We start from the raw sequence: 72,089 nt of genomic DNA on the forward strand, positions 1-72,089 counted from the left end.
GCAGTGCATGCAGCAATCATTACATACACATTTATAGTAAATCTGTGCCTGCTCTAGTCCTAATCTAAAACTGATGGGCAGAATTATTTTTAGTTTAACCTTGGTATTTTGCTAAAAGGAATGCAAATGTCATTGCTAAACGAGAAAAAAAAAAAAGAGAGAGAGAGAGAGAGAGAGAGACAGAAATAACAACTTGGTGGAAAATTAAAGCACAGAGTTGACTATGACCCCAGCAATTAGACATACACGGGTAATTGATCTTTAGTTGCCTGGGTTCTAATGTCAGAAAAGTGACATTTTTGACTCTCCCATAATGAAGCCTTAATGCGGGTAATGTTCCATCAGCCCAGATAGGAATCACCAGGGCAGACATTTAAAACAAACTGCATTTTTGTTTACATGGACTTCAAATCTACTACTAGAGTACTATTATTCTATTCATTTCCTTCCTGCCTTCCACCCAGATAATTTACTTGCTATACAGTAAGTATTTGCTTCCAGTTCCAACACAGCAGTAACCAACTCCATTTTGCCACCGTGAGGAAAGCTGGCCACAGCAAATCCATATCCTAGATTATTATGAACAGCAACACCCATTCCTATATCAGGCCAGGATATATATGCATTCATGTTCTCATGAGTATTTTAACTTTTTCCCCATCTTATTCTTTGTGGGGTTAATGGATTAGATCCGCCCCCCCCCCCGGTTTCTGCCTTCCGTGCTCATTTACACCAGTGTAACAGGATTCAAATGTACTTTGCTCATATTCATTTTGTCCTAATGATAACGAGTGAATTCTGTTTACAAGCGTAGCATGAAGCAGCTAGTTTATATAGCAAGGCATACCCTTGAAAATTCTCTTCAATCCCTGTTTTTTAAATGTCTGTAAACAGCCACAGAAATACCCTACTGTTTAATATGAGTTTAGACAGATAAACATTACATTACAGTGATTAAACAATACATTAACTGGAAGCTAGTAACTATGCTACAAGTTAAAGCTATAGCACAAGTCATACCCAAACACAAGAAATTCAGACTCTGAACTTTAACCTGAGCTAACATTGCAGCTTTGTTCATAGTGCGGGACCAGAGACCTCCACAGCTCCCTTCCCACCCTAATGACTCTGTGCTTCTCAGCTAAGGATGCTCTGAAATACCTGATAACATCTTTGAATTTTAAAACAAAGCTTTGGTCCTGCATTAGCATTCTTCACTCACCACCACTGCCACCCCAATTTTCACAAACAAAACAAAACAAAACAAAACAAAAGCAACCAAACAAAACAAACATCTTTTCCCTTAATTTAAAATGTCTCATTTTTTTTTTTCCAAGGGAAATCTAATAAAAAACATGTTTCACTGACTAAACAGAGAACTCTGGTGTGTAAACAATGGAGATTCTTGTGTGAAAGTCAATTTTATCTGGCTTCAAGTAATTCCGCAGGGATAAAATTAGAAAGACCTATACGCGGCTTAGGACTTGCAGTTGGTGGGATGAATACTGATGTCAGTGTTAGTAACAGCCATCACAGAACGGGAACCACAGCAATTTCCTGGCCTTTTTCTTTTTCCAGGACTCAGAGGTCCGACAGTCACTCACAGACTACATCACTGACGGATCTGCTCTCGGAGATGCAGGTGGAACAATTTACATGAGTACAACACCTGCACCTGATGCCAGCTGTAAGCCACGGTGCTGAGCAATGATGCGTGACCATGTCTGATCTGTGACTCCACGTGCATAATTCAAGAAAAGCTTTGAATCTGCAAATCAAATGAATGCCTGTTTTCCCCTTACTACTGCCAGTATAGAATAGCATATCCCTCCCCATTTCTCTCTGTCTCTTCCCCAACAAACCTCCACCAGCTGCACTTTTGAGACTTAGTTTAGGTGAGAACGTATGGTCTGGTTTTCAGCTGGCATAAATCCGGTTTTGCTGGCTTCACTGGAGCAACGCTGATTTACATGGGCTGATGACCTGTCTGTATATACATTAAGGCATATTTATCCAGCAAACCTGTCCACGATGCTTTCTATCTTCCATTCCTTATTCACTCAAACTCAGCTGGCTCTTTGAGGCCGGAATTGCGCTCATCTCCCTTCTGTGTTGTGTCTCTCGTAAATGAGCCAGTTGGAAAGCACACTGTCCACCCTGCAGGAAGATTATACTCCAAGGTTATATATTACAGCATGATGGGTGAGCTCCTGAAGGCTTCAGAGTGCAGGATCAGTCCAGCCAACAAAACAAAATATCTCAGAAGGCTGGTTGTTAAAGCATGGCAAGAATATCAGCACTACTAGAGAAATGCTGGACAGAGACACACAAATAAAGATTTTGCATCTGTTTGAGCTCTACATATAGGGGCAGGGATGAGATAGCTGTATGCAGGGGTTTCTAATTAAAGTTTTTCATCTCCAGACTCCGGCTCTGAATTCTCTTCTCCTCCTTTAATTCTCCAACTGGGAAATTGCTGCAGCTCATTGCACACTTCAGTAAAGAATTTGTCCCGGATCTAGACATAATGATTTTGGCCATTTCTTCCATAAATAGAACAAGGGCCCCTTGCCCAGACACAGGACGTGGATCCATGAGCCATAAACTCTTTCCCTTGCCCTGTTAGTCCACCTCCTCTATCCACACGCAGAAAGTTTGCTGAGAAGAGGAGGCCGAAGGAATAGCTACGAGAACACAATAAGAAACAGCCGCAATCATTTCAGCTTCATTTGTGCTGGTAGCGTAAAGGCACCTGCTCCTATCCTTAGCAAGACATCTTCTTAGATAAATGAAACTGTGGATGTCTCTTAACCTCTAAGGTGACCTAATTAGCCAAGGAATTGCCCCCTTGAGTCCTGACATCAAGGCCCTTTCTATTCACATTCTTTCATATTTAATATCAGTGGATACCACATTGTCCACTTCAGTTCCACAAGTACTTTTCTTTCATTTATTGCACTTCAAAATTACCTAAGCAAGCTTCATTTGATCTATATCTAAACTTTGTTTTCCTAATGTGGGAGGCTAGATCTCTTCCCCAGCTTATTTCATAATTTCGAATCCTAATTCATCCCCATCCTCTGGGAGGAATGCATTTTTTGCAATACCTATGTTGTAACTTTCTAGAGCACATGCTTCTAATTTGAGCATTATTTTCCAAAGCTCCTAGCACTTAACCACAGAAGTTCTTCATTTATTTTCCTTTTTATTCTCTATTTAATTCATCCTCTCTTTATTTTATGCTTTGGATCATCTCTGTATCTCACACTATGGCCTCTAGTATAAAAGCTTTTGTTTTAACTAAGTACTTAAAACCCCCAGGGAAGGACAGAAATTATATGGGGGGAATTAGGCAGGACTAGCCTTTTCTCTCCTCATTTACTTCCCAGTTTTCACCCTCTCCCAATCCCAAACTCTAAAGCAAAAGAAAAACTTCTGAAGAGCTCCACCAGCTTGAAACCAGTATTTGAAGGGGAAAAAATGTATCAGAATCTATTTGCTGACACTAATTTTCTAAGTGACTTTGGCTAAGTCATCTTCCCTGCACTTCAGTGCCCATTGGGAATGGGAAAGTTTTGTCCTTGTCAGCCTAAATATACTGGGCTGGGTGGTAAAGATCCTTAGGCAAAAGATATTTTATTCCTCAAAGTTATGAGACCCCTCTATTAGCAGGTGTAGATTAGGAGCTGCCAGAGTGAACAATGAATAACGAGACATGATTTTGATGCATTTCTAGCCTGAACAAGGTAAAGCATAGTGAATCTTGAGACACGAGGTTCCAGAAGCCTTGCAGTATGAATGCCACGCTAACTGAGCCAACTCCATAGCAAATTTGTATTTAAAGCAGAGCAAGGTCCCAGGACAGATGCAGGGAGAGAGGGAAAGCCTGAGGACCCCAGAGCCAAAGCCTCCACTGTTCCACCAAGCCATGACGGGGGGCCAGAAGCTTCTCTCTCCCTCTCTCTCTGCCTCACCCATACCACTGCAAACGTCTGAGCTTCCTAAGTCCAGTCTACCCCTTTCAACACAGAGAGGGATACCCCATTTCTGAGTTCATACTGCAGAGGAACACGCATTTTCAGCAGCTCTGCCAGCCCCTGTGAGCACTAACTCTAAGATTCAGCCAATAACTTTCCCTGGGTAACTACAACTCAAATCTCTTCTTCAGCTGTGAATATTTTGGGGCCAGTTCTTAAGTTACTGAAGACTACAGGCAGCTTGCCATCAACCAAAAGTTGGCTTTGATATTCTTTACCATCCACACTACTTACGAGGGGGATGTGTGAAAAACTGGCAGTTTACTCAAAAGCTGAGCCACGTGCTCTCTCTGTGGGGCATTTGCTCAAAGGGGATGAGACAGCTTAGGAACAGCAATCACAAGGGTTTACTTCAGCTGTCCCAAAGCAATTTCTATGTGCGCTAAATTATGGAGCAGTTTCTACCCCCTTCATGCAAGGGATGTGATTAGGGTCAAGGGAGTAATAAACTCCGGTTGTAGAGTGCTTCACATGGGTCTGTGTAGTGGCCGGGAAGCTCTGAATAACAATACAAGAGTGTACAGTACCCTCAATTTTTTTGTTTTACTGCACTGCCCAATATCTAGGCCTAGGCAAGTCCTACAGTTATTGCTCTGGGAGGGTACCCAGTAAATCTTAAAGCACAGTGGGGTGTTGAGCAAATTTTCTCGGTCTAGCACACAAAAGATTGCACAGTTTCAGAAATGCAGTGAAATGGCTGTTTCAGGCTTGTACACACCTTGCTAATAAACAAGCTGGGAGAAAAGCCTGGGTGGCTACAATGAGGCTCCTCAGCTGTACCATCCCATGGCACCATGGCTCTACAGAGTTTGTACAAACTTAACCTTGGTCCTACTTGTGTCTGCAGAGGACAGGACATTCCCATTTCCATACACAGCAGTGCAAGTGTTTGCTTTTCCTTTGGAAAACAAAAACAAAAACCACCAGCAACAAAAACAAACAGCAAACTAACAAAAAAATAGAACAATAAAGCAAATGAATTACAGCATACTTTAGTTGGCTTCCAATAACAAACATGATGCCGTTCGAATGAGTACGATTCCCTCTCCAAGTCTGTATTTCCCTGGTATGTAAATCATAACAAGATGGAGAATCCCGGGCCTGTAGATTTACAATGAAACCTGTGTTTTGCTACTTTGAATTTAAGATGTGATTTCAGCATTGTCACTTGTATTGTCTTCAGCTTTCAGCTAGGGTATCTGTGAACAACCAGCCTTCTCAGAGGCATGGGCCAGAAGGTAACATTTCCCTGAACGTTTCTGGTACAAAACAATAGTTTGGACAATTCAACAAACTGCATGGCCAAAAGGTTCACAAATCCCTCCTCCTCTTACACAAGCTCTTTCCTTTAAAGCTTGTCACTTTATCTGTTGTCATAGTAAAGACTCAAAGTTATAAGCTCTGAGTCAGACAGCTTATTAATAACAAGTGAAGGACAGTACAGCACAGATTTCATTAGGAAGATTCCATTTAGCAAACAGAGTAAGATGCCAGGGTCCCAGAGGGCTTATTTAGACCATACTGGAAAATACAGTATCCCCCTTTGCCATCACACGCCAGCTCAGCTGAAACCAGAGCAATGTTTGCCTACAGCGAGCACAGGAATGGAAGTTACACTGGTGTCGGTGTCCCAGAGCTCAGTTGGCTATCTGCAGCCCAATCTAACCAGTACTGTTGTGGTGTCAGCCACAACACACAAGAGCTTTGAACAGGGAGATGTTACCTGAAAGAAAAATAAACTGCTTGCATTGACCTAAAAAACCAAGTCCAATCAAACTACAAACACCCTTTTCTCCATCATAGGCAAGGAAGAGGTCTTCTGGGACTCAAGGCACAAGAGATTTACTACCCAGAGTTTATTTAGGGACAGGGCTGCAACCAGAATCGGTACAACGGGTACACAGTGGGACCTGAGCACTTTGGAAAGTCTAATCTTCACTGAGACGCCCAAAGGACGTACGTTTACCTAAAAATCGTTGCCTCATCCCCTACTGGGTCTGTTGAAAAAGTCAGTGGAACATTCCTGGTGTCATACTGGAATAGAAACAGTGGAGAATCAGTGCCAAGGCATAGCCACCACCAAAAAGATCTCAATAAGTGGCCCTGGTTTATGACTGTCTGTAGGACTGTGACATCTGCGAAAGGATGGGGCCTTAAACTGAAATCCGTTTTAGTCTCAGCAGAGGTAAAACACCTACAGCAAGTCAGCAGGGTTGAAAGAGATTCTGCATGGCCACCACTGAAATTATACAGTCCGTTCACAGCATCTTCCCCGAAGCCATCTACTGCTATCAGTGACGAGAGTGGTTTAGTCAACTTTTACAGCTGCAGCCACAGGGTCCTGCTTGGAAGCTCTACCTTTCAGCTTTGGGTTGCTATTTCGATCTCTGCTGTTTTGCCAAAGACAGCCCCGAGTCACAGCAGGACAAAGCTAAGCAATTGCTTCTGTTCCTTGCAAGCCTCACAATCAATTACTGTGAATAATAATGTGTATTTCATTAAAACTCTGTCCTGGTGTTACCAGAATCCATCCTGCCACTCACACAAGAGCTTGGGGGTAGAGGAGGAGGATTCATCCAACACTGTTCTGTCAGGGATTTAATCTTTGGATACAGCACATTAGATGGATTAGAGAAAAGACGCAGGCTATCCATATTTTTAAAGCCTGATGACCTTTAAAAATGGGAAATAATAAGAGGAAAAACGTGAACCTTGACAAATTCATAACTACAGCACAGGGGAAAGGAATGTATTCTTCTAACATATGAAAAAACATTGCACGACATATCTATTTTCTTTTCAGTCCCGTAGCTGTTATGAATTATATACAGTGTATTTAGCCGTCATTTGTTCTTTAGCCTTTTTGTGGGCGACTACTTTGGCTATTCTACATTTTTTTCTTTATCATTAATCCAGTAATTGTATGAAATACCACTTGTTTTGTTTCTCCAGAATCCTGCTGTAGCGCCATGTTCCCATACTGCTGATATGCGCTTGGAGATAGGGCTTTGCTATTAACCAGCATCATCCACGCAAGAGGCACAAAGACATTTAAAGAAAACTGGCATTTTTAATTAGCTCCTACTGGGATTATACAGGCAGCTGAAGGCATCAATATTCCTCATCTCATTCTGATGACTTAGGAAGGAAAGAACCAGGTTTGCCAACTTACAGTCACCAACCCTAACCACCTCCGTCACGGTCAAAAAACCAGCACCAGGTCATTTCGTGCATGACAGCAGTTAGCCCGGCTGTGGACTGGCAAGATGTGTTGTCTATTGGTGTTACCATTTTGGGATGCAGATAAAAGGAACCAGGCTGCAACCCTCAGTGGGCTGAGAAAGGTCACCCTGTCTCAAAGCAAAAGCAAATGTGCACACTACCTCATCTCCAAGTACAGTCCCAAAACAATGTCAGATGTCAGCAAACAGCTCAAAAACCCACGGAATTTAACAAATACCAAAAATTTAATAATAATGAATTCTTTTTAATATGGAAAAGTTACCCCCAGTGTCTCTCATGAAGTTGAAGATGAAGAAATCCCATCCTTCTGTGAAATTTGCCAGCATATTTATAAAAAACACTGTTTATTTTTAGTCAGTTGAAAGCTTTCTTTTCGTTATGTTTTCCTCATTCAGCAACAGGCCACATACCAAAGCTGAAGTTTTGTTTAGAGGGGGAAGAAAAGAAACACAAGACACAGGAAGAGGTTTGCAGATCCGAGGCTGCTTTCCCTGCAAGGGCACTGCCTCTGACACAGCCCTCCTGCAGCCACTCCACAAAGGGCCCAGCTTCCTTAAATAGGGTTTTCCACAGCTTTTTGATCTAAAAATCACCTTTCCCCAGGGTATGTGATGGCAGGTGGGTCTGTGATAAGGGTGGAGGAACTAGAATCATAGAAGCTCCCAAGTTGGAAGGGAACCACAGGGATCACATCCAACTCATGGCTCCAAAGAGGATCAACTAAAAACTAAACCCTATGTCCGAGAGCGTTGTCCAAATGCCTCTCGAACTCCAGCAGGCTCGGTGCCATGACCACTTCCCTGGGGAGCCTATTTCAGTGCCCGACCACCCTCACGGTGAAGCACCTTTTCCTGATATCCAGCCTGAACATCCCTGACACAGCTTCATGCCATTCCTTCAGGCCCTGTTGCTGGTCACCAGAGAGAAGAGATCAGCCCACAGAGACACAAACATCCATGTGGCTTTTCATCCAGAACAAAAGGGAGATGAGGAACAGCCTCAGCCCTCTCCAGTGTGAGAGCAGAAAAAAATTTGCAGTAGACGTTTCTTTCAAGCAGGTCTACTGCTGGTCAAGAAAGGACTATTTTCCTCTCCATCATTAAAAATGGGCATCACAGCTGTAAGATATATCTCAACATGATTTCCCCCCCCCCCCCCCCCGAATACTTTGAGATAATCTGGATAAGTTTTAGTTCCCTTTGCCATGGTGCATTAGACTCCATCACTACGTACTGAGGATGCCATTGGCCTTACTCCTTTTCATACAGGAACGGCAGATAAAGACACTAAAGCCTAAGGTGTTTCTTCTGAGAGTAATGTATTTGGCTCCCTCCTGTGGACACCAGCGTTGCTCATCTTCCAAAAACATCTGATTTAAACCAGACAATACTACCAGCTAACACTACAGCCGAGTCCACCCTGCCCCTGGCAGAGCCTTGTACTCACCTGGCCAACAAGGATTTTTCTCGGCTTAGGCATTACCAGCAATGTCCCAGAAATGTGAGAATGGCACACAGCAGTTTTAAAACAAGAGAACTGTGCAGGAATGAGCCACGGCGTGTAACTATTTCTGTTTAAAGTACGTAAGAGGTGTCTTAGTGCTATACTGCCTGGGTAAATACAGGTTAACAGTTTACTGGCTTTGAATTTTGCTGTGTAATTTTCTGTTACCTCTCAGAGTGAGTTCGACACAGTACTTTCCAGGCTTATTTCCTATTCAGGATCCAGCTACTGAGTGTGGTAAACTCAGAGAGTTTTAACTCTGTTTGTTAGCTGTTCTTATTATTTACTTAATAAAAACAACAACCGCTGGGAAAGGGAGCTCCTCTCCTCAGAACTAGAAATCAAAGTTTCTGCCCTGTTCCCTTCTGTGAAAATTTCCCACAGAGCAAAACTTCTAGGCCACTGCAAGGCAAATGTATCATGCAAACCCTAAAAAAACAACTTAATTCTGTCTCTGTGTTGCTCAATCCATAAAAGTGTTCCTTCCCCCCACTCCCCAGGATTAATTGCCTGAGCTGGTGTACTTGCCAGCCAGTTTCTTTGCAAGCACAGAAATAATGAGGGTGCAGGTAGCAGCATTTGCTGTGCGATATAGATACCTCTCCCCTGGGCTTCTTTGGAAAGTTTCCTCCAAACCTCATCCCTTTTCTTCTCTGTTAATAATTTTTTATAGGAGACTAACCATGTCCAGTACCAGATTCATGGTTTCTATAGCTAAAAGGGGAATTTAGGGGGTACAAGTTGCCTAAACATAGATAGCTAATGCCTTTTGAGGTTCTAGGATATTTGCATGGGGCTGGGAAATACAGCCCCTATATAAAACCACAGCCTTCTGGATCGGGAACTGAAATGGCCTTTCCTGGAGGTTTTCCAGGACACCTTGGCCAGCATTACCCATCCTTGCCTGGACAGCTCAGTCTCACCTGAACTCTGAGAGGGCTGCAAGGACTGGCCAAAGGTTTTTAAGCAAGAAAAACTTAGATGTTTTATCTGCTTGTGGGGGAGTAGAGGAAGGAGGGAAGTGAGGACCTGTTTTCCCCTTCAAGTTTTCCCAGGCCATGCCATCATACCACTGTGGCATGCTAAGAAACAACACTTTCTAGTGGTTTCTGGTGAAGAGCAGAGGGATGACTGAAAGCTCAGTAATTTTTCTTCCTTGCTCGCCAGCTTCCTCTCACAAACTGGGCCTGAAGTCATCATCTGGACCACAGAGTTCATGCACTGCTCCAACAGCCCTGTAAAACTTGGTTTGTGCAGCAGTTAAGAAGGTTTTTGATCCCTACTTCAGAAGTGTGAGATTTTGGCCTCTGAGATGGGGAGCAGAGAAGAGAAATCGCCCTGAGAGGACAGGCAGCAGAGCCCAAGATGCTCTGGAAACACGGAGAAGGACCAAGGCCAGGTGAACACTACAGCTGAGGGTCCTGGCACCTCTCCTGCTTCTACCAGAAGAAGTTAGTGTGCTCGGATCAGCCTCTCGGATGAGTGATACCACTCCAGGCCTGGTGCCATGCAGCCACCCACAGCAGCATTGCTCTGCTTGTCACACAGCACCCACGGAGCAGCGGCGCTGAGTGCCTTCTGTGGCCCTACGAGGGTGGGAGCCTGATCTGCTCTTTCCTGGCAGCCTTCAGAGAGGGGAAGGAAAGCAGGTCCTTCAAATCCCCGGCATTGTCCACCAGTCGGGTAAGGCTTTGTGTCCCCGTGGCTGTGCCCACCCTCTGCTCTGCACAGCTCTGGATCCCTCTTTCCTCAAAATCAGTCTAGGGACCCGGAGGGTCTGGGCAATCAGTCCGGATCTGGGCGAACCCCAATCTCCCAGACTCTGTTCCTTGTGACACAGACAGTCCCTCCTATTGCGTTTCCTCCCATTTAAATGGAATTGAGATGAGATGGTACTGACTGCTTTAAAACTGCAGGTGAAGCAGTAATGCTCCTCCAATTCATCAGTTGCCTGAGTTTTGAATTATTGAGCTGTCACTCCAGAGACACCCAATGTACAACAGGCCTCGGCAGTGACCATCGCACCCCTACTAGGGCTCTGCTTGGCTTTCCCCAGATTAACCAAAGTCCGAGGCTTTCTGTGCAGTTCCCTGGGGTCCGAGCAGAGCAGAGCAGCTCCGGCAGCTCCCACGGGCTCGCGCCACCTGCGCTCAGGCAGCCTCGGCGAGGGGGTTAACCGCTTCAAACAATGGGGCCTGGCATGGCTTGGCCGGACACATGACGAATGAGTAATTCACGAGTTCACGCAGGTAGTGATTTACAGTCTGGATTTGAGCTGGAATATTGCTAGAGGGGGAGTGTGGAGCTTTCAAGTAAAGAGCTGAATGACTCACTTTCTCGGTATTTGTTTGCTTGCGCTGCCTCTGCTCCCTGTTCCCCGCGCACGCTCTCACAACCGAGCCTCGCTCTCCAGTAAAACAGCTGAACTTTCTCTTACACCAGATCAGTAGTTTTAAAATTAACCAGCAAGCCTCAGTAACAGTGGGTCACAAGTGCCTCTTTGAGCAAGTACAATCTGGTAATGCTACAAATAAACACCCCAGGCAAGATGCTTGGGTCACCTGCACTGATTTCAACGGAGTTGGGCTGCCTGATGCCAGCCAAGTCCCTCCATGGAAGCCAATTCTTTCATGTGGATGGGGTAGCAGGAGAACAGAACACCAATTTAAGTGTGTTGGGTGTATAGGAATTACTGTACAATCTCCACTCTCTAGATTTCAAAACAACACTTGAAAAATAAGCAAGAAAGAAGCAACATTAATGCACCTCCTAAAAACCTAGAAACTGGTTCCTTCCAACCATGCTGAACATTGCAAGAGCTCACAGAGATGCCCTGAAGCACAAGCAGTTCACCTGCCACAAATGCCTCTGCTATGGTTTTCCTCAGCCCATCTCCTCCTCCTTCCCCAGAATATCTGGACAAATGACCATGTTTCAGACAGCTGCTGGTGTCTGAAATGAAGGCCACAACACTAGACCCTCAGTTCTTAGTATCTGCCTCTGACCCCACAGCAGTTTTCCCAGGGATACCATTCTCAAGCTTCTGTTCTCTTTACAACAAGAATTCAGAAGGCCTTATGCAGTAACGCAAGTGATAGATACACGCTTCTCTTCACTTTTGATGTATAACATCGCTGTAATCAGCAGCAGCCAAAGTTACACCTATATTCTATACAGACCTACCAAGAGTCTTTTAAGAGTAACTGAATAACGTTATAGAAATGCTAATCTATGAGCACGAATCCCCTGCAGGTTCTTTTGAAGCAATCATGTTCTCATTGAAACCAGTCTCTGGGGGAAGAGAGAATGGCCTGAATATGAAATGAAAACAGACTTGTTCCAGATGTGGTAGATAGAGCTTCCAGTTCTCGCTGGAAACTGAAGCTATTTTGGAACATCATCCTTTATTTATGGCATTTATTATTTATTGCCTTTTACCTTGCATGACTAGAACTAGCGGAGTTTCTTCAAATGCACCTTGCTCCAGTGAGCTCTGGATGGCAGCAACACACAACACAGAAGCACTGGCCCCAACGCTGACTGGTGTAAATTCACATTTGCCTGAGCAAGGGGGACAGGCACCCCAGCATGAATTCAACTGAATGAGCAAGCTTTACTTTGCCTCTGTGATTCCTGATGGCTTTGACACTTCCCAAACAGCCATCACACCTTTTTCGAGTGTGATGAGAAATGAAATCCAAGGGGGTAACAGAGAGTCTATTTTTCCCCTTGCTCTGTGCAAAGCTACCATAAGAGCAACACAACTCATGAACTTCATACGTGCACTATCAAAAGCAGCTATTTATAGCACAAGGCAACATGAATCGACCTCATACCTACACTGCACAGGCATGACATTAAAAAAAAAAAAAATTCAAGCCACCTCTAAGAGAATGAGTTCCAGCTCTCACCTTCCAACCACATCATCTGTCCCTAACCTACCAAAAAAAAATTAACGTTAACCTGCAAGGGTCTTATACTATCATCACACAGCTAATTGTACTGAGGGTCATATCTCTGCTTTATTATTCTCCTTTCCCCAAGGCAGCCGAACCAAATATGACTAATGTATAATTTACTTTCCATGCATGTTTTTCAAACATAGTTTGTCAACTGTTTCTGGGAAGGCTTGTATAACATGAAGTTATAGGGAATCAGCAGTTTTCCATCTAGCTCTGGTCACAAACACCAGATAGTACAAATCGAGGAAGAAATTAAATAATAGTAATGGCTCCAATGAGGATCAAAGCTCTCTGATATGCTTAAGTTGTTTTAAGGCAAAGCCCGCTTGTCCCAAATCTATCCCTATAGAAGAGTTCTGCTCTTACCTAATGGTCAAAATTTTGCCTTTAGCAAATTAATCCATCTCTCCCTGCTTGAAATATCTAAATGAGAAGTGACGTTTTGAGAGTGCCTTAAATATTCCTCAGTAATGTGAAACCCAGGAGCATACTGGGAGGCTGAGAAGAAACTTAGCTAGCATCAGTTGTACTCGCTTAGTTTCCACAACGCCGTCGGTTCCAAGTTGTCACAGAAAGCAGGACCAGAATGGCCCCAGGTACTTGAGCTTTTCTTAACAGAACTGATTCACTTGTCTCTAAACCTGAGGGCACAAATATCACTTTCTGAGTGACTCATCTCGGAGAAAATGGAAACGTTGCTACAGACCTGAGTAGGTGCTATCATCTCTTGTTTTGCAGGATTTTTTTTACAGATACTGCTTAAAAGTCTCAGAAAAAGCTTTGCGAGTCTCCCTCACATCTTACTTCTCCTCCCACATCCTTCCTCTCTCCTGACTATTCTATTTTCAGTAGTCACAGAGCATTTCCTGGTGCTTTTTATTTTTTTCAGCCTTGCTATAGGTAACACTTGTAGAGTTTAGTGTCAGAACTATTGAGATAGGGAAGAGTGAAGTGTGAATGGAAGTGTACTTTTGTGAAAGCACTGGAAAAAATAACAAGCAAGGGTTAAAAGAATGGCATCTACTGAGAGCAATTATGCTGGCAAACACTAAGGACGGTATTTTCCACCTCAAGAACACAAGATGAATTTTCAGCAGAAGACCTGCGCTTCAATAACAGGAGGATAGCAAAAAAAAAAAAAATAAGAGAATTGTATGTACCTACCATGCCTCTTCCTCCTACCCTAACAGGAAGACAGCCTGTAGCTGCAAGATACCTAAAACAAGGAAACAAAAGGTAATTGCCTAAGATGTTGGGAGAGTGAAGTAAACAAGATTCTTCATGCCATAATAACTGCTGGCTTCAAAAGGGCATAAAAGACCTATTCAAAACCCGGTTCATTGTCACCATTCGAGAGGAACGCAGCAGATGTAATGGGGACACAGTGGCTGCCATCCTTTGTTCTCTGTATCACCACAAGTAATAATCCTGCCCAGACTTCTTGGACAAATACATATTGGTGGTTTTGAGTTTGCAGGTATGAGAGAATGTAAGGACAACTTAGAAAAGTTAAGTAAAATAGAAGTTTCCCTTCCCTTCCATAAGGTCTTCCATTGATTTTTTTTTTAGTGTTAATTCCTACACACTTATTTGGGTTGAGTGCTTCGATGACGCAAATGTAAAGTCGTTGGCTTGTAACAACTAAACTGCATTAGTCAGCAATGTGAAACCTGGCAAAGTATAGACCGACTGTTTAGCAATAAACCCTTATCTTAAGTACTTTTAAAAAATGTTTAGAGCTATAGAGAGCGGGGAATTGATTTTGTTTGCACTGTTTAATCACTTCTGAGTCTTAGTCTCCACTTTCCCTCTCTGTTTTTCTTTGTCACGGTAGATACTGAAGAAAATCATTTACAAAAGGAAGGTTGCAGCTGGGAGCACCTTTTAAAAGGCTCAGAATAATTTAGTGTAAATTCCAGTTTTGTGAAACTCTCTAAAGTGCTCGAGTATCATTGAAATTCCTAAATGCCCATAGTTTCCAAGGGTGACATTTCTATAAGTGATGCGCAACTGAGAAGCCAAAAATCCTACTTGTCACTTTGCGGGGAGGGAAAGATGATGTGATTTCTAAATCACTGAGAGAAGTGACTCTTCCTCACTCTTTCCTCCCCTCCCAACCATTATAACTTGATTTCCATCTCATTGGCATTTAGGCACTGTATTCCCATAGACTCTTTGAAGCAACAGAACATAAAAGCTTTATTGAACTGTTTGAGCCTCCGGGGCAGACTGCCTCCAGAGGTCTCGATGCTACCTTTAACTTCAATAATGTGGGTACCAACAGAACCCAAAACTTCAGGGAGCTTGGAGAATGACCTGTGCTGATCTTCACTCTCAGATCACCCCTGGTACCTGCTTCTGGATTTCATTACCCATCCCAGTATATGCTCATTGTGGGGACTGAAATCCCTGCAACGCATCCCCAGCCCTGACAATAACACTGTTAATAACTCAGGCAAGTAGCTTCTGCTTTCCACCTGTGAAACAGAGCTAATAACATTTATGCAGCTTTGCATGTCCAAAACACTTACACAGGGTTATGCAATTAATCACAAAGGTAGAGTTACTAAACTAAGAAGCTCAGCATGAACATTTTGGTGTTACAGCAAAAGCAAGCATGCCTTTAATAGGTGCAATGTAGTAACAAAAGTTCACATTTAGAGTGTTCCCAGTAAAACAATGAGTCCTTGGTAAAACCTGTTATCCTCATCTGACTTCTCTTGGCTAAAATAACCGATCCTATGAGTGAGAGGTTCAGAAGCACCCACTGAAAATTATTATAAAACAAGGGATTAAACGTATGTTCCTGAATAGGAGGAGGAGAAAAGCCCTATTTATTATTTTTGTCCTAGAAAATAGATCTTTATCAAGAAGATTAACACCTTCTCTGCGTAAACACACAGACATCTACTCGTCTCTGTGCACCTAGATCTGTATGTGCAGGCTTCTCCATACGTCCCCAAAGCTCACTTGCACATCTCCTGTAACCAGCCTACTATGGCCATGGCTGTTAGTGATGTAGAGCTAAGGAAGAAATTATTGTGATTTATGGTGACTTTATTTCCTCCTACAAACAGAGTGGTGCAAAGAGGCTTAGTCTGTATGAGAAGCAGAGCGCTGTGTGAATGAATAAGTGAGCAAACGTGTGTTCGTGTATACGTGCATTGTGTGTGAGGAAGAAGTTGGAAGGAAATGTTCAGGAAATGCATCCCAGCCAAAAATAGATTTTAAAGTGCAGAACTGCTTTATTTGCATCGGAACTGCTGTTACCACGCAGGCAGGTGTATCTCTGGGCAATATTTATAAGGACAAGTCAGCAAGCACTGGCTACCGAACTGCAACAAGAAACCCTTTTAGGGCTTCATCCTCCACATTCATTCTACCTGTTATCCAAAGCTTTACAAGTATAAAGTCCCCAGGCTTATTTTAAAAAGGGCAGTTCTGGGGATTAAACCGAACTTTCAGATTTTAACTGAAAGACTATCAGACTCATTGTACCAACTCCCATGGCAAGATTTTAATTTCCCCTCAGAATCTTTTGAAGGATTTATGAATGTAGTGAGGCTCTGATGAGCACAAATAACAGTGATGTGTCAGAGATCTCACAGCCTAAAGCTATGGCAAACACTTTACTGTAGAAATTTGCTTTCAAGGCATTTATCAGCAGGACAGATTTTCTGAAACGTGCTAAGTAGATTTCAGCTTTAAAAATAACATCTTCTAAGGATCAAATATGCTCTAATTTGCATAGGGAGATACATGGCAGCTGCCATGTAAGCTATGTTCCATGTCCGGAATAATTTCCCATCAAATTTCATTTGGACAGGCCAATTTACTGAATAAATTGCAGAATAAACAGAACTGTTTGAATAAGCTGTTATCTTGGCAGTTGTCTCAGTGACCTGGCTCTCGATTTCTTCCTCCCATCAGAAGCTGGCTGACAGTCCAAGGCATTTCTGTCAAAGAGAATTGATAGTAAAGCCTTCCCTGCAATGAAAGGGAGGTCTCTTGAACAGCTACAAGTCTGGTGAGCTTCATGTCCTGCCTGTCCTCTGTCCCATGCCACCTCTAGACGGCTTGTAGGGGATCTGTAACTGGCTGAGGTCATGCTGCAGCATCCCCTAGGAGGCCAGTTTAGGCCGCGCAAGATGGTGAGTGGCTAAAAATGATCAACAGTGCAAAATGAACCAAGATCTGCAGGTGATTTCCTGCCCTAACCAGGGCGAAAAGCATGAGGAACAGAGAGTCTCACTCCATGGATGTTCCTGCTTTGATTCGTTTATGGGCTAGGCTGCCATATATTTACTATCCAAATGCCACCACAAGGAAAAGACTTTCTCACCCATCACAGGAAAGCTTTTGTTTAAATTTTGCAGCTATTCCTGGAGATACTGAACACAGGCAGCATTTTGCAAGGTGCATTAGAGTACTCATTCTTCTAGGAAGAGGGCTATCCTTTCCACGAGATAAAGGTGGATTGCCAGAACACAGGATTATATAAAAAACAGCCAGGGACTTCAACAAGAAGCGTATTATGTGAGATTAGAAGTAGATGACTAGCCCTTGGCTCTTTTTATTTATCTCTGTGTATGTTCTTGCATGGTCAAAGAAGAACGGCAGACAAAAGTCGACTCTCAGTTCAACTTGGAACTGCTCCCTCGGAGCAGAAGTGTCCTGTGAGATTTTGGGTTGAACCAGGCACACACTGCTGCAGGAGCTGCACACCAAACCCCTTCTAGCAATAACTCAAAAACCTCCAAAAAGCAGAAAGCAGAGACTTTTATTCTTGTTTTCTTCCATTTTTGAACACCAAAGAGATGAAAAGGTATAATGATTAAATAAGTCCATAGATGTTATTTATATAGAAGAGAGCAAGAATACGTTGCAATTCAATAAAACAATTTCATTTTACACTTCCCCATTTTTATTCATATCCTTATTGGACTTGCCCTGGAATCTCCTGTACAACTGTTTACCTTTAATGTGAATAGATGCAGAGGGTTTTTACTCAATTTCGTACTCTGTTCTATAACCAACAAACGTTCTTAAATTTAAGGTGCTTGTTTAAGAGAAGACTTGGGCAATTGTATCCCCAAAATTTTCATTCTAGAAATCTTGTAACATTTCTTTCTCATGAATTTTTACTACTTCACAGCACTGGCAAGCTTGGAAATAGTGCAAAATCAGCTTTTCTTAAGGCATTCTGGCACTTTTTGCACAGAAATGACCAAGGCCAGGATGCTCTGAAGAAAACAAAAATTAAAAAAATGTTTCCCCAAAGTTTTATGAAGCTTAAAAAAATAAAAAATAATCTGGCTTCAGATTAGTATTTTAGCAAGCTTCCAAGGTTACTGTGCCCCTTCCAAATTTTTATGCTTGAAAACAAAAAGGGAAAAAAAAAAAAAAAAAAAGCATTAATTTTCCTAGGCATCAGATCAGAGCTCCACAATGTCTACCAAACCTATTTTAAGAAAGGCACTTGGAAATGTTTAACTCAACCCACTAGAGATATTGCCACACACACAAAAGCAGGGACTACACGGGTTATTTACTTAAAGATTTTATAATCTCCTCTATACCTCTTCTTGTTCTCCTTCTGTCTTTTCTACACACACACGGAAGCACAAGTCAAGACTCTAAGTGAAGATAACGAATATATACAATATATATACATAATGAAGACTCAGGTGAGGGGCCACTTGTTCGAATATGCAGCAGAATTTAATTTTTGTGATTTATTCTAGTATTTAGCTTTAGTATTCTTCCTTTGTTTGTGCACATGAGCTAAAGCCCACAGTTGTACACCTGAAGGCAGCAATACCAACGTGAATAATAATAATACATTGGCTGTGTGTGGAAGACAAGTGCTGGGTGTTCATCCTTGGCACTACGAAGCCATCGAAAGACTCGGTTTAGGGACCGTGATGCCTGCAGCTGGTGGCACACAGGGAAGAGGTCTAGCTCTTTAGCAAAATGCACAAACCGTCCTCCCCTTACTTCTCTAGAGCAATGCAAATTTAAAGCCATCACTTCATTTGAATGGAATCGGGGCAGTGAAAAAGGAATTGGTTAGGTCTTATCTCACTTTTATATTAACACTTTAATGGCTATATTTGGATGGTATTAGCAAATACCTTAATATCTCTGGCACTGTTTGCTAACCTAAGTAATTGCTAACAGCACATTGATATGGTGTGGGAATTCGGGGAATCTTTACTGATCCTATCAGTGCTGTCAGAGCCTCAAATAAATGAGGTGATGAAGAGTGGCAGCTTAGGAAAAGTCAACCAAAGCAAGGAGCTGCTAAGGAAAGACCCTGACAACCAGAGCTTCTCTACAGCAAGTGCCTGTCAGTGCTAACCTTGGAACTACTGCCATTTTGAACATGAAATATTTCATACAGCGCTGGCGAGCTGTGCTAAGCTGGAGTGCACATTACTGCTGTTTTCTGAATTCCTAGGAATTATTTTACTAACTTTGTTCTTTTAAAAGAGTTTTCATTGTTTTCTGAGTGTTAGAACAGCAACAATAACAGGAAAGTGTGGATTAACAGCTCAAAAATACTCAGCTAATAAATGTACACTATTCTGCAAAGTGTACTAACTTTCAATTAAATGCATTTGGAAGTTTATTTTACTTGATTTAATTTTCAGCATTTTACCTTTTGCAGGTAATAATTTGAAAGGACCTTTTCTATTTAATGTACCTGTGTACGTTTGGGTTGGCACTCAGCAAATGTCCTCTTTAAACAGGATGGTTAAAAACTCCTCCTGTACAAATGTAATTTTAAAGCAGTCTTTACTTCGCCTCCAATTAAAATACTCAGACAGGCCAAAAGTCACACAGAAACCAGGAAAAGGTGGTAAATAAGTTTTGGCTGAATGATATCAATTAAAAACTGGACGTGTTCCAGCTTAGAAAGAAAAACAAATGCAAGTCGTTGAGTTTTGAGTTAGCTGACGTTTACACCTGAGTATGGACAGGTGAGGACGATGGACTAAGCAGTTGCCTCTGTCCAAAGATGTGGACAGTGAGCACAAAGCTTGCCTGCCAAGCCCCATGCACCCAAAATGCCACTTACAGGCTTGATCCCTCTTGTGTACCCCTTCTGTATCTCATATCTCTGCAGATTTAGGGCAGCTGTCCACCTCTATATGGCAGATGTGGTTTTTCCTCCACCCCCCTTCACAGTTCACCCTGCCTAGTGGGACAGGTCTGGTGCTGGAAACCATACACAGGTCACAGGCACACCTTGGAGCAGGATGAAACTAGAAAGCAATCTCTGCTTGAGAATCACAACCAGTTCCCCATCATATGACTTGACGGGGCAGGTACACACCTGGGACAGAAGAAACCTGAGAGGTCTGGTGTTTGTGTCCTAGTCTGTGATCTCACTTTTTCTGGCTGATTTGGATCTGGAAATGCTTCACCATACGGCCACAGGCTTATCTGATGGAAGACAATACACGTGAAGTTAAGTAAACAGCCACACCAGGCTTTGCCTTTGCTCTTTCTCCTCTATGCTTGTTGCCTGTCCTTCTCACGGGCGTAGGGAGGATGGCAGGAGAACGTGATGCGTGTAAAATGAGTTCCTGATCAGAAGAAGAGGGTAGCTGGTGGGCAGAGATCCTTTATTACTGAATTGCATTTGGGGTCCAGGAACTCTCCTGTTAGAACTGACACCTCCATGACAAAATCACCAGAGCTCTGCTCCTATATACCCAACCAAGGACCATTCACAATATTATTATTTTTTTTACCTTAGGAATAGCTCACTTTGAGCTGCTCAGAAACTACACAGCATCGTTAGTAGAGTGCTGAACCTGGCCTATTTTTCTGACCCAGCACGGAGACTGAGACTTAGAAGATCTGAAATCAGTTCTTCATGCCACTGCAGACCACCCATGAGACCTTGAGTCCCTAGTCTAATCTAAAACTCTCCAAAGCAGGAGAGCATTCCATCTGTAAATTAGGATTAAATAAATGTTTTAATTCGCCTTTTGTCTTTTTGTGGCTCGCAGCCTCTTTGGAAAAGGGAATGGCTCAGATCAGGACTTCAGACTGCCAACTACAAATGTTCAAAACCATCAGTCAGGACTAAAAAAAATAGAAGAGAACAAACAAAATAAAACCATAAAAACACATGAGATTAAAAAAAAAAAGCATTTGGAATTCTTTTTATTTGCTTTCTCAGGTTTATGTTGCTCAACTTCATGTTTTCAAGCATTTGTCCAGATCCCTGAGACCTAGAAAACTGCCTTCTTTTTAAGGAAAATAATAATAACTGAAAACCGAGACTGTGACCTATTCACATGACTCCAGGGATCAAGATTTTAGGAAAACAATAAATATACCGAGACTCATCACGAAACTGTGTGAGCTGGCAGGCACTGTGTGCCTCATGCCTACCAGGTTGAGGCCCTGGTAAACACACCGATTTATAATTTCTATCTTGCCATTGTTAGAAATGGTCCTCCCTTCTCAGAAGGAAGATACATCCTCATTCATCACAGAGGGCTTCTGGCACCATCCTCACCACTTGCACTGTCCATACCCTGATGAGCCATGGTTTTCAGCCCCCAGCTGTCAGGTTCCTCTACTTTGCTATGGCTTCAGGGACTCATCTCAACATAAATTTCATTATGAGATGAACATTTGACTATTTTGACACTAGGACTGCAAGTACCGCTTTTCATACATTACAGTCGAAATGCAAAGGGATCAAAACTCCTTAATGTAGTACTGCATTTCAAACACATTGTTAGCATGCTCTTACCTAAGAAAATGTTCAGCTACTGCTTGCACAGCTGTGGTATGCAGAGCTGTTTAAATAAGTAAAAAGAGGTGATATGGATACAGAACAGAATCCTTCTTTAAGGATACAGCATAGCTCAATCTCTTGAGTTAACCTATTACACTGATTAGGGGTTGCCTATTGTCAGCAATACTAAATATTTTCAAGGCCCATCTAACGAGGACAAAAGAAGTAATGAAACACATTGAAGCACTGCAGTCCCCTGTAGCCAGAATATCAACAGATGCTGCAGCTCATCAGTGCTTTTTTGGCTTTGTTTTTTTTCAGTATAGTTGTTCACGTAAAAACAGTACCAAAAAATGGATGACAAATATCTGGCCCTGAGTGTAAACAAGGTCCCTTTTCTCTCTCAAGGTGTGATAGCTCATCGAGAAGGCTACCACCAGACTGGGTGGACACTTGCAGCAAACAACCCAATTTGTATGCCCTAGGTTTTGCCACCTGCAAGATGGAAAAATATTAACCTTGCAAGGACGGTGTCAAAGAATATCTGGGGTCAGTCACAGCCATGTCTGTTGCTTCACAGGCTTTTTAGCCTAGACTAATATGGCTATAGATAATTAGGGAAGGCTATGGTCCTCACCCGTGTGGGTAGAGGTGCTGTCTAGGCAGACAGCCTTGTCATTCTCTTGGGCTGAGAATCACAAGCAGCTGGAAGCAAAAGGAGGAAGCGGTAAAAACAGGAAACAAAATGCAAACGCTGCTTTGGGATGCATTCATCACAGCAAGCACTTCCACGAAGCTGTCAGCAGAAGATGGCCTGCAACTTGGCATGTGACTGTTCCCTTCTCACCACCCTAACTTCTCAGCAGCCTTAGAACATGCACATACAACTGTTACTGCAAAGGTATGGGGGGTAAACCTTCAGGTTGCCCCCCCAGCTACCACCTCACACGCGCTTTCATCTCAACGAAAGAACGTGCTTGTCCGCTGCAGGTCATGGTGTCTCTCATTGTGCAATAAACATGACTGTGGGGTGTAGAGAACCTGCCAAGCACTTATTTCCACACGTGTCTCCTCTTTTTGTTTGCATTAAGTGGGTTGGGACAGGGATTCAGCCAGCCTGTATTTGTGTGGAGGTGCGGCACACCTAACTGCACGCTGTAATGTCGCTGAGGTCACGGAGAGCAGATTGACTTCAAACAGGTCATTAATGGGTTCGATTTTTGCCTGCTTTGTGTCTTTTGAAGACATTTCTCAAACCATTGGGATGCAAAATCTGCATGTTGGAGGCCAGAGCAGTCTAAAGGTGTTTTGGGGAAAGTTTTCTGGCAGGATCGGGGACTTAAAAGGTTCATTAAAAATGAACCAAACCCACCCATGTTTTTTTGAGGCAGCAGAACAAGCCAAGGCAGCAGCTTAGGCTAGAGATGGAGGAGCTGCAGTTGCTCTCAAAGCCTCGACTACTTTTACTACATCGTCTATGTCACATGAAGATGTTAATTGGGGTAAAGATACTACTGTGCTAGACATGGCATCCTGATGTAGGCGCAACCATAGCTGTACTCAAGCTTGTTTCACTCGAGCAGAAGGCACCTTTACTCTGCTGGTCCAAAGCAGAGCTTGGCTGGTGGTCAGCCATGTCCACACCGGGAGCTTTTTGTCGGTAACTACATCAAGTTTCCCATGCCAGGAAAAACCTCCTGCTGCAGGGCTAGCTCAGGTTGGACAGTTGCTTCTTTGTTCGTGTATTTGCCTCAAGTGCAGAGATGAGATGACTCAATAAAATGTTCACTATGTACTCTGTGTGTGGGAAGCAACTGGAGTCCATCAGACTGGAGGCACCAGGACATGTCATCCAGGTAAAATAGCTCTGCTTCTCCTTTATTTGTTTGCCAGAAAAAAAAAAAGCCGTGCGTCTTGCCAGCTTTCTTCAGCTTCCCCGTGAGGAAAGGAGCTGAGCTGAAAGGCCTGATTGTGGCAGAGCTGGGGGGACAGGCAGGTGCAAGGCCCTCCACGAGCATTGCGGGGTGAAGGAGGGAGAGGATAGGTAGAAATTAGGTCCAGACAGTGCAGGTCTATGGTGTGCATCCCTTTCTTTGTCATGCACACACATTGCCTTGTACAGACCTAAAACACTCTAAAAAGCCTACCCAAAGCCTCGGGTGGTGTCTTCTCTCATCTAAAACCCAGCTCTAGGAGTTGAGCTATTCTTCACCCTTGTGCCTAGACCCAGATGGATGCCAGCCAGCACAGTGCTGTGGTAGATACCATGCTGCGCCATGCAGGACTCCCCAAAACCTTGGCAAAATTGAGCTAGGCCTTAGGTACTACAAGTATAAACAATAAAAAAGCACGAGGAACTAAGGTCACGGTGCTTAATTTGCAATGATTTGCATTGCCACTCATGTTGTGCAGGTAGAGAACATTAAACAGCTCATACACACGCACACAACTGTACAACACACAGCACAGCCAGAAATGGGATTTTGTGTTTTCTGAAAAGCATTAACCTTCAGGAAAATCACCTTATATCACGTACCTTGACTTGGCTACCTACAGTCTGCATTAGACAGCTGCTATATATACCACATTATCCTGGGGCAAGAGAATTAAGCAAAATGTAGCTAACAAAGAGATTTAGAAGGAAGTTGATGTAACTTTTTTCATAATTTATTTTGAAAAAAAGGGAAGGAAAGAAGGAAGAAGCTTGATACTTGGAGCATACCATATATGTCTAACTTCTCCAAGGCACACAGGATGAGAGATGTAAAAAGTTTGTAATGAGGTTTCATTACAATGAATCAGATGAAAGACAGTGATCTAGCTAGAGTCACTCGAGAAATATCTCAGCTGATGCTGTTAGTCTCAATTACAGTTTTATTGAAAGCATTTTAATTTATGTTAAAGCCTGGAAGTACAAACATAGCCAAGTGCTGCATATAAGCTGAGGAGCAGGCAACTATAAGCTGGAAGGGAGGTAAATGTTCCAAATACTCTGATTAGCAGCCTAATCTGATTATGTCTTTCAACAGAAACCCAGAAAGGAAGGACAAAACACGGAAGACTGGTGGTGGAGGAAAACGAGGATAATTCACCTTGTGTGAGACAACAGAGACACGCACAAGAAAACGCTCTATGTAAAGATCGGGTTTTAAAGAGGAACTGTAAAGCTGATCCAAAGGCCCTGGAAAGCAATAGAAGGTCTTCTGTTGACTTCAATGGGTTTTGGATCAGCTCTGGAAATGGAGGGGAAGGGCCTGGGGCTGGCACGGAGAAGCAGGTTGTGGGGAGACTGGAATGCGGCTGCGAAGAGACAGAGGAAGCAAACAGGAGCACAGGGCCGGAACGCCGATGCAAAAGCCACATGGTTTTGTTTGTATGTCAGAGAAAAATAACCTGCAAGCTGGCTTGGGTTGAAGCTCTGGGAAAAGAAAATGGAGGAAGGTGGAAGGCAGGTTACTGTTTGAGCTGAAGCAATTGACCCATGGTTGGTCTGGTGACAGCTGAGTGTGAAATACCACATTCTTTCCCTGAAAGCCTTCCCAGGAGGAACAGGATGTGGACACTGCTCTGTAGTAAGAAGCAGAGCTACTGAGCTGTTTGCTGAAGCTGTCCCAGGGTTAGATGGGGCAAAAGCAGAACAGAACAAATGGAGGTATGTGGAAGAACAGAGTAACATCTCTCAACTGCTTGTCTCTGACTGTAGGAGTTGCATGGGTGTTTCTTACTGCCGTGGCTGAGCTTATATCCACTGAAGCGCAGGGGAAACACATACCTGCATTGTTTACACACGCCTGAAAATTCCTCTTAGGTGCATTAACATGTTTGCACACCTAGTTCAAAGTGACCTAGATTTAGGACAAGGCAGTAGCACAGCTCAACCTAGTGCCCCAGCATTTACTATCTTTTCGCTTTTAATACACATTTTAATCTCACGCAGGCAGGATTTGTATAACCCTTAGAGTAGGGTGGAATTTCACCCTTTTCCTTTTACCTCTTTTAATTAAGCAGATAGCACTTGGGTAAAAAAATACCAATTAAATTACACAGAACCCTGATGTTCTCTGCAACTGAAATGAACACCTTGTCAGGAGTATGTCCAAACCATTCGCAAGGACACTTTATGAATTCTTTGCCTGAAGCACTCTTTCATAACCCAGGGTGACGACATGGTTTGGCATGGTATGCCCTTTTCCTTAGAGCAAAATCAGCTCACTCTGGCTCCTGGCTATAGTGCCCCAAGGAAGTTGCCACCAAAACATTTCTGTCCCAGGAGTGTCAGGTTGCGGTCACACTGGGGAGATAGGGAAGTCTACAAAAATGTCCTTTGTCAGAGCACAGTGCTAGTAAAATTAATGTTATACTAGCAGGGGAGAAAAGATTAATATTGACCTGAATTATGACACTGTTGCTGCAGCTCACCAAACCTTCCAAGTTTCAGTCCTACAGCAGAGGAGAGGTCTGAGTCCTGTTACCAGAGCTGGCAAACAGATGTCCTTTTCCTCTCTCAGACCCTCTTCCTGCCACTAAACTCTTCCAGGGGCTCTCCAACACTTGCAGAAACCATTCAAACCCAACGTTATTTAGGAAAAATGCAGTAACTGCACATGCACATACACATCTTGGAGGAGGCTTGGAGGCCAGACAAGAAGTCTGGTCTAAACTTACTCTTGTGAAGGATTATTTTACATTTCCACAAGCCCTGTACATAAGTCACGCAACTGCCAAAGCAGAGGCCATAGCCTTCAACAGGCTATGTTGAATAGAATGACAATAAATAATATAGAATGTATAGAAAATATAGAAATAGAATAATAAAATAAATAAAACACAAGTGCTGAGGGAAGACCCAAGAGCAGCATCCCTCGGAGCAACTGAAGCCAGAACAATGCACTTGGGGTGCGATGTTAGCACAGGGGATTACAGGACAGGTATTTTGCACACAGCCTCGATAACCTGCATCACTGCAAAGCAAATGTGAAGAGGCATGAAACTCTCCTGCTTCCAGTCAGCAGCATTTGACATCCATTTTAAAATCACTCTGCCTCGCTATAATGGCTAAACAAAATAAAGACAAAGATTCTCTTGTCTTAGAATCAAGTTTTACTATTCAATTGCCAGTTCTACATGTTTATTGCAATTAGCATTGGACATAAATTGTTATTAACTGTTCTTAGAGAAAACTCAGAGTCTGCTTGTTGGCAGTTCCCAGTCTGTCCCAGAATGTCTGCAGATCTAGGAAGTGTTCTTATTCTAAGGGGAAAGTGGGCATTTACAAGTTCAAATTTCAATGTTCAAAAAATCAGAACTTTTTAACAGGTACCTAAGACTTGGGATATACATTTTAGTGCAAAACTATTTCTATTAGAAGTATGAACTTTTGTTACCTGCTTATGGCAGTAAAAATTACCCTGTAGATTTACACTGATATGATTACTTATTTATAAATGAATGTAATAAATGAATAATATATATATTATTGAGTAATGGTTATTGCTAATATATATTCATACACTGAAGTATATAGCATGATCCATTCTAGTTCTATGTACTCTGCAATACCTATTCTAAGCATATGAAAAGTTATCCTTCTACAAAGCAGATCTATACTGATAGCTGCGGCCCTGAGAAGAGCACAGCACTATTATGTTACAACTGGCTAAATTAATGCAATAAGTTTTTAGCATAGACATTTAGGATATTATTCGGCAGAAATCACCTTGATGGCTCACTCATCTACACGCCCTTTTATTTAGATATCTGTCACATGAACCCAAAGCAAACATTATTAATACAGATAGAAGGGGCAGAATAGGACGCACTTAGTGCTTATAGCACAGCTATGGTTCATGGACTCAGAATTACCTGTACTGGTGCTCAAAACCCATCCCTTCCATACAGGTTAAATGGTAATTGGCAGAAACTGAAACATCTGTAACACCAGCCCTGGCCACCTGTTTTATCTCAGACCTCCTGCACACTTCCCCATTCCTCCACCAGTGGTGCCCGCTGCTTGTCAGCATCAATCCCTGATTTTACACACTCAGCTGAACAGCTGATAATTAGTGGCTGTTTCTCTTTTAGCTTTTCACCAGCCAGACTATAAAAAGACAACGTTATGAGAACTTCAATATCTCGTTTTCCCTCCTGATGAGCAGTTTTAGGGAACTTATTCCTAAGAAGTAATCAATACATCACAACTCGTGTGACATTAACTAACCAGCAGGAACTTCCGCTTGCTGTAACACTCTGTGACTTGAAAATTGTGCAACACCTTTAGTAAACACTTCCTCATATAGGAACATGAACAAGCTGAGCAGCTCACTCCTTCTCATTCGCTGCACAAGAGGACTGCTCAAAGCAGAGGGACTGGGAACCCAACTTTCCCAGCCCAAGGAGACCACGGCCAGACAACTGCGACTGAGATGACAAACACAGTTCTCATTTCTGTTGTTTTGCTATGTTTTCTCCAACAAGGTATGTCTATTTTTTTAAATCCTTTATCAGTGGTTACTATGGATAATCTTAGATAACTTTGTATAGCTTTTACGATTTTTTAATTATTAACATGGAGATGATACTGAAGAACAGTGAATTAAAGCCATTTAGGAAAAAGGTACTACTGAAGTTAGGGAGTTTGATTTTTTTTCTCTTTCAGTTCAAAGTGACTATTTAGTTAGAGAAATATTTACTTGTGTGAACACTCACCATACATTGGCTAGAGACCCAGAACAGGTTAGTTTTGTGAGGCAATTAAGAATGTGCTTCCTCTGCGAGTGATCGGAGAATTTATCCAATTGGGACAAAGCATTACACTGACAGCCTTTTGCCATGAAAGAAAATGCTTTTATCTGAGTTCAGTTAATGACATTAGCTGAATTAAAACAGTTACCACCCTTACTATCTGTGGCATACTTCAGGCTGTGAGTAGAGAAGTTCACATAGCTTAACCTAACAGACCACACCATTTTTTTTTCCCACGTGCATTGTTTCATTCAATTCATGTCATCAGGGAACATTTTTTTCAGACCTTGGCATGCACAAGCATGCACAGGTTTTGTACACATAATTACACATGTAATTTGTACTCAGGAGGTATCTTTTTGATTTTATTATCTGCACAGAATATCTGAAAATGTGTACAGTACTAATGCTGAAAGCATTATGTATTTAGTTCCTCGAAAAAACCAAACCTTCATTATCAATGAAATCCTAATGATATTTCTTCCTGGTTCAGGCTCTTGGAAAATCACTTAATTATTTGCTCATTATTAGCATTTTTTTCTAGCCGTTATAGAAAGCCTAAGGAATTTCTTTCCTCCTTAAAGCTACTTTCTCAAGACAATGGCTGAAGCTAGTCAAAGACAATACAGTGAGTTGATTAAAAAACAACCTCTAAGAAACTATTTGTTCCAGAACAAAACTGTTCTCCTTGAAATGCTACTTGCATCCCTCTGCAGGAGAAACACCAGTTTAGTTTTGAGTCCTTATTCAAATCCAGCCTAGACTTGAACTATCTGGGCTCCAGTTGGTCTTGTAGAAAGAGTCTGCATCAGGGAGTAGGCAGATAAAATTGGAGCACAGAACTCGGTTCTTGAGAGGCCTAAAATATTGCTTTCATCATTGCATGAGAACATGCTTTAAGCTCATAGTAAGACCAAACCTGCAAAGAAAAAGTTTCCTTTTTTTTTTTTAAAGGAAAAAAAAGCTGCTTAAACTAAAATATAAAACCCTATTGTTATTTACAGTAATGGACTTGCATTTTTTACTCGTTAACAGCATGCACATGGATAGTTACTGTGTACTTTGTAATTGCTCTGCTGATCTAAGATAACTTAGGATTTATTACCATCATACCATCGTGCCCTTCTCTCCAGCACTCAACTTTGTCTACATACAGCCACATTTATTCTGCTTTTTTTTTTTTTTGAAAGGGCTTAATCAAATAAACCAGTTTTGAAGAATTAATCTATCTATTTTGCTGGAACAATGTGCATGAGGATGTACTCTGCTGTTGCAGAGATTAAGGATTATAGAAAATTGCAGTAATGGGATGCCCCACTCTTGTAAAAATCTGGCCTTGAGGCAGGCAATTAAAATGGGAGTTGCACTCTCTCTTTGTTGTTGTTGTTTTTAAACACAGGCTCTTGTGCCTGAGCCCTCAAGAATTTGCCCATTCAGGTGAAATTACCTTTTGTAGGAGACTTAAGAGTTTATAAAGCATACAGACCTCCTGTTGACTTGTTGGAAACTAACACATCCATTGTAGGACCCTGTTCTCCCCAGTGCTGTACACCAGCTGCTATCATTAACTTCAAATGCTGCAATGCCTGCTGACCACCCCTGCAATTTGTGCCACAAATTAACTTCTGTCATTATACACTCATGCTCAAAAGCAGAACAAAATGAAAACAAACAACAAAATGAAATACTGCTCTTGAGCACTTTTTCCTCCATGTTCTTTATAGCCACTGCACAGAGTATACCTCACAAGCAAGACCAATAAAAATTGCTTATGTGAGCTACTTAATCTAGATTCCATACCACCTTCAAGATTTTCCTATTTTGCTGTTCATCCCCTATTATATCACCTGCCCTTGCTGAAATGCCTTCTCCAGCCCTTCTGCTGTCACTCAATCTCATTCAATAGATAAGAACATGTCTATTGAACAACTGTTGGGAAGTATTTATGTGAGAAGATTAGCTGAAAAGCTCTCTGAAGGAGAAATCTAGGCTTGTTCCAGACTTGTGGGGAATTGTATGAGTTTATTTGCTTATATCAAGGCAGTCTTAACTTGTATGTCATTATGTGATAAAGTTTGGAGGTTATTAACTTCACAGAACCATACAACTTAAGTCATGTCATTTGCAAAAGATGAAGGTTGCACCTTGCATAGCTGGTCTAGCGTGTTGGTACATGAAACCTCTGGTTGATGCTGGGGAAAGAAATCCAGAGGGAACTGCACAGGATATCTTGACACCAAGAAATTGCCAAGTATGGCAACTCATCCAAAACCCAGACTGTACAAACGTTATGTTAGCTCACACAGTGGGGGTGACCACTTCGCAGAGCAGATGACCACACACCAAAGCCAGAGCAGAGGATGCATGAGAAATGAGTGGCATGAATGAGTGGATGAATGACTATACAGACCAAAGAATCGGGCATGGCAGACATGAAATATGGCATTTAGTAAGTTAATGCTGTGTGTTCATAAATATATGTCTCTTTCTCCCTAGGAAGCACAAGCAAGATATTACCTGGAGTTGAGCAATATGAAATAGTTTATCCACGGAAATTGCACACAGTACATAAAAGAGATGTAGAGAGAAACAAAGAGGTATTAAAAGAGAGAACTACTCTTTTTTTTTTTTTCCTCTGTGGGACATGGGGAAGGTTTACTGGAGTCAGAGCACCCTTGGCTTTCAGGGGTAAGAAAATGGCGAGCCAGACACTTGATCTTACAAAAGAAAAGGAATAAGTAAACCTGGAAGAGTGATCCCATGTCTGGTAAAAACAGACTGTGAGGTGGGCTCAGTGGGCAGCCAAGTACCTGTATGCAATAAGTGCATCTTCTGTCCTTGTATCTCTGCAGAGATGTAGGTTTTGATTGTGCTCAGATTTTGAATAACCTATGGTCATCCTGATTTGAAGTAAATTAAATCAAATGCTTAAAACTAAGCAAATTCTTCCATACTTCAAGAGAGTTATGAAAATGGTTGAATTTCAATATCCACTTCAGCACTTTACTGAATGTGCAAATATGTGCTTGTGATTGTAGAAATGCATTTGCAAAGTTAAGTTTGTTCCTCCAACTAAAAAGTATGAAACAAGGTGACCTCCTTCTTATTCTGTAACTGCCAGAGCACTTATTTTTGGTGGGAAGAGGAGGAAAAGAATGCAGTTGGCAACTCAGCAACTGCCAGCTCATGGTGAGGCCATGAAATTGTAACAGTCCATATTCTAACACTTAAATCTGTTTACAGAAAAAATACGATGACACATTGGAGTATGAAATCAAAGCCAATGGAGAGGAAGTCATACTGCACCTAGAAAAAAATAAGTATGTTCAGTTCAGCTCTTTCCTTGAACATTATTCCTCACTGTAAGTGGTTTTGTAGGACCTGCAGAATACAAAGAAACAGGACTTAGGCTCTTATAAGATGAAGGTATTGTGGTTTATTATGGTTTCCAGTCCTGTGAGAGAAGAGGGAAGAGGAAGCATGTCAGTATTTTGGTAATGAGAAATAACCACATAGGCATACGAAATTACTATGACAGAATGACTTGCCTATACCGCTAACCCTACTCTCCTGTCTATTCCTTAAATGGCTAAATCCACTGAATGCTTAAGACGGTCATATTATTTCACAAGATTTCTGTGTCTATGGATAGTCTCTGGGTTGTATTTGTTTGGTTTATGCTGGTAGAAACTACAGAAGAGAACCAGAGAAACATCCATGAAAATGGGGCTCTGTTGGCTCTATAAATGCTTCAAAAATGGAAAATAGTGATAAGAAATGCGGTATTCCTCAGATAAGGCTTCCAGCATGCCCTACCTCAGCGCTACGTCTGTTGAACTTTGAGTAGCGTAATATACACTGGCATCAACAAAATGCTTTATGGAAACTGAAAGCAAGGAGAGCTTGCCTGCTCTGCTCAAGAGATTAACAGCATTTTAACAGGCCGTGCAGAAGGTGCGGAGGAGCAGTGGGCTTTGAACAAAGCATACAAAGAAAAACCCAAAACCGTACGGAGCAAACACAAAATAAAGCACGGTTGTGATTTTCTGCTTGCTGGCTCCACCATAATATTTAACATGGTATCAAACAAGTCAGCTTTAGTAGGTTCTTTTCTACTGGCTGTGTAAATACAGCAGGGTTATAATCAGTTCATGTCAAATATTTATTATAATTAAATGTTTGCCCCTTTTAAAATCTAATCTGGGTATTTTGAAAGGTGGGAAGGGAAATCAGCTTGCACTAAACCCCACTCTTTGAAAAGAAATTGGGCTGTGGGAGTTTGGGGTAGCTGCCCACACAGAAGTGAGTGCAGCCTTGCTCTGCTGCTAGCTCAGCAGCCCTGGCTTCAAGTTAGGTGCAGCACCAATCTTGAAAATATATGTTAGTGTGATCTCTGAGTAGTATCTCTGAGTGTGCACACATGCATGCATACACGTGTGTGCTGGCACATGTGAAGCAGACGAGGCAGCTCTTCCACTGACCTCTGCCTTGGCTATTTAAGCTTAGTGCAGGTTAACCAGGAGGAGAACAGAATAGTACCACTGTGGAGTGCCAGAAATGTCTGCATAAACTGGAGGCCAAAAAAGAATAAATACTGGATTTATATATGTTTACTTTCAGATCTACTAGGAGACTACTTTATACCGATGAAATAAGTAGACTTTAATTGCTTTCTTATTTTAGAAATGTCTCTTTGAGTAAGGATTACAAACAGGCAGAATTCCCCACCCAGTAGTTTTGCTTCCTTAGTCTTTTGATACTAACCATAACCTGAGTAATCATTTGAATTCCCTAAATGCTTCATGTGTGACACAGCTGTCTCATTTCTAGACGAATAAATTTTTTTTTTTTGAATAATAACTGTGCTTTACTCTTTGCAGGGATCTATTAGCTAAAGACTATACTGAAACAGTTTATTCAGACGATGGTCAACAAATAACAACCAGTCCTCAGATCAAGGTAATAAAAAAGGTTTCTTTCCCCTGTATTTGCAGTGTTGAGGTTTATATGAGATTTCACGGGTCCAAGGAATTATAGCACAAATCAGATGGAAAGAAAAGATTTTAAATCAAGATCCACTGTAACTTAGGATGCTTCAGAAGGGACAGGGAAAGATGTTCTTCGTGACTCCGGACAGTCACTTTTCAACTCACTGCCTGACGAACACACTTGCTGAGCTGGGTTTCTCTCTTTTGTCAGGAAAGGGAGTGGAGCCAGGACAGACCAAACATTCCCCTGCTTGCTTGACTTTGCTCATTCTATGCAACTCGGTGACTTGCTCTTACACCCTAATCTCAGTGAGATCATGGGCTCAGATAAACACAGATTTCCTCTCTGGCTCACCTTATCACCCACGCATTGCAGGTTACCCCAGGTGGTTTCTCTGAGCCATGACAAATCAGTTATTCAGATACAGACAAAGAGGAAGTGGCTGTTCCATTTTAGTTAATTTTTCATTAACTGTCTGCCCACCAATCTTATCCTTAAAAAAAGCTCTCACCTGAAGCTTTTTGTCCAATGTCACACTGTGTGTTTTAATACATACCATTTGGAATGCAAAGCTTTTTTTTTTTTTTTTTTTTTTTTTTAAGGGTGTTTCCCTGAATTCTGGCCACAATAAAATAATTCAGTATGGGCCTAATTCAGCCCAATTCAGAGCACATCAATTTATGCTTCATTTTGAGCACTAAATCTGCATATTCTTATTTTCATGTTGTGTTCTATATTAACCAGAGCCCACCTTAATTGGATTTGCCAAAAACATCGGGGTCTCTCTGTATTGAAGGATAACAATAATAGTACTGTAGCAAATACGGAAATAGTCACCAAATTTTTTCATTTTAAGAATCTCCCCTAATGGGAGATCTCCTCAGACAGCATAGTTCATTGTAACTAGTGTAGCTTGGTTTCTGAAATCACTAGGCCAATTCATCACAGTCAGTGAGATTTGGTCCAATTTGACAAGTTAAATCTTTTTTTTTCTATACAGGATCACTGTTATTATGAAGGTTATATTCAGGATGATGCTGATTCAATAGCAAGCATCAGTGCTTGCACAGGTTTAAGGTAAGGTGGGGCTTTGGTTTCCAATGGGCACTGACAGCATGTTCTGTGAGGATATATTTTCTAATATAAATAGAATCAGGATATAAATAAATGGATTTCATCTTTTGTTCTTTTATGCTAACAAGGAAACTAGTTTACAAAGGCAAGGGGAAGAAGTGAAAAAAGGTTATTTTTCTACTTCAGAGTTTACAAATTAGAAGCTAAAGGAATTTCTATGTCAAATTTATGTGACTAATTCCGTATTAGATCAGGTCATAAATCATAGCATAGCAGACTTTCTTTGTGAATAGTTCTTAGCTTGTCCAGTTTACATGTTAACACCGAATGCTTATTTTAACACTTACTGATTTGAAATGACACAAAACTTTAAATTGCTTTCAATATTTCAAAATTTCATCTGAATTGAAAAAGAGAACCTATCTTTAAATTCCCCAATGATCTGAAATTCACTTTTCAATCATACCTCTCAAGCACAAAACCCCCAAATATAAAACTAATTCATTCCTAATCCAGTTTCATTTTGACTGACAGTCTCCTACTCAAGAGACCTCACTTGACCAGTCAGAGCTTCCAATTTACTCAGCAGCTTTGATTTTTGCCTTTAAACCATTGCATGCTCTGCCTGTACACTGTCAATCCACGTTCCATGACATCAACGTGTGCCACGGTCCCTACAAATGTGCAAAATGTTGTTAGAGATAATGTTGCTGTCTTGACTCAGTCTTATGGATTTAAAAGATCACAGCCTAACCTAGAGAAAATTTTCACAGTGGATATTTTGAGACCCGTGGTCAGAAGTACCTTATTGAACCATTGGGATCTTCAGACAGAGACGAACATGCGGTCTACGAGTATGAGAAACTCAGAGAAGATGAGCCCATAAAAACCTGCGGAGTAGTCAACAGTAGTTGGGATGTTCATTCAAAAGACCACATCAATGACATCTTCAAATCCAGCAACAGTCCAGAAGTAAGTACGCAGCAGAAAAGAAGTTGAGGCCATAGCAGAGCTGCATGAGTGGCACAAGTCCCTCTGCCTGGTGGCACCTCCAGCAGAGATGCAACTGCAAACAGTGGAGCATAACCAAAGCTTAAACAACCGGTGCAGAATCTCACAGATCTGAGCTTTTGTAATCACTGTCCAACTGGTGCTAACTGGCACCCATGTGCATCTTTAAACAGCTAAATACTTTTAATATCTAGCCTACCTTTCATCAGTTTAATAATTTTCATCATTTTAGACAGCCCCATTCTAAATTACTTATTGAAAGAAATTGCCTAATAACCAATACATAGTTGTGAAGTTGCAAAGACTGAGACTGAAACAAGCCTTAAGATTTATCAAAATTTATCCTGTCTTTAGATGAAGGCATATCTGAAAGCAAAGAAATATCTGGAAGTGTACATAGTTGCAGACAACACTATGGTGAGTATTGAAACAATTTTTTCTCATTCGATGAGCTAGAGGCAAGCTTTCCGAACCAGGTGCTATTCATTCTGGGCTCCTGCCACAATTACAGTGCTACACTATGCTGGGACTGAAAGCAGTCCCAGCTGCTACCAAACCAGAGGTTTGTGGCTATTTTAACGGTCACAAAACTGTTCAGAGGTAAGGTATGCATGTCTGTGCTGACGAATCCAAGCTCCCTCCTTCCTCAGCATCATGCACAAACCCCACACAAGCTAATTCCCTGCATCCAGCTCTGCCTGGCGAGCTCAGGGGTGAACATGGAGCAAAAAATAGACACATTTTCCTCTCCTTATCACGCATGCAACTCATTCCCCTATGCTTAGAATCTCTATAACGTGGAGTATAAATAAGACATCACCAATGTCTGCACTTTTTCCCAGCTCTCTCCTCCAGGCTTTGTGATATGTTGTCTGATAAAATAAGGAGTAGAAAAGATAAAAACTAGGCCATGTACAGTGTGATTTGCAATGCAATCTGCTCTGGGATATTTCTTCTCCGACAAATCATTTATTTTTCCTTTCCTGTTCCTGACATCACATATTTAATTTTTTTAGTATAAGAAGTACAACCAAAATGTTGAAACTGTGAGACAAAGGATATTTGGAATAGTCAATTACATCAACACGGTAAGAGGAAAAACAACAAAGTGAAATTGAAATAGAAGTGATTTATAAAATTTTTTTTTACTTTTACAAACTTCATGAATTTTTTTTAATGTGTATGAAAAAATGAAAAATGTACTGTTTTAAAATTGCAATGTAATTGTCATTTTTAAAACAAATATAACACACATCCATTTTACCCTGTTGTTTGCCTTCAGACAGGAGTTTCTTATAAACTACTATTAAAAAAGATTTATACCTTATTTTCTTAGCAGCTGCTAAAGTGAACGATTGAAATCCTTCACAAAGAATGAATTGATTCTTGATTTCTTTCACAATTTAAAATTAAAGGATTTTTCAAGTATTTTTAAACCAGTTATAAAAATGGCTTTAAAATGGGGAAAAATAAGATTTTATGTTTTGTTTGGTCTTTTTTTGTTGTTGTTGTTGCAACTTTGAAGTGCAGAAAAGCTTAAATCAGGTTTGGAGTGGACTGCATTGCAAGTGACAAAAGGGAACCAATTACCAAGATGAGTGTGTTTCAGAAGTCTTCATAAAGTACTTTGTTTTTACAGCAAAACTGTTTCTCTGCTGCAGGTTTATAAGGCCATAAATATTTACGTGGCTCTAATTGGCCTAGAAATCTGGACAGATAATGATAAATGCCTCTTGAGTCGTACTGCAGGATTCACTCTGGACAGCTTCTCAAAGTGGCGTAACTCAGATTTATTAAAGAGGAAAAGAAACGACAATGCTCAGCTAATCACGTGTGTATCATTGTTTTCTAACTGCATGTCCAAACGTGTTCAAGGAATTTGTTCTTAAAAAAAATTGGTCACCAACCCAGCAGAGACACTGTCTATACAGAACTGGATTTCATCCTTTCCAGTACCCAGCTGCACCAATTCTAGGACAAAAAGATAAATGCAGGCTCTCATTTCTTGCTTTTATTTTCTTCACGGAGCACAGATTAGCTGCTAGGAGGTACTGCTAGGACATGATGTCTAACCCTTCTACCTGAAACACCACAAAACCAGGCAATGACTTGTCACATCTCTATTTTTCCTTTTCCCTGCTCTGGTCACAAAACAGTTGAGCGTCCTGAGGACTGCAGCATAGTCTGACAGCCTGAAGAGCCACGGCATGAAGCGTAAAGGCTGGGAAATGCAGATTGCCAAACCAAACCAACGCTCACTTCACTATTCTGGCTCACATTCAATGGCCCTGATTCATCCAAGCACTTTGCTGCATTTAAAGCACTTCATCAAGCACTTTGCACCCAAACAGGTGCTCAGATCTCATGAGCTGCAATGTAATTTAGGTTAAAAAAAATTAAAATGAAAAGCGTATTTAATTGTTTACTGACTTGCAGTGATCCTCAGCATGTCCTCAAACATTTTATTAAATGAGGGATGCAAACCAGAGCTGGAAATGAGTTCATGCTTCAAGCCTTCTGCTTGGTTAATGGAGCTGGTGCTGTCTTCAGATGTAATAACACTTCATCTCACTCTGCCTTTCTTCTTCCTTACAGGGGCTATGACTTTGAGGGGACAACGATTGGATTAGCTTTTCTAAAATCCATATGCAGTGATGTATACTCTGCAGGTATAATTCAGGTCTGATTTATTCTTGTTTAATTTTTGAAAGCTTTTCTATGTTTTCACTCAACCAGCAAAGGATGCTTATGAAAATTGGTGGTTTACAACATTTTCACTTCTCTGTCTGGTTCATATCGTTATTAGATCAGGCTGTAGAAACCACAGTCACAGACTTTATCTTAAGAGAAGTGCAGAGGTAACAAAAGCACACACAAAGCATGGTATTTGGGTTATCTAAATGCCAACATCATACTCAGACACCTGTATTTAGAGCTCCAGGCTCCTGTAGAGTCAAAGGAGAAGAATAAATGATTTCATGCCTCCAGCTTAAGGTTCCTGTTACGAATGGGGAATTGGTTGTGCCTGTCATAGCCCTTAGCCACTTTATTACCACTGCCTAAATTATTATAATAAACCTCAGCCTAAACAGGAACATAGACCCAAAACTTCACCAACAGAACTGAGAACTCGTCTGTTGCACCCCGCTTCAGAGGCTGGGCCTGTTGGTAAGAGGAACAACCCATCACATGAAATTCCAGCTTTCCCACACCGTAAGGAAATCCTGGGATGATTGTAAATGCAGGATGTTTTTTTTTTTTGGGGGGGGGGGGGGGGGGGGACGCATTTTTTGGCAGCATGATTTGCAATGCCACGCTGGAAGAGCATGACCAGTACACTGCATCACATGCTTTATGCATTTCCTCTGCCAGCTGCTTTTAAACATCTGCATTTCACTCCAAAGAGCGGGACTTTTCCGTTCCTCCCTCCCACGATAGCACCAGGCTAAGAGCGAAGATGGAGCACAGCATCTGCCTTTCCCTTCTGTGCACGCACAAGAGTGTACACAACAGTTACTTGGTGTAATGAGCAGTAATTATAACACACCCACATAATTACCCTAAGCACAAGACAGCTATCCAGAGAGAGGATTAAGGGTCTGAGATGTACAGTTCCCCTTAACGCTCAGTTGTTACTTGGCTGCCTAACTCCCTCATGTTTATTGAAAAACTAATTACACCAATTTACTGATGTTGGTTAGCGGTGTGATCTCATTGCTGTTACACAGAATGCAGCATAAACATTGGAATAAATGCATGCACAGAGCAATATTATCACATTACATAGGATAAGGATGGTTTCACTTAAAAAAAAAACCAAACCTGTCTATCTTAGCCACATAGCTTCTTTGATGTTCCTATTTGTTCTAAAATGCTCATAGAAATAATAGGTGGTTCTTGTTCCCACAGGATCACAACAGAAATGAAATTGCAGTTGGAGCTACCATGGCACACGAGATGGGTCACAACCTCGGCATGAGTCACGACACCAAAGCCTGCATATGTAATGCTAAAGTTTGTATCATGACAGATACTGTCAGGTAGGAGTTTGGAAAAGGGCGAGTGCATTAATGGACAGAGGTAGTAAAGCATAGGCTCTGGATAAGCTTCACAAAATAGAAAAGTCGTTAGTTTTGTCCTTTAAGATTGTCCCATTCCAATTATACAAAAAGAGAAAAATGAAGAAACTCCAGAAAGTGGTGAGCATCCCATTTCCAACTCCAGGCCCTTCTTAGTTATTCCCAGATAGATACCCCCCAAAATAACAATCTGTAGTCCCTTTTGAATGACCTTTGCTTTGCATGCATCGTTGTGGCCTTTACATTATGCCATAAATTGCAGCAATCTCTTCTTCCTTAAAATAACGGTAGCATGAAATTGTTGTGGTATCTCAGATGACAGAGCTTCCCCAAGACTTACCTAAAATACCTTTTTGTTATAAACCCTGAAAATGTTTCCAGTGAAAAACACACGAAATCTTGTCATCTTCAATAAACACCCAATTGGTAGGGGCTTAATTTGATTTTCATCTTTTGTTGAATGCCCCGATATGGACAGCCCAGGGGAAAAGTCATCATGCCTGAAGCATCCAGACACAAATCTTGTAGACCTGGCTTAAAATTTTGAGATGTGGGATTCTTTATATGCAAAACTTATATTTACTCCATCTTCTGATTTGCTTCTGCTATTTTTCTTGCTAGAACTAGGAGATAGCCATTCTCTTTGTCTATGCTGATCCTAATGTAAGTCCTCCTGCTTTCTCAATATAGCTCGATCGTCCCCGAGAAATTCAGCTCTTGCAGCCTCCAAGACTTTGAGAAATACATGTTGAGTGACATGCCAAAATGCTTAACTAACATCCCAGATATAAACACCATCATAGCACCTCCAACCTGCGGAAATGGCTTTGTGGAAAAAGGAGAGGAATGCGACTGTGGTACTGCCGAGGTATCTGCATAACTGGGGATAAAATAATACTCGGAAGAGGCAAACAGTTTTATTGAGGTTGTAGAGTAGTTGGTTTCTGAGGTAGCCAGCTCAAAGCTAGCTGAAATACTTCTACAGAAATGCTGGTCATCAAATTGCTTATATGTACTATAGACATGCCTATGAAGTGCATGCCGAGTGGTGAGAAGGATGATGACATGGTTTGCGTTGTTGTGTCGACAGAGGAACTGAGAATGGGGAAAAAACATACGTTTGAAACTGTCTCGGAGGAAATAAGCAAGTTCCCCACTTCTGTCGGAGCATTTGTAATCTCACACTTAGTGTCCTTTATGCTCTATCTCATGATGTCTGGCCTGGTTTCTAGAAACAGTGGTTTTCAGAGACGCGAAGTCAGATCCGAGGTATCCTTCCCTCCCTCAATCAGCCAGTACAGGGTGGTTCACTGAGAGTGCAGCGAGGAGGGGACCAAGAACACGTCGTGCTGTACCAGAACTGATTGCCTGTTCTGTCACAGGAGTGCACAAACACCTGCTGCAACCCTGAGACGTGCAAGCTGACGGCGGGATCCAGGTGTGCTCATGGAGAGTGCTGTGAGAATTGCCAAGTAAGACTCCCTTTCATCTCTGGCTCCTCATATTTTCTGGGGTAGGGGTTTTCTGCCTTTGAGAAAGCACTGATACATCTTTCAAGAGAATCAATCCTCGTTATTGGTAATTACTGACATAGCATTGTAATTACAAGCACGCTTTGCCCATCCCAACATACACCCCAGCAACCAGTACACCCGGTTCACCCCAGAGAAATGAGCCTTTTGATTACCCATTTTCTCCTGGGAAGAAAAGCTGAGGCACAGCCAGGCAAAAATCCTGTAAATTGATGTAACCAACTTTACATTAGATAGGGATCGGCCCTCAAATGCAATTTGCCTCCCCTAATTTTAGCCCTCTGGTTCAGTGTGACTTTTAAATGGCAAGGAAGAGCAGCATATCAAGTGTAGCATTGCTTTCCCCTGCTTCAGTATAAAGCAGCAGGAGCTGTTTGCCGAGCAGTTAAGGATGACTGTGACCTGCCTGAGATGTGCACCGGTTATTCTGGGAACTGCCCATCGGATCGATTCCGTATGAATGGACATCCCTGCAACGAGGGAGAAGGCTTTTGTTACATGGGGAACTGTCCCACCCGAGAACAACAGTGCAAAGCTGCTTTCGGACCACGTAAGTACAAGCTGGCATTGAAAAAATGTTGTCAAGGTCAAAAGAGAGAGACGTAGGAGGCTTTGCCTGAGAGCAACCCAGGAAAGACCTTTTGGAAATCAGGAACAGCACGGCTAGATAGCTGAGTTCTAGCTCATACCATGGAGTTTATCATTTCTATATTTACACCATAAGAGTTTATCGCCACCCAAACTGAAAGTCACAGCATGCAATACAATATACGTCTAGAGAAATAGGAAGTCATAAGTATATTCCTCTTTTGCACAACGTTAAGATGACTTAGATACGGAGCCGATGTGCACTTGATAAAATGAGGAAGTATCTGTATTTCGAGGGGAGTGGTGGCTTACCAGCTTCCTAGTCCTGACTATGTCCTTTCTCTTAAGCAAAGTCCATCGGTTTGTACTAGGCAAAGAACACAGAGGATAGGTACCACTGAATGTACACATTACCGTTGCAGAATTAACACATGAAGTGCCAGAGAGAGTCATTTAGGCCCACGGGTAACTTTACTGGAAAAGGCCATTTCCCAAACAGCTAAAGAAAATGCAGTATTAACAGTTTTCGCAGAGAACCTAAACTAATCCCAGCTTCTCTCCTAAGCTCTTTGTATCATTGCATTTCTTGTTTTCCTCTTTAACAGAGGCTACTGAAGGTGCAGCTTCCTGTTACCGGATGAATGATAAAGGGGTATATTACGGATACTGCAAGAAAATAGGTGGTAGTCACATCCCATGTAAAAAAAAGTAAGCACTGTTACAGAATTTGCTAGAATTTGTGATGAGAGATCATTCCCATCCGAATTAAGAGACCGAAGCAAAGAGTACACTACTTTTGGTGGCACATAAGTCTACAAATCCTTGTTTCTTATTCCATTTGAAATACAATTCTAAGAAATCTAATTTCCAAATAGCACTCCTGTCCAGGGAAAGAAGCAAAGTAAATTATCTCAAGATCAGCCTGAGAAAGAACAAGCGTACGCATGTGTGCAAACCTTTTTATGAGGATGACTGTGTGCATGCACGTGTGTGTCTAGGTAAGGACTGGGAAAGGATTTTTGAATAGGGAACCTGAGGTAAACCTCAGAAGTTGAGGCCAGACCAGCCAAGTATTCATTTCTGCAAATTACCATGGGCTCCCTAATAAACTCAAGAGGTATTAGGGACCTGCCACCTTCTACTAACAAACTGACCCCAAAACCACCACAAAACAAAACTGATACCTGCAGTTATTTCTTTGGGGTTCCTATATAGCCACAGCAAATTCAGGCTGTACAACAGACCAGCTCAGAGGGTTTTGCCATGTATTGTTCTAGTGGCTTTTGTTCTCCTTCCAGAGATATAATGTGTGGGAAGTTATTCTGTGCTGGAGGGCAGGAGATGCCTCTGTATGGGAGCCTGGTGACTTTTGAGTCCTGCAAAGCAAGTTTTCCTAGGAACGGAGAAGGAGATTTGGGGATGATCCTCAATGGAACCAAGTGTGGGGATGGAAAGGTTAGTAGAGATTTTTTTTTTCTTATTTCTTCCTCCTATCAGTCTTGCTTATATCATTAGCATTTTTGCCAGACAAGAAGGAGTTTAAACCAGGAAGGCTGAAGTGGACACAGAGCTTCCGCTGATCGGATTTGCCATAACTTCTGCCTTACATCTAGCATGAATCAGCAGCAAACAGGAACTGCTGTCCTTCTGACTTATGTTTGACTGCTATTTTATTCATTTCTCACTGACCAAAATATATGTGGCAGAAGAAACATACTTTGTACCGAAAAGTTAAAAGATCGTACATAGATTACTATTTTGAATAATTTTCATAATGGATGTGTTAGGCCTCACTGAGTGCTATGTCCAATTTCGTTGCCATATTTTTACCTGGAGGGGGTTTTCAGGGAAAAAAGGGTGAAGGATTGCAGAGGACAGGGAAACGGTGATACCTCTACATCTTTGTCACTCCCCTTTGCTATAAAATATCCAAAGGTCAAATGAAAGATTCTGTCAACATATCAAACTCTAATATAAGTCTAAGTGATTTGCATATCTCCTTTCACTCTTCATCACTTTACACAGTAACGTGCAAGCTGTGTTTTCTGAAAGCTATAAATCTCTTCAGTGACATTTGCCTTGTATATCACAGGTATGCAGCAATGGAGAATGTGTCTCTGCTGAAGATGTCTTTAGATCAAATAACTGCTCTGCCAAGTGTCCAGGACATGCTGTAAGATATAAGCATTTGATACGATTAATTTAAAGTAATAATAACAATAATAATGCACGCCAGCTACAGACCCTGTTGATGCTGGTATTTAAGTCACTGGGATAGGAATTTGCAAAAGTTGAAGTCAGAAGCTTCTTATATTTTTATGAAACCAAATCTAACCTGATAGGGTACCAATATTTTTAAGGAGCTCACAGGAGACTGACACAGATTCTGCCTGGCCCTGCATCTGAGCCAGTATCGCACCTATACTTTCAGGTCTCCTCCCATTTTGTGAAGACAATTGTGCTCACTTTATTTGAATATTGGGAGACCTACAGATGTGAAGACCAAATGTGCTGCTTTGTGCCTTGTGCTATAGCTTCCAGTGTAAAAATACTTGCAAAAGACAATCAAGCCTGTGCAAAACTGCTACTCCCAGTGCTAACGTTTAGTCCAAGCAAAATGAGAGGGGGTTTCCAGACCTAACTGTAATAAGCTTACTGGTGCCCTGTTCCTGAGCCAATGACCTTTTACTACACCAGCTTCACTCCTATTTCCATCCTGAGGTTTTTCCCATCCTTGTGTTTCCCCAGGTATGCGACCACGAGTTGCAATGCCAGTGTGAAGAAGGATGGGCACCACCAACCTGTGACAGCCCATCAGCGGTTACCAGTAAGTACTGTATGGCCACACACGGGGTCAACTGTCATCAACTGGTTGAAAAAACACCTTTAACTCCAGTGAAACAGCCCCAACTTGCACTGGCAGTAAGGCTGTTTCTTTGCAAGTACTGCATACCTAGGCCTCTGATTTCTGTGCATCTTTGAGTAATTAAAGCTTGTGTGAACGACTGGAGGAAGTTATTTTTCCTTCTAAATAATCTCCTGGGTGTATCTATAAGGTTAGAGTGGTGAGCTTTTTCCTTTTCCGTCCTGAGATAATGAGTGCACGCTGTCAAATTTCAGTGGAGCCAAGCTCCCAGAGGCTTTGCTGTGAGGGAGGCAAGCAGGGTCATTTCTTTAGCATCTGCACGGTGCTGAACTGTAACTGAGCTACCTCTTGGGGAAAATCCCTTCTGTACAAATTTCCAACTGGCTGGGAAAAAAAAATAAAAAAAAGATGTAAAGAAAGATTTTTAAACTTTTGATATTAAGTGTCTTTGTCCTCTCTTCACATGCACTAAAGCACCAGCAGCTCTCAATGCTGAGTCTTGGTTGAGGCTTTAGAATAGCTTTGTTGAAGGAAAATTGTGAAGCCTCACTTGTATGCTATGCCAAAGGGCTGTGCCTATGTTGGTAACACCCTTCAAGAAAGAGAGTGCAATGATTTTTGAGGATGCATGGAATGGGCTGGATGTGTTTAGCCTAAGGACAGCCTAAGCAATAACCACAGTCTTCAAAAACATCAGGAATAAACTCATTTTAATGATTACTTGTGATAGGAGAAAAAGCTATAAGGCTGAGCAATTATGAGGATGAATAGGGTCTAGACCTTGAGGATAAAAATTACTTTGCCAATGTGAATCTGCTTAGTAACAGCACATCTTTTAAGAAATAACAACTTGTGTCGTCCTGACAGGTTTCGCTATCATTGCTGTTGTGTTGGTCATCCTTGCTGCCACAATAATTGCAGCAGTGTTACTTTTCTACTTCCGAGTGTTCAAGAAGAGGTAAAGTATTTACCCTATTGAGAAAATCAACAACAACCACACTAAAAGCAAGCAACTCCTGGATAGTTTTTAAGCTGGGGCTTTCAAAGTGGGTGAAGGAAATTCTGAACAACCAAGGAAGTTGGTCCAGGAGCTTTACTGAGCTGCTCCAGAAGTCCTGAAGTTGGGAGAGGACTGCAAATTTGAAACTGTAGCACTCAAGATTAATCCTACTGTAATTAAAAAAGGGGATGGGAGGGAGGAAAGAAAGAACATGACTTTATAACAGACCAGTAGGATTAAGGCAGGTGTTTGACTTTAGCACGTGCTTTTTTGCTGTTATTTTATTAAAAAAAAAAACAAAACCTTCAGATAGGGTAAGATTTACGGTTATTTGTAAATTCACATAGCAGACAGACCAGAAGGGGACCTGGAGCTACAAACCAAGTCTTTGTGGATCAAGAACAAAGAGAGCACCCAGGCCTGGCCATATCTGCCCAGAAGGTAAGAGCGGGGAGGTGCTGGGTCAGCTACAGCCTCTCTGCTGTAAATGAGGGGCTGAAATGTGAAAACTCACCAGCTGAAGTGCCCTACGTTTGCAGGAGGGTTTCAAAGTGCTTGTTTAGGGCTGAGAGGAGTGTGCTGTGAGTCCCAGCACGGGGAGGAAGCGGGTACAGCGCATGACACTAAGATAAGCCCCTGACTGACCTGTCTGTGGCAAAGGGTGCATGTGAAGACAAGATGAGGTCTCCCTCAGACTTAACTGTTCCCTTTTTTTCAGATGAACGATAAGAAACTTCTCCTCCCTGTACCCCCACCGCAGGAAAACAAACCACAGCTTCGGAGTGTAAGTACTTCGAGAGGATGTGTTGGCTTTCATGTTGGTTTTGGGCAAGGCAGCACACATGAGCTCATGTGGAGACCTGCAATCACCATCTGACCCCAAGGGCTGGGGAAATCTTTGCACTCCAGATAAAGCCCTGCATCTTCTCTCCGGGCCGGGCAGCATAAAGCATCCCAGATCTACTTCTGAAATGAATACATCCATTTACTGCCAGCAATGCACTTTCTGTATAAAACACAAGCCCACACATTCCCACGGACCATACAGATGCACACGTACAAAATGTGTATATTGGGCCAACATGTTTTATACTCTCTTCTTTTACAGCCTGTCATAAGACCAAAGGGTCCCCCCCCTCCCATCCCTTCCACCAAGCCAGCCTCTTCTCACACACAGATGTTTGTAAGTATAACCCTACAATATTTCATGTCTTTCATCTCAGCTGCAGATGAATAGCAGATGCCAACTAGTATTTTCAGTTTCTATCATTAAAGAATATGATATCCCTGTCTTCAGAGATGCTTTCTTCAACATGTATCTTGAGCACACAATCAGCTTCAGCTTCCTGAGCAGTTTATTTGAGCACAGCTACTTGATAAAGATGAATTTACACGCTGAGAATAGCCCAGTGCTCTTCTGAAACAGTATATCTGTATCCCTTGTGTACTTATATTATTGTATGCAGTCAGATTAACCTGACTCACCCCGAGCTTTTCCACTAGGAAAACGCTGCAGTAAATACGAGATAACTGCAGCAGCAGCTGAGGTTTGAGGAGGTTGTGCAGCTGCTTAGACTTGAAAGCATAATGCTATTTAAACTACATTTTTGTTACAGGCACCAGAGAAAAAACCGGCTTGCCTCCCAGTCCCCAAAGGCAAACCTCCACCTCCACCTCAGGTAACCTGAGTTTAAATGTGAATTGCAATTCTTTCGGGATGTAATTTGGTGAAACCGCATCAGGCACAGTGACTTGTTTCTTTTTCATGCAGGCTTTAAAACCTCCAGTTAATCCCCGAGTATGAGGCTTCCGAAGTAGGGCTGATCAAGGTCCCCAAAACGTTCAGGGACAATTTGTCCAGTGATTCCTCCACTTTTGGCAAAGGCTTCCTGTTTTTTTTTTTTTTATATATATATTAAAAAAGAACGGCTTACTGACAGCTGCTTTGAAAGGAAAAGTCTGGTTTTCAAACAGCAAGAAACCCTCTGGTGATGACATCAAGCTGCTGTCTGAAAGGAAACGAAGCAGAATTGCTACTTGCACTGAGGTGTAAACTAGGAGCATGTTACGAAAGCTGCTTAATGTCCCAACTCCTAGGCCACCCCCACAAGAAGTGGCTGCACTGGGATACCTGCACATGCGCTGCTTTTCTCCGTTGAGACCTGAGAAAGTCAGGGAAAAGCACGGTACGCTAAATATTTTTGTAAATTGTAAAATATTTGCTGCATTTCTGGATCTTTGCCAGCCCTCTCTTCAGCAACAGACCAGACCTTCCACTTCACATGCAAAGTTGCGACCTCCGGAACGAGAAAAATCCTTCCTGCCCTTTGGAGAAAAGTTTGTGTCCCTGAGGCCAGAACAAGCCTTGGAATAATAAGATTACAGAATAGAAACCAATTGATTCTGGAAGGATCCTTTGGGATCAGATACTCTCATTAATCCTTAGATTACCTGTTAAACAGGATTCCTCTGTTCAGTTGGTAGGACTGGAGTTATGCTCAGCAGCAAAGCACGCAGGAATCAAACCACTTGCTGCTTGCAAGCACTCCCAGAGCTCAGGCTGTGCCAGCTTAAAAAAGAGCTCCAGCTGCCATCATTGCACTTGGACAGAAAAATTTAGAAAAGCGCAGTCAACAAAATCTTTAATCATTAATTTTATTCACCCCTCAGCTCCAGAAATATCTGAATATTTCTCCCTTCCAGGGTATACACACCTTGGTGTTTTCGTTTAATTGCTCTTGCACCAGGGTGTGTTATTGTAAAGTTGCTAATGAGAACTCGGCTGGGCACACGGGTTTGTTATTGCGGGACTGCAGCGCAGCATGAGGCTTTGCACACTGGTTCATTACTGAGGGGTTCTTCATTCGTTCTGGCCTGTTGGCATCAACGCTGTTGACACTCTTGGCCTGCTGGCATAGATCTGCATGATACTGTTGGCATTACTGTTAATAATACTGTGAGGGTGCTGGCGCTGATGCTATTGTTACCGTTGGCGCCGATACCTTTCATGTGGTTGGCATCGATATTTTTAAGTTAAAGCACACAGAAGTGTTTTTCAAGGAATAAAAAATTTTTACCAGAAAAAAAAAAAAGTGGAACAAAATTGTCCTCGACCCAAAGTACTCAAGATTTTATGGAGATTCCAGTTTGAACTGGATTTGTGTTTGGATCGGGATCAAAATCAGAGCAGTCCTTTGGCTTTCCAAATCAATTACACTGTGCCTGTGCAGTTTCCAGCCTTTGGGCATAGTGGCCAGAGAAGATGGCATGCCTGCCAAACTACCAAAACAAAATCTGGGGCCTCAGGCCAGCACTGCATGCTTTTACCTGGATTTGGCTCTGACCAGCACACGTTAGGATTTTAAAATAAGCCTGATCCTCAGAGGGTGCGAGAACTTCTACTCATGCTCACCAACCAGCTCACACCCGCTGAAATCACACTCAAGGAAATCCCAACCCACATTTTCTTGTTCTGGTTCTGGCTACACAATGGGACAGTCACTTACTCACTGTGACCATTACTACAGCTGCACGCTGCAGAACCATCATCTCCGAGACATAAATGCATAAAAAAGATCATTTTTTTCTTTTGGGCTAGGTGTGCTTTGACAGTGCCGACCAGTTACAGTACACCCTGCAAAACACAGTTGTGATGAAATTACCGTCTTCAGTTTGAGGAGTGAGGTACTTTCGGAAGAGCGTGGCTTTCTTCCGCTTCGGATAATTTCTTTGTTATTTTAGTCAAAACTGGATTTTAATGTATCCGTATTTGACTCGGGTATAAAGATTTAGAACTTTTTTTATGAACTGTAATTAATGTATTTACAATATTTTCTGTATTAAAAGTGTTCTATCACAAAACAGCTACCTCCAGTTTAACGATGATTATCTGCATCCAATACACTTGACAACAGTGTAAAGTGGGATCATACAAAACATCACCAAATCCCTAAATCTCCCAGTTTGGACCAAAAAGATCATCCACAAGTATTTTAAAACCCTGACAGCTTAGCCAGTAAGGCTGGACTGATGAGATACTACATCACATTTTTTCTGCCTACTTAAGACCTATTTCTTCATGGTTTTCAACCTTTTCCACTTGCTGAGCACTCAAAATCTTTCCAAGAATGTAGAGATTTGAAGAGAGCTGAAGTCTGGAGACTTGTGTTTACGTAAGTACCTTTCCAAGACCCAACTCCCAAACCATACAGCTTGGGCTTACGTTCTCCTGCTGACTGTGCCTGACCCGCATGGGCAAAAACCACCTTAATATCTGAACACTTTCAATAGGCAGAGACTGCACCCAACCACAAATGCTGTGCTGATATCAAACATCTTCAGCAGTAGAAACCTAAGGAAAATGTATTGCAGAACACGCCTGTAGCTGTTTATGATTTACAGCTTTTCTTGGCCCCAGCATCTGATAGTCAAGACGACGATAGCATCCTCTGCGACGGAGCAGGCGCGCGTGTCGTACAGCTCCCAGCCAGGCCTCGCACAGCAGCGCTCACTGTACGTACAGCCCGCTGTTCTGTTATGCAAACGTGACATCTACTGTCAAAAAGTCTCTACTGCAAGAGGAAAGTGAACCCAAGAAAACTGAAGACCTCTTCAGCGCTCCAGTTGTCCAGAGCCCGCAGTACGTAGTCCCAAAGGACCACTGCCATATCAGCTGCTTTTCCCCCTGCGGTCCCACGCTTTGTGCTGACTTGCAATAGTTTATCTGGGTCCAGCTGTCCCGTTATTCCTGGCTAAGGGTCCCTTGCTCAGCACGGCCCGCCATACGCACGTGGTGCAGGAGAGCAGCAAGCCCATCTGCTGGCAGCATACAGCAGGGTATAAAAGGGATCTTGGGCACGGTACAGTCACCATGAGAGAACTGGTCCTGGCTGAATTTGTTTCTCCTCTACAGGAACCACACGCAGCACCTTTGTCTTTCCCCCAGTGCAAAAGCAAAGCAGTTTCACACTGTTCTTCCTTTCTTGTGTCCGTATGAGTGAGCACTCCGTCTCCCCTTACTCCTGGGGACACAAAATGTCTCTTTTCTGATTCTTTCTGACCTCTGAATTTACCATCCTCTCTCATCCCTCTTTTCCCTCCCTCCCTCCGTCTGTCTCTGAAGGATGGTGCTGCCAAGACAGTGGAAGCCTTTTGCTCTTACACCCCCAAATCAACCTTCATTATTAATACGTTCGGAGGACTATTGGAAACAGGCACACGCTAGACCATCACAACAGAGCAGATTCCTCAGAATTTCCTGTCTGGCTCTCTTAGTTGTCCACTTTGCTGTGCAAATGCAGCACTGGCCATTAGAGGGCAATGGGACATGGAGAAGAAGTTTCTCTCGCTGGCTATCGGATGACTGCTATCACCTCAAACAAATCAATTCTGAATTTACTACATCCTCTGACCTTGAGCTATGGATTCGGAGACATTAGCAAGGACACCATCAGCCAGGAAGAGTGGGGAGATTGGAGCACGTTCAGATTTTCAGACACAGAGGCACCAGGCATCTAATAAATAGCCTCAACCCAGCCCTGCTAACATGACACCACAGACAGTACATGCTTTGAGCTCCACACAGCAAGAGGCAGACCTAATTGATTCAGGGCTTACTGACCAGAAAATAAAATACTGTCCAAACTCAGAGTCAGACCTATCAAAACAAATAGCAAATGTCACTTGTAACATGAAATTAAGGATTTTCTCCTCTTTTTGCTTCCTTGAGCCAGTAGATCTTTCACAGCCTCTGCAGACTGAGTCTACTCATGTGCAAATCAGTCAAAATACATGGAAATACTGCAGATTTCCTAACTGACAGACCCTGAAAATGCAGACCCTTCTGTCTATCTCCTGCCCAGCTGGCATAATGGCTCTCCAGTGCCACGAAGCAAACGTCTCTCGCTACGATGTCACTTGCCACTGACAGGTAATATCAGTAAATGTGAACCCCAGCCATCAGCTCCTTCGTATTATTTACCAGGGGCTGAGAAGTGCCAGGCTTTAATCGTCAGTTTATTGATAACTTCCTGAGTACAGCATTACTGGATGCCTCTGATCTTCCTCTGGTGCCGGGGAAATGGGAGGCCCTGGGGAAGGAGCAGGGAAGTCTGTCGGGCTGCCAGCAATTGCCACAGCCCCCGGATCACTTTAAAGCAATCTTTAGAAAAGTGGCACAGATATTAACGGGCTGTTACTGACATTAGATCCATAAATAATTCTGCATAATGCATGGCCCTGGCCTTTCGAAGGTCTAGGGAAAAAAAAAGTGGAGGCTGAAATATTGATAGATGTGTCTGCAAGAGCTATTAAAAAGGGAGAGCAGTTTCCATGGGATTGGTCTATGCCGATACCCAGGACCAAAGGGTAACGTTGGTCATGTGCCTGCTGAAATAGATCTGAGTACAGAAAACAAAGCAACAGGATAAATAAAAGGGATAGCACAACTTGATGGGACTTTGGGAACAGCAGTTTCCCCTCTTCAGGGGTCAAAAACTGATGTGAAAGACAGGAGAATTTTTCCAGCAAGGCTCAGTACAGGTGAGGACAGTCCGGGTGTGCTTACTCTGTACTGCAAATACAGAAAAGGTCTCCTACATCTGTCCATGCATGTAGAAAGAAAATAACTGTCCTTCTACCATGCACTGAAACTATCTTTTCAAGTCCTTAAGTGCACTGGAGTAATGTATTTTCTACGTCAATTTGCAGCTATCACAGACATGTCCCCGAATCCCATCAGCGGGTACTTCCCGTTAAAGTGCTGCAACGAATTGCTAAACATGTTTTATAAATTAACTCCTCCAAAAAAACCCGTTACCCAGCCCTCTTCCGTGATAAGGCTTCACAACAGTAGAAGACCCGCGGGATGACTTGAACAGACGAGAAAACTGAAAAAGCACAGCGCAGTCTCCCAGTCAAGGTGCTGGAACAGATGAATAAGATTCCCCCCCTGCAGAGATGCCGACTGAGCTCCTACATCCTTGGCTGCGGGCATCTGAGTCCACAGCTCTCACACTGCATATGATGCCTTGAGGCCTTCTTTCTTGTTACACACACCTGAGCACAGCATGAAAATCCCCACTGCCAGCGTGACATCGCTCATGCAGCTTACAACCAGATTTCAAGGCACTGCTCCCTCTGTGACTCTCCGAAGGTGCTAAGGGACTGGCTCCCATGCCAGTGGTCAGATTTCTTGGCACTTAGCAGCTGCAGTCGAGGGCTGGCTTTTCAGAAGAGTTTAGCATCTCCTATACACCCAGTCCATCAAGCTCACTCACCTGGAAACTCAATTCCAGCCTAAAGTTCCCCGTGCTTCAGCTCCACGTGTTCGAAATGAGGACACCAGCTCCTCTTTCCTCTCCAAACTCAGGCCCTCACTCACCCCCGCTGGCTGCAGAGGGGATGCCCAGCTCCATTTTGGGCTGAGCCTGCTGGGACCAGGCATCTAAACTTTCATGCCATGTCTCTGTGCCTTTCTGGATCCCCCTCTCCTGATTTTTGGGTGTTTACCGTAGCCCATACAAAGGGTTCTGTGTTGGGCTTCCCTAAAACAACAAGAATAGCTTGCAGTAACAGTGCTAAAGCATATATTAAAACCCACTGATGTGACCATCTCTCTAACACACAATTTACTGACACACCACCCTGCCGGGAGAGACCTTTGCTGGAGAATCCCTCTGGCGAAGCCTTGCAAAAGATAACAAATAACTCTGCCCAGGTCCAGGCACGCTGCAGCAGCCCAGCACCCAAAAAGAGTGAGGGAGAGGCAGAAAACGCAGTGGGGCCCTGGGTCTGAATCATCCGGCAATCACCAGACCTCCAGAGAGCTGTAATTCACTGTGAATTTTTCATGCTAGAATCAGCTGTGTGCGGCAGGCACACAGCCGAATGGAAAATAAACCTGAAATATTAATGATCCACAGCAGAGTGCAGGCAGGAAGAGATCTATAAACGAGGACAGGGAACCTTAGATAGCCTGCTAGAATTGCTCCTTCCTCGTCTAAAACAAGTGAGTTAAAATAACAGGCTTTGTCCCAGAGGCACTAGGATGGGAGAGTGATGGATTTCAGGTTTTGGGGCGTTCAGCAGCTGCTCTGGGTGCACCATGCAGGGAACATGGGTTAGCTCAGTCTCACAGGGCGATTTTGGGGCTTGTCCGCCATGGCTTGGCTGGTACTGACACCCGGTGTGTCCTCCCAAATTGTGGGGCTGAGCAGCACAAGTCACAAGGCAGACAAAGCACAGAGAAGAGGAAGGAATAGGTCTCGTTCTGTGCTTATCAATACCTCTGGGCAGCTGTCTAGACACTGTAAACCAGCAGACTTCCCCCTCTCGCTGATAAGAGCTGACCCCAAACTCTTTGAATTTAACCAGAGTGGAAACACAAGACCTCTATGTCAGTAACAAGCAAGAGCTAATTCATACCACCGTAATGTTTTTTGTTTCCCTTGAATGATTATATTACTGATTTTACACTTATTCCTTATTCATGTTACCATTTCCTTGCCTTAAAAGCCGTCCTGACACAGGGTTAGAGTCATTTACTCAATCACCGCCATCATTAGGAGCGCTGCAATCAGAAGAGTAGTGCCTTCTCATTACTTATTTAAAATGTGCCGAGCAGCATGGATGTTTAAGATATATGCCAAATTATGCCCAACAGAAAGTGGAAGAAAAAGCAGGTATACACATTCAAATTCTGAGCATCTGCAGAGTACCCCATGGTGTGGTGTGGGGGAGGAAAGTAGAAGCTTCAATATTAGTTTTAAAAAAATAAATAATGGGCCAGCAGTTGCATTCTTACACCAAGAATAAACGTGTTAGAAAGTGCTATTCAAAATTTAAAAAAAAGTGGACATATTTGGCCCTCTGAATTTATGCATCACGTTTCGTTAGGAAAGTCAGGATATGATCCCGGGTAGAGGAAACCATCTCAAAGTTGTGTAGCATCTTTCCCTCAGATTGATTTTGACATGTTTAGCAAACTGTGTTCATGCAAACCATACCCCAGCAGCTGCAGCAGAAGGCAGATAGTGGGAGGTTTTGCAAAAGCTGGGACTTGGACCACCCTTTTCTCCGTGAAGTGAGAGCTGCTGGTGCTCGACCCTGCTGCAAAGCGTGGGTGGTGCAGCGTGTCCTGTCGCTGTGAGCTTGGGAAGAAACAAGACCCTGGCTGGAACTGCTAACGCTGCTCACTTCCCAGCAAGCTGCTGTTGCTGCTAACGGCACATCCCAGCACCTTCAGCCAGGGCGTGCTTTATGAATCCACCCAAACCTGGAGCAGGGCTGCTGTAAGGCTTTGACTCAACCCATCTTCCTATCTGAAAACGTTGGCCGCGAAAGAGAAATTATCACCCATCCGTCTTCTGGCAAGTTTTTATCCCCGTGTGCAGGATTCAACCTCGGACTGCTCCCCGAAGCCCCCAGCACGGGGCTGTGCCCTCCCTGCACATAAGAGAGGTTTAAGCCAAAGGACAAAAAATGACCTGGAACAGCACAGGGCTCCCTGCGAGCTTCTACATTCCCCAAAACGGGGTGCCAGGAGCCAGCCCCTCGTTGCACAAACTCCCCGATGGAAGCACCTGTCCTGTGCAGCCCAGCACCGCGGCGTGGAGCCGCATCCTGCCCTGTGGTCCCAGCCTGCTCACCCCTCAGGTCTGCGTTCAGAGGCTCGCTGCCATCAGCTCATGGAATAAATCACGAGTGCTGCTCTTATTATTTATGAGTATTACTCTGTTCTGGAGAGTGCTGCGTACGCCCAGGCTTGGAAGGAGACAGGAACAAAGAAGGAGGCTTGCAGTCTTTAAGAACACACGTAAAGCACGAGAAGAATACTGTACTCATGCACAGAATACTTGGTATATAAATGTAAAAGTCACTGCACATGTAAACTACTACATACACATCTATAAGTGCTAAAGACATATATAAATCATTCTATGATATACACCAGGTAGAGATGTGCATACGAGTGCAACACACTGGCCATTTAATGCTGTCTATATGTAGAGAAGATATTTATTTAGAAAATATTTAACACAACCTGGAACCATTACAAAATGTTTTTATATCACTATATTTTGGGGTCAATCTTATTTCTTTCCACCACAAGTATTACTCAGTCTGCTAACTCCACCTTTATAGCCATCTAATATCTCTTCCAAGCAATCCTTTGATAACTAGCCAGTGTGTTTTCCACATGACATTTAGGAAAAACCCTTCAGCAGAATTTATTTTACGTTATTCCATATCTGATTTACCTGAAAAACTAAATCTATAAACAATTCTAAAACTGCTGAGCAGCTGAAATAATAACTAAACTTCAAAAAAAACAGCGAGGTGGTTTTCTTTACTAATTTTTCCCTTGCATGTATGACTTGGATCATTATGCTCAACTGGACAAAGCATACTTCACCTTGTAGTAGTTCTGAAACTAATGTGGCTATGGATTTTTTATAAAGTAAAAAAAAAAAGGTCCACCTTCAAAATGGTTGTTGATGGATTTTTTCAACCTTTGCAGAATTTCATTATTTTGAAGGAAGAATGAAAGTAGCTTCACTCCCTGTTCCAGGCTTCTTTATTTCCCTTTCCTTGGTATTTAGTCCTGATTTTTTGATTTATTTTACACAAAGAAAAGAAAGGAGAAGATGGAAAAACAGAATAAAACCAACCTCTTTTTCCCCTCCATGAAATAATCACTTTCTGTTACATCAGCTGGAAAGCCCTAAATATTTTTGCAGTGAATTTTTTTAAAACTACATTCCCTAAATCTTTTATGCTTTTCCAACCATCTCTAGAAGCTTTTTAAAGACAGATCTGCTTCCGCATTATGAGCGGGGAAGCAGAGGTATGGGATCTGGCATTAAAGCACAAACCCAGTGTCTCTGTGCCACACTCCCCAGGTTGTCACTGGGGCCCTGCTGGGGCAAAGCTCTTTGCCCAGGGTACAAGGACTGCAATGTAACCAGCACCCTTCAATCTTAATATATGCTTAGTTTTGAGCACATACTTAAATACGATAAGAAGCATTCATTCTTCATAGCATCGCTGTTTTTGCCCTTTTTTTCCTTCTCTGACAAAGCTCCTCAAACTGTGACATCAGGGAAAGCAATAAGGATGCTGTCAGATACCATACATACAACTCCAACCATAATCAGAAACGTTTGTAACGTTACTGTTCCTGCTTCCCTGGCAATATTTGCACCCCGGTTCGATCTCTGCAGAGGTCAGTGGCAACACTTTCGTAGATTTAACATGACCTTCACAAACACTCCTGTTTTCTATTTATACTGTAACACTAAAATTTCATTTTCTGAGTTTGCGTCGAGCTGCCTGACAGACAATAAATATAATCACACTTAAGTTAATGGGCAGGACACCAAAACCAAAAGCTTTTATTTTCATTCAACATCATTAGATAGGGCAAGCCTTTTATCAAATCTGTCTCCAATAGTCACTTTATTAAGAAGTCCATCACCCTGGGCTGCTTAATGTAGTCAGCAAGGACAGAGAGTAAATTTTTATTAAACACAGGTGGAGACAGACTCCCAAAAAGTAAACATATTCAAAAAGCCTCTTTAGAAAGGATTTTGAAAGGACATGCAAAGTGAAATAAATAATTCAAAGGGTGTGGGGAAGGAAGGGGGGGTTATTCTACAAACAGTATAAAGAACCGATTTCAGCTAAAAAAAATAGCATGAGTCTTATAAAAACCCAAATCAACACTATTTAGATGAACGTGGAAGTTAAATATTTAGATGTCTTTGAACACCCAGCCTCAGTACACACATTACAATGAGCTTCCAAGCCTGCAGACTACCACTCACCAACAGACCGACGTACAAGCCGTGGCTCCAAGGACTTCTAGGAAGGGCTACGTGAGCTATACGGCAAGGATGGCTGCAGTGAAAAGCCACTTCCCCTCATTGTGATCTGCTAGCTTTAAGAACTATGGTTAGGACATCCAGAAAAGTTATTTATCTTAGACTGTATTTATAGTTTGAGCATTTAATTTCAGAGCATCTAAGGGCCCAGTTTCTAAGGGTGCAGAGGAACTACTGCGTGAAGCACTTTGACTAGGGCTGAAGCTGTTCACACAATAGAAAACTCCTGAATCAGCTAACTTTCTACCTGCCTTTGTGACTCCAAAAGTTAAATAAAGATGGTACCACTTGTCTCCTAGGAGCTTTTACCCACCAGGACATCACAGAGCTTTGCAAGGGGTGAAAGATGTTTCTGTTTCAGCAGAACGAAAGACAGGAGAGAGATGAAGCAATCTAGGCCCCTGTTCCCCAACACCAGAGGCTTTGGTGTTCCTTTGGCTATAAGACATTAGGGCTAGACTAAAGTTTTTAGTTTTCCCCCCTGTGCAGCTTTAAGTTCTGCACCTTTATGTTCAATTTTAAAAACTTCAGTGCACGTAAGGTAACATCTCTTTGCAATCACCTCAAGCTACCCCAGCCTGTAAGAGATCAACACGAGCTGCAACATCTTGAGGACAGCTTCTCTTGCGTGAGCCAGCTTGTCGTCTCCCATCCGTGCTGACAGTATCCTTGGGCAGTAGGCAGCACTGCTCCACACGTAAGCCTTGAGAGACCTCGGTCCAGCCCGCTGGTGCCACGAACCAGCAGAGCACATCACTCCCAAAGCCAGGGAAATCAGACTCCAGGCTGCAGAGAGCGCTGCTCCCCCAAAGAGCCTCTGCTATGAAGGAGCACTCCGCACGTGGATGTGGCCTAAATGGTCTCAAGAGTGACTTTTAGACAAGTTGTACCTGCCACGCTGCAAGTTTTCAGGATTTGACTTGGAGCAACCTCAGGAATTTCATTAGCTTGTGCCTGTGGTAATAGGTACAGACATGATCTGGTACTGCCCTGAGCTCCACACGGGCTGGATTCGAGCTGAAAGTCATATAGCTGCAAGGATGTAACGCAACTCTAAGAATCTATTCTGGCATTTTAAGTCAGATACAACTTCCAGAACAGAGTTGGCCTGCACTTGGCTGATTTGGTGCTTGGGCAAGGGCTTCCATCTGAGTTCATCCACGTCTGACACTTAGAGGTGCCCGTCCACAAGCCTCAGTGAGCTGCAACGTGGTACGTCTCCAGATTCTGGTATGCATTTACATTGTATTCCCTTCTTTGGCAAAACCACACACCCATATCTTTCCTTGTCAGTTAAAAAAAAAAATCCAAACCCTGCAAATTAAAAATTCAGAGCACTTCATACTCATGCCAGTTCTTAAATCTCTGAAAACCAGTTTTGTGAGTGAATAAGGATAATCTGTGCCAGCTTCCATTTACTTGACAAGCCATTTGCTGTTTAAAAAACAGGAATATTTTCATAGGAACTTGTCAACCCTCTTCGTGGAGCCCTTGCTGACTAATACAGCAGCTGCCCTTGCACAAGGCTGTTTCTTGGTTTGAGGATGAGACAGCTGCTGCAAGACACGTGCGTGATTCCGTGGCGCACAGAAAACTTGCTGGACGCTGCATATGGAGGGATGTCCGTCTCCTTTTGGTTAAGGTTCGCCCCTACAGTCTGCCATACGCAGCCTCCCGAGAAGAATGCTATTATCTAGGGCGTGTTCTGTTCCAGTCCCATCATGAATACTCAATTAAAACCGTAACACAAGGATTTTAGTCACACCTTGCACATCCCCAATTTATTCTTCTCTAACAAAATGCCCCTGCCTTGCCTCTGCCACATGCAACAGCAACACGGGCTTCTTTGCCTACAAACTAGAACCCAACCTATACTGCAGGCTCTGAAAATTAAGTGATGATTCTTAAGCGATGATTCAGTGAGAGGAAGCTACCAGAACTGATTTTGACTCCTGCACTGGCCACGTCCTATAAACAGGAGCATAAGCTGCACGTGAAGTAGAAACAACTGTGCACTGTGGCAGATGCGAAGTTACAAAAAAAACGACTCAATATTGAGCAGCACATACTGAAGAAATCAGATTATTGCTTGCTTTCGTGTTATCTGACTAGTGCGTGGGATTTACAAACCACTTTGAAAGCACTAACTAATCCCCCAAATAGGCCTGCACAGTCAGCACGGTAGAGTTTAGCCTTGCAGCCTTCCAGATGGGTAAAGTGAGGCAGCAACTTTATGCAATCTTTCCAAAGTCACAAGGGAAGCAGCTGTCAAAGGCAAAACAGAAAGGTGTTAAAACTCAGCTTTCTGCAATTAATGCCCTGTGCAGCCTGAGGACAAAATCTTTTGGTACAAACTCAATCTGTGCTCACAAGGCAGCCTCCTCACCTCTTTCATGTACAATCCCAAATTCCTGGTCTGCAGGAAATAGTCTATTCCCGAAGCTACACATCTGTTAAAAACGGGGAGGCTGCCCTTTGCTGCTGCTTGCTTTCTGACTTTGATTTAGAGTTATTAACATTGGCCTCTGGGAAAAATCTTTGCTTTGCAAGAAAGAAATGCCGAGCTGGGTGTTTTCCTGGTGTTGTGTTCACCTGCAAGCCCAGGACAAGAGGGTGCTTTTCAGTAAGGTCAGCTCTTTGGAGAAGTGCTGAAGCGCACAGCAGCAGTGGCACGACCTTTCAAGCCACCAGTTAAACACTGAAAAAAAACTACCCACGCTGTCAGTTAAGGGGGTAATTTTCTGTGACATCAGTTTTTGAACAAGTTATCAGTGGCATCACCCAGTCTAGGAAAAAAAAGAATTTGTCTCACTGTGGGGCTGATCTAAAAATCACTTAAATCAGTAGGAAAGAGAATTTTTGATTGGAACCTGACAGACAAGGAACTGAGCAACAGAACAAGTGTTGTTTTCTCATCAGTTATGTTTTCTCATCAGTTATCCTTGGGAGCAGCTAGCATTGATATTCATTTCTCTTATATGGTATTAGTATCACATTATTAAGTTATTAGCAAATTATCATAATATTTACTAATGCCTGGAATTATGAGTAGTGACGTATTGGGAATACACAACGTGCTACCCTTTGGATCTGCAGCATGCTCTCGCACCAGGAAGCCTTGCAGGAGTAAATACATGCAAAACTCAGACTAAGTATCTCCATGCACAAAAAAAGGAAGAGCGCTGCGCAGTGCACGAGGAGATACCGTGTCACTGTGCTGAACCCCGATGCTTTATCCGCAGTCAGAGCTGAGCTAAGGGCACCGCGCTGCAGGGAGCCAACGTCGGACGTCTCAGAAGTGAGAGCAGAGGCACCCTCTCAGAGACCGCTGTTTGTCAAAGTGCTTCCAAATGGGCTCAGATCACAAAGCTAAGTGCGTGCTTAAGTGCTCTGCTGATGACGGAGAGATGTCCAAGCACGAGGCCAGGATTATCTGCAATTCCCTGGCCGCTGCAGCCTTTATTCAGGCTGGTAATCATCCCAGAGCAGCCTGCACAGGACCACATCCTTTCAAAGACAGACCAGTGTCAGATCAGTATCAGGTCACCACAATGCATCATTTCTGAGTGCCTCCAAACAAATGGAACCCAGATCTGCTGTTACTCAGACCTGGGGCTGCACACACCGACTTTATTTTGCATAACAAGACTCATCTGACCACAAAAATCCATTTCCCAGCTTGCACAGCCTTACTACTTTCCTGCACGATTTGACACAACTTCCTTCCACACTCTCACTGATTATATTGTCAGAGAGGAGCGTTAGTAGCTGAACAAACCTGGAATGAGAGGGTTGCCTCAGCAGAAAGCACTTAAATCAGGAACACGTGAAAATAGAGGTTTCACAGGCAGCCTTACACTTCTTTTGGCAGATATTTCAACCTCTACAGAAATAACACATCAGGCACAGCGGGGAGGAAAGGGCTTGAAACAGATGGCTTAGAAATAAGGTTTGTCAGTGCAGATCCAAGACTTAATCCTCGAAGGAGTTGGAGGCAAAAATACTATAGGATCAGGTCATTTAGAGAGCAATAAGTAAATCCAGTGGTATAAACCTGTGCAATCCTCATCCCCACATACAGCCTTGTTTAACTGTAAAGAATTACTCTACATCCTTTACCATTAGATTACCATATATTGCACGATCAGACACAAGAATACAAGTACATTTAGAATACAAGCACATTTAATTTCACACAGCAATGAATCCCACAGCTTCACTACACAGTACTTTAAAAAAGTTGCTTCATCTGACACGTTTTCACCCACCCACCTCAGAGTGGCACATGCAGCATCACTTCCAGCACGTTGGTGAGGTGGGAGCCGCTCTCTCCATCAAATTACCCAGCCTGGGTTGCAGCCACGTGCAGCAGCCAAGCCCAGCATCTCCAGAAGCAGCAAGGAGCCCTGCTGCAAGCAGTGATGGTAACACACTGACAAGGAGAGAATTCCAGTTGCTGCTCGCTTTGCAGCTAGCACGTATGGTTTTGCACCTAAGCAGGACTCCAAACTTTAAATCCTTGTATTATTTTAATTCCATGCATGCACACTGAAAATTAACATCCATTCTACAAACAGGTTTTGATCTCTACAGTAACTTGACAAATCTCAATAGACGGAAAATTGATGCCTAAGAAATCCTACGCACCAAGAACATCAGCTTTGGCAAAGACAGATGTTAAAGTGTAGATATACTGGGACTAATTCTCAGTACTTCACTGAGATGAGGCAATAGGAGAATTGCTATCATCTAACATCTGTAAGCAGTAGGCTGAATGTTTGTCCTATAAATCTTAAGAAGGCTGGTCTTTAACAAAACACTTGCTGCGGAAAGGACATATATCGCAGGCTGCTCCAGGCCTGAGATGAACTATAACACCTTAGATGTCTTTATTAATGTCTCAAAATAGCATGATTGATGAGAGCCCTTCCACAGCAGGTATTGGATTCCATTGAGAACAGCAGCTTGCTTCCTTTCAAAGAATTAATCTTTGTGAAATTTATCATGTGTGTCTGAGCAGCACGAACATCTCCAGCTCTAAGCTGTGGTTTTCTCCTCATTCCCCTTTAAAACGGGAATCACCTTTTAAACAGGACTTTTTAAAAAACGAATAGGACAAATGGCCAAAACATTACTTGGTGTCATATAACTCATGACTCAGGGTGAAATTTTTGATCAGTTTTCAATTTTACGGGAGTATAAGAACTTGAAAAACAAAAACCAGGTTCCAAATATCCAAGCAACACTTTAATATCACCTCAGATTTTTCTTTTCGCAGTACCCAGGAAGAGACGGGATTTCAAGGCAATCCTGTCTTTGCTATATTTGTTCAAAAAAAAAATACAATGTGACCTCAAGGCATGCACCTCTTATGTTAACCTCAGTATCTGCTTTATTTTCAGAAAGGCTGACTCTGCAGAAGCCTTTGTTGAAACATTCCCAGCGGGTATTGTAGATTACACTGGGACAGCTGAAATGTCCTGCTGCCAAGACAAGCAATTAAGGAAAACTAACAGAAAAGGGTGAAAAAAGCAGCATCGAGAAACTTCACGTCAAGGTTAAAAATAACGGATGGATTAAATGGAACCACACTCTGATTACCTCGTCCAGAGAATTGATGGCACTTGATTTCACGGCGTGGAGTGATAGATGAAGAATTACACAGATAAACACAGCAGGCTTATTTTCCCATAACATTTGTTTTGTTTTATGCATTAATCAAAAGCATGCGGACACTCAACTGACAAATGGAAAATGTTTCCTAACATTTCTATTTTAAAGACCTACTTAATTGGCAGCAATTTTACCACAAAGCTCTTTCGATTCAGCCACGGTTAAAGAGCCTCTTCTTTGCTAACAGCAAAAAAGCAACCTGCAGTATATGAATTGTTTGTAATTATTTTTCCCCACCTGTAACAGCCTCCTAGCCTCTTATTAGAGGGTGGGATTTTAATTTTATTTCCTTATTTCCACCTGAGCAGGCAGTGCCTGCAGGTGGAGAGTGCAGCCTGTGCAGAGTGATCATCAGGGAATGCATTCATTCAACACAGCAGCAAAGGGAAATAAAACTAAAGATCCTGGATGCAGAAACTCATGCAATTCTGCTGCAGGTAGTGCGTGTGACCAGAAATAAGTCATTTATCTGAATTACATCTGCTTTCCCTTGCCTATGAAATGACAGCTACCCTACCTGCCTTTACTACCTCTGACAGAGGTTAGACGTAAGGGCTTTACTCGTGTTGGGGTTGTAAATGCAAAGCACTGGTAGCAAATATTGTCCCAATTCCCTGGCACTTCTTGAAAATAAAGGTTTTTTTTTTTTACTCTTAGCTGATTTTCCCATCAACGGATCCTTTTCCTTAGGAATTACTGGTTTTCTCCTTCCAACCCCATCCTACCCTTGAAAGCAGACAGGTCAGTTTAATTTAAAGCCTCTGAAGTCAGTGTAGGATCCTAGCTTTTACTCAATCGGCACCTTACCTCACCCACCCTCAGACACTCTTCATCTCGCTGCATTTCTCCCAACTCCATCTGAGCAAGGCAGAGATGCAGCAATTCACCAGCTATATGATGGCATCAGCGCTTGTCCCCCATGCTGATAGGACAAATGACATCACATTTTCACAGCCTGACCTTCCTAAACTCCTTACTGTACTCAGACTCCTAGGATAGCATTTCCTTCTCCCAGAAGGAAGAGGAAAGGGGTGAAGCAGCCTACTGTTGCCGAACCATACATTAATGGAAAATGCTCTGCTTTGAAGATATGGGAAGACAACTTGATGTAAATTAATTCTGAATTATGTGTCATAAATTGTGGATGACTCCCCACCCACCCCAAGTTTTCTTCTGCATTGCAGTTGAATCCTTGCTATAACTCGTTACACTGCTGCCTGCAACTCCAGGCAGCCCACTCCAGCTGCTCATTTAATTATGAATATTCTTAATGGGATTTAGAAACAACGCGTTTTAATGAGAGGTTAATTATGAATAACCAAATATTAATTCTGAAAAATGCACAAAAATATTTTAATATTTTAAAGTTCATGAATGCAGCTGTACAGTGTATTCCAGAATGCCTAACAGACAGCAAAGTATGCAGGACAAAAATCAACATTTTTCCTTCTAAATGTTCTTCTCTAACTAGGCAGCAAACATCATTACCCCCCTCTGTACAGGGCCTGGAGTCCTACCAAATAAAGAGTCCACAGCAATTGCACAGCCTAATCTCTCTTGCTGTAAAATGCATGATTTGAAAATGAGAGTGTGCTCATTAAATCTTCAGACATTAAGTTTACCTAAATGTTTCCTCCTAGATTTTTCCTGTTTCATTTTTCACATGCACATCATATTTACATCAGTATTTACTATACTAGAAACAAATGCTCATTTATAGTAAAAGCTATGATACTGAAGTCACTGAAAGGCGTGGAAAGATGTGAGAGGATAAAACCACGGAAGCTTCAAAGCGACGTGTACAAAATTTGAAGATAGATTTATTTTTAAGCAGATTTTTATTTTAATTTTAAACACAGATTTGTTTATACTGTGGAAATTCTCTTAAACTTCATGTATGTATAATACTTTTATTTCATACCATGCTGTAAAGACACCAATGTCCCCTGTCTTTGCAGAGAACTGGGAAATCAGTCAGGCTGAAGTAGGTGACTCCCTTGCACCAGTTCCACTCATTCACAGAGTTTGTCTGAAGTAGGATCCAGATAAAGAAAAATTGTCTGGATCTCTGGTTTCCCTTCCAGCTCGATGGGCTGAATGAAAGAATTCAAGCATCACATGCTGGCTTTGCTGATTACCTGATTTAATATCCAAACTTTTTCTTCCCTGATCTCCTTTAAAAAAGCAGGTAATTTTAGATTATATTTTACATGTGATAAAAGATTAATGAAATAAACAGAAAAATAAAATGTTATAAACTGCTTTAAGTATGCTAATGCTATAAAACACTATAATATTATACTAGACATTTCCACAAAGTAAGGAAATGTCACCCAAAGGGCAACTGCAGGAAGTTTGCTACGTGCACCACATCAAGAAACCTGGAAAATCTTTGTTGTTCCCCAAATGAGGGTCTCCAAAGAAATAAGTGCCAGAGTAATAAACTATTTATTAAGCTAGAACTGAAATACAGACATCTCAGCCCCTGAATGACAAGCCAGCAAGGTCAAAGCTGTGTACAACCCTAATGACAGCTATTTTCTCTCTGACACAGGAATTTCTAGCGTTGAAGCCAAATTAATGTGCGAAACAACCCAGCAATGACACTTACTCCTAAGCTCCTAACTACCCACTCTATTTGCATGCAGTTAAACAGTGACGCTTTGCTACTATCACTGCACAGAGATGTTTTCACATCCAACCAGGATTTAGACTGGCAGGAAACTGAAACCAAATGCTGCAACACATTACTAGGACAGTACTCGCCTTTGTCCTACTTTTGAGTACTCCTGACAAGCTCTTGAAGGTTGAAGAGTTCTGTGTTAGACAGAAGGTCCAGCCTTATGTACAAGAAGAGATGAATAATAAGTATTGGCACTGCGGCAAGATAAAGTCTCAGTTGCAGGAACAAAACCTTTGCATATTGCAATGTTGTCAAATACATTAAATTATTCCGTGAAAGTTCTCTCACTTGTAAGCAATCTGGCAATTTGTTAAAATTACCACGCAAAGTTGACCTAGCATGTTCAGCCAGTGAAGTCACATTCCTCCTTCCTAAGTTTCATTCTGTTATGCGCTGATTTCACTTTAAATTCAATTATACCTACTAAATACCAACCCCCAAGTCCCTACCACGTGAATTAGGCTAGGCAAGACTGGCTTCATACAGCGCTAAGCACAAAAAAAAATCACATTCTAACAAAGTTATAGTGAATATCAGAAACCATTAGATGCTGGAGAAACTACATGCATCTAGTAAGCTAGCTTTTTTTTTTTTTTTTAAAGCTAGCTCAGCTATCCTTGCTTGGCACTGCATTGTGCTGTGCAGACAATAGCCCCTTTGTCTGCAGGGCATCAGGAAGAACAATCATCCCTGCTAGCAAGGAAAATGAAGGCAACCTCAAAGACGGATTAAGCCAATGGGAGAAATAGATGCAACCCTGCTGAAGACAAGTATCAATTGTGAATTTTGTTGCTATGTTGGCTTTTTTTTTTTCCTTTTTCTGAGATTGAACTGTTCATTGTAAGAGTAGAAATACGTGAAAGACAGGCGCTCTCTGCAAAAATAAGTAACGTTTTGAAGATGTGGACAAATTAGATGGCTTCCCATTGCATTTTATTTATTTATTTTTAATATAAAAAAGAACAAATTCTCTGCATTGAAGAGCATTTAGGCCAAGTGGGTTATGAGGCAGTTCTTTACGACAAAGTCATTGCAATTGGAAGGTTAGTCAGCTAAAACTTCAGTTCAGGGGAATGGCTTGCAGTTTTTGCAGAGTCCTGCTTCTTTGAGAGATTGTGCAGTAAAATATCAGGCATAGCTAACAATTGATTAATGCTCTTTCTGCAGCTAATTTTAGCACATTGTAAATACATCAGGGAAATTTATAAAACAACAGATTACAAACAAAGGCTTAGTGTAAGCCACATAGTAGGAGGAAACCATTCTATCAAACGCTGGAAGTGACAGGTAGTTTAGAACAAAGAAGTTGCTCAATAGCGATGCTTAAAATCAAATTACAGCCAGAAATGAAAGCAAGTTATATTCCTAGCTGAAACTACAAAATAAATGTGCTTCAGCATTTAGATCTGCAATTCATTTTTTATTTTAGTTTTGATTTTACTATCTCCTTGGCCACCCCAAGGGCCATTTCCCACTCTCACCTATGCCAACAGCTGCCCTTCACACGACTTCAAGACCAACCAGCTCACAGTACAATTTTTATTATTATTATAAAGCACTATGATGCGTTCAAACTCTTCTCTCTAGTACTTCCTACTGATGTTTGGATTGCATTGCAAATATTTACATCAAACAATAACCCTGAATTATATTTCATATTTTCCAGCAGTTCTGGGGTAACTAACACTCATACAAGATCGTTTTTCCTCTAGTCTTGTTAGATTTTCAATTTGCTCACATTTAATAACAGGACAACAATCCATTAGGGATGAAGTTAAAGTGACTGCCATTAGTTATTTATTGATTTACTATACCGAGGAACAGAGTATGAGAAATAGACTTTTTGCTTTCCACTGGCCCATAAAATTGCCGTAATAATCTGAAACAACATTGCTTGAAGCTTTTATAAATTCCTCTGCTATTCTGAAGCAGAGAATCTTCCCCATCTCATTCTGTCAATGAGCAGTTCAAAGGAAGCTGTATCCATTTGTTACCCACTTAGCATCTGCCAATACTAAGTATATACATGAATATATACATCCTAAAATGACCAGAGAAAATCATTCCTGCTATATCACAGGCAACGCAGGACACAGCTTGAAAAGATAACTAAAGATCTGTTCCTATTGAACCAGGTTTTTCATTATTCACCACTAACGAGCTTTTCACATAATTAATTATACCTAGTATAATTATTTTATACCGCATTAATATTAACGCAAGGAAAACCAGTCACTATTTTGACTTAGATGATGATTCAAATCTGTGCCACTGACAAAGTAAATAAAAGTTCCTTTGCCATTTACCTTCACTGTTTCAAGATCCTTTCTCAAATAGCAACTGGCCCGTTTCCTCACCTAGCCTGCCAATGAAAGTTTAGCTATAGCTATTTTTCATCTTTTATTTTTTTTTAGCCCAAGGGAGTTTTACAATCATGCCCTAGTGAAAAACATCATTATTAAACATCCCTAGTACTTAACGTGCATTTTATGGGGCATGAAAGTTGCATAAAGCAGTACAAGCAAAATTAATGTTGAACATGTTGATAAGCTGGTTATGAAGAACATCAAACACTTAATCATGCGATTAATAAGTATTCCAAGCACATCATAAGATAGCACAGCATTTATAATCTCTCTCCCTAAACTAAACGCAGCTCTCCCCTGCACTCTTTCATCTTCCGAGGCTTTAGGGCAGGACTCTTCCCTGTGCAGCGTGTTTGTGCAATGCCCACAGGCACCTTAGGTCTCACTTTTTCATCTGCATTCACTGGGGTCCCCAGTCCATCTCAAGAGCTTTTTTTTTTTTTTTTTTTTTTAGCACTACTTCCTTCCCTAGCCCAATTCTGTTAAAGTCAAAGCTTTGCCCGTTGAGACAAACCGAGGAGCTGGATATTTAGGGAACATGGGAGCACTGGAAATTTGCAGAGCCTCTTAGTGCAGATGGTAACTGCAGTCCTGAAGTACCATCTCGTAGCCTTCTACATGATTTATTCTGGAATAAGTCAGACAATTCAACAGGAGGTGAGGCACAAGATCTTGCAGGCTCATGACCAAGTGGAAGTGCCACTGTTGGACTCCAGAGCACATCAGCACGACTTTGCAGGCTGCCTCAGCCATAAAAAATGTCATTCTGCCTTGTTCGGGGAGGACAATCCCCTGCAGATGTGCACCTCCTCCTCAAAATAAACCGATCATTAACTGTAGTAGCTCCGTGGTTTTGTAAAACACGTATTAGGGACTTGCATCACAAGCTACCTAGACTTCCCTTGTATTCTGAACAAGTCCTGATGAAAGATCTTATTTAAAATGTAAAAGTTACTGGACAGAGCAGTGGCTCACACTTACTCATAAAATCAGTGGAGAAAATGTTCATTCGGTACATTATTACAGTGCTCCAAAGATAAACTTGCTCAGGACACAAAGGAATTCAACAGATTCTGAGGAAGCCAATTAGTTATTTCTGGAGATTTTCCAAGCTTATCAGAAGAAGAGAGTCAGGACTCAATCTTATTCAAAGGAACATCTGAAAACTTCAGCTGGGATGTGATCATCATTTACTTCCTTAATGAGACAATATTTGTCTGGAAAGAACACAAAGTTCTAGGCAGCCTGAATTTCTCTGCAAGCTTTTTTTTTTTTTTTTTTTTTTTGAATCGATCACCATAACGAGAGGCTGGATGTCAGCATGCAGAGAACCCTGCAGGCGGACACTGCGGGGCAGAAGCTGGCCCCTGTCCTCCGACATGCTGACTTGTGCTGCTGGAGGTTCGGTTTCATGGGCTTGGCTCGCCACCGCGTTGCATCGGTATAAATTGAGTCACGCCAGCCAAGCCCAACTAATGCGAGAGCAGCTAGGCCTGTCTCGATTAAGGAAGACGTGAAAGTCAGCCAGAAGGAAAAAAATACAAGCTCAGCTATTCAGTTAATAACTCAGGAAGCTTAGCTATGGCACAGCAGCTCTTGCCAATCCGTATTCCAGAGATCATTCCCAACACTTCATACCAGATGCATCGATGTTATTCAGAGTAGAATCCATGCGTTCTTGCAGGCATTTAACCTTGCTGAACCACAGCTATATCACTTCACATCACCTTTTTCCAAAGATTTTTTTTTTTGACACTGGGTTTCCTTTTGATCCTGAATTTTTGACTAGATTCAAATTAATCTATTAGGCTGTAATCTAAAACCACCATTAAAACAAAAATAATAGCGTGCACAAATGAAGTTCAAGGATCAAGGTCTATGTAATCTTGTTGCACTAAGATGTTAAGCCCTAATAACCATCAAACCAAGAATACCAGCCCAGGAAATCCCAAATATTTTGGCATCAATTCATCTCCTCCCTGCTTTACTTCAGAAACTTTAGCTCAAACAGATAATATATTCAATTTAATGTTGAATAAGGCTCACGTCGCTTTGCCTTCGACATGACAACCAAAGCAATTTAAGAGGCAGTACTGTTTTAAGATGACTTGCCCTTGAATTGACAATAGAGAGGCCGAGCTTTACATCAGATATTTCAGTGGAACATGCTTGTTACAAGCACTGCAGTGATGAAATCAGAGTGTAGTGTAACCACAAATTAATGTCACTTCCAAAACAATCAGCCAGCATGGGACATTGCTGTGGCTTGGCTAAAGCCTTGAACTGAAGCAGCGAGCCCTGGCTTCCGTCCCTGCACGCTGTGTTGCTCGGGACTAGCTTTAACCTTTTCCTTTCAACCCCTCTCTCTGCTCAGTCCTGCAGCTGCTTGTGTCAGGGACCGTCTGCAGAGAGGTGAGCTCAGCTGGGGTCTTACTGCTTGACGTTTAGTTCTGGCCTGACTGTACAAGAACTGCTCTACGAGTTAACAGAGCTACCTGCTAGGGGACTGAGTCCAGGGAGAAAGTTTTCTTTGAAAATTAATTATTTTCACCTCTAGAAACGCAAATAAAATCACATGCTAAGAGTCATTCTGGTTGCAATGGTGAGTTGCTAGGAAAAAAAAAACAGTCAAGTGACTGAAGCAACGGCAACCAGAGCCTGATGCTATCATTTGGCATAATTCCCCTCTTTGCCCTGCAGAGCATCAGTGCAGCCTATTAGGGGCATGGAAGGGATGGCCACATCACCTCAAGAACTGTGATGGTGTGTGCTTTCCAGATTCATATACCAATCCTCAGGGTCTGGGACAGGGTCTTACTGTCCTTCACATTGTAACTGAGCACATTCCAACCACCTCCTTTATTGCTTTTTTTCTTTTTAATGGCATCCTGTCAGCAGAGTTGATCTCTATGCCAGGAAAGAACAATCTCACAGATTTACTTATTTGTGCATCAAACTGTTCTCATTCTTGTTAAACTGTTCTTGAAGCAAAATCATTAAACCCTGGAGTTTGGACCTGGATTACAACGTGGAAAGACGCTAAGCTCACATGGAATTTGGGATTTCTTTGGTATAGTTTTTATTTCTAAGCTCTGTGGCTGTTTTTACCTTGTAAGTGAGCAGGGCTGGAAGTCAGCCCCACAGCAGCTCCGGGTATAAGCTGGCTTTTTTGCCTCTCTGCTAGCTCAGTCAACTCTAAGTTTAGTTATAACTCCACATACAAACTTCAGAGGGAGGCTGAGTACATAAAAAAGCTCAAGATCCTGGAATGAGATGGCTGCTTAATTCTCCTCTGTGCATCATGTATGCTCAGGACACATCTGCAAATTAGGAGCCCTGCCTTCAGACGATTCTGAAATGTCAATTTTCAGTTCCTACTGCACCTTGGCTTTGCCAAATACAACTCACAGGGACAAGAGAGACTGAATTAATGTTCCATTATTGTCAGAAAAGCATTGACTGACCTGTCAGAGCTTGGAAATGGCCGATAAGAACAGTATTGTGACTTGGAATACAGAAGTCCCTTAGTAGAAGGTTTAATAATAGCCACAGCACACTAATTGGGAGAAAATTACCCATTACTTGTTAATAATCTCATCAGGTCCTTAATGCTGTATGTGTTGGTATAATATCTTTTTGGGCACATTCAGCCCAATGGCCCTCAGCACTGAAAGCTGCTTTGCATTTGTAAGAGGAAGGTACTTTAATCAATGAAGTTGCAAAATCTGAAATGGAAAAGAAAGTCACACAGAAATAAAAGCAAATACAAATGCTTCCCAGCAGGGCTCAAAGCACCAGGTGAGTCCAGGCACTTTATTCTAATTGCATCAATTAAAGAGGTGCTGCAAAATTAGATGATCCATATTAATTGTAGGTCAAACTTACCCAAAGCCTGGGAGTCCCATGACTCTTACTCAAATCGTAGCGTGAAGCCTTAAAGGGGAAAACTAAAAAGAGGTATGGATTGTTGCAGGGACTGCAGATCTACAACCCTAGCACTTTTCACAGCCCCAGAACTGAACTCTGAGCAGAAAGGCTCATCCACCTGTGTGCAGCATCAGTGGCTTCACTTAAAAGCTTTGATCTGCAGGGGGAGCAA

At 42.2% G+C, this 72,089-nt stretch overlaps 1 protein-coding gene and 1 long non-coding RNA gene across 3 annotated transcripts in view; both read left to right on the plus strand.

The window, feature by feature from the left end:
- The window catches only part of LOC118256036 (uncharacterized), a 10,485-nt gene extending 8,148 nt beyond the window's left edge, over window positions 1-2,337 (plus strand). The window contains exon 3 of the long non-coding RNA XR_004781130.2: window positions 1,579-2,337. This is a non-coding gene — a long non-coding RNA (uncharacterized LOC118256036). The remainder of the gene's footprint in view (window positions 1-1,578) is intronic.
- A 25,444-nt stretch (window positions 2,338-27,781) lies between these two features.
- Window positions 27,782-49,252, plus strand: LOC118256033 (zinc metalloproteinase-disintegrin-like ohanin). 2 transcript variants are annotated; one of them, XM_050715758.1, is made up of 24 exons: window positions 27,782-27,980; window positions 30,744-30,844; window positions 31,491-31,567; window positions 33,128-33,206; window positions 34,237-34,313; window positions 35,084-35,282; window positions 35,676-35,738; window positions 36,338-36,409; window positions 36,983-37,152; window positions 37,917-38,001; window positions 39,231-39,361; window positions 40,091-40,268; window positions 40,783-40,872; window positions 41,287-41,482; window positions 42,126-42,228; window positions 42,819-42,975; window positions 43,613-43,693; window positions 44,269-44,347; window positions 45,254-45,344; window positions 45,737-45,827; window positions 46,105-46,170; window positions 46,495-46,569; window positions 47,003-47,065; window positions 47,158-49,121. In XM_050715758.1, the coding sequence occupies exons 1-24, from the start codon at window positions 27,929-27,931 to the stop codon at window positions 47,188-47,190; spliced, it is 2,409 nt and encodes an 802-aa protein (XP_050571715.1). In that variant the 5' UTR covers window positions 27,782-27,928; the 3' UTR covers window positions 47,191-49,121. The 2 variants fall into 2 exon arrangements, with proteins under 2 accessions (XP_050571715.1, XP_035418596.1); XM_035562703.1 differs by having other exon boundaries at window positions 27,828-27,980; window positions 45,734-45,827; window positions 47,158-49,252.
- The last annotated feature ends 22,837 nt before the right edge of the window (window positions 49,253-72,089 follow it).

The sequence above is a fragment of the Cygnus atratus genome, chromosome 27 (assembly GCF_013377495.2).
Source record: "Cygnus atratus isolate AKBS03 ecotype Queensland, Australia chromosome 27, CAtr_DNAZoo_HiC_assembly, whole genome shotgun sequence".
NCBI lineage: Eukaryota > Metazoa > Chordata > Aves > Anseriformes > Anatidae > Cygnus > Cygnus atratus.

What these genes read in the sequence shown, in the direction of transcription:
- LOC118256033 (XM_035562703.1), top strand. Translation starts at nt 27,929, where the DNA reads ATGACAAACACAGTTCTCATTTCTGTTGTTTTGCTATGTTTTCTCCAA. An exon ending in ACTCTGCAGGTATAATTCAG is followed by an intron (nt 38,002 to 39,230) that starts GTCTGATTTATT and finishes TTGTTCCCACAG; the next exon opens with GATCACAACAGAAATGAAAT. An exon ending in CCAAGTGTGGGGATGGAAAG is followed by an intron (nt 42,976 to 43,612) that starts GTTAGTAGAGAT and finishes TGTATATCACAG; the next exon opens with GTATGCAGCAATGGAGAATG.